Below are 72089 nucleotides of genomic sequence, written 5' to 3'. Positions count from 1 at the left end.
GCTTGGCCATTTGTGGAACAAAACTCACAAGAAACTATTAGGCCGCGGACGCACAGGCAGGTGGCTTGCTTAGCGCCTAGTGTCTAGCGCGTCACCTAGCGAGTAGCCCAGTAAAACGAACGTTCTAAAATGAACGCGACCGGCTGCACTGGTTTACATGGATGCACGCCAAGCGACTAGCTAGGCGCTAAGCGCGCAGTGCAGCCGGTCGCGTTCCTTATGTAATTTTACGAAACATCAAAAAACCAGACATCTAGCTACTTTTGAGGATCTAAATAGTCTACAGAAGAAGAAAAGGATAGCATGATGCACGTGTTGTACTTTAACTAGACGTTAGAAAGAGACAGCAGGAGTGCAAGTAGGTGCAATAATATCCGTTACATCACATCATTCCAACTTGAGACCTAAGTGTTCCTATTACACTTTCCATCAACTTTTCACGGAATGGAGCGGTCTAGTATCTACGACCTTATTCTGAAATTCAGCATTTTTCTTCTATATTTATTAGAAACCATGGATCTAAAATGTTTTAGACTATTTGTACTGAAAAGTTTTCTTGAAAACCGCTTAAATTAAAGGATTTCACCTTGTAAGTGTGGCGACACATTGACAAGTAACAAGTGACAGATGACAGAGGTCGCACATAGACTATCGACTATATTTTTGACAAACTCTTGCATATTTTTGATAATATAAAAATAGTTGATAATTTGCAATGATTATCAAACCAAAAATAGAATGCCTAATCTTTAAACAATTCTTTATAGGATTTTCTAATAACCATCCAATCCAGCACGCCAATGAGTAATAAAATATAACGTAGAATTTACAAAAAATCTCCACGTTAAACAAAAACCATTTCACCTCCAGAATACTATTTTCTACAACAATAAATAACCACGTAAAGTAGCATAATTTCACGGGGCTTCAGAATAAGGCTGCGGAGGAAACATTCCTAAAGTGCATTCTCATCGTACCATCTTTTGTAAAGAGGAAGAAGACTAACAACTGTTGGTTCGCATATATATTGAGGCTCAGGCTTTTTACTAAATGCCCTAACCTTTGTTAGGTAAAGAATGTAATGTATTGAACGCTTAGAACGATGTGTAGACTTATTATGCGAATAAAAAGCTTCTTTTCAGGTACAAAAAGGTTTTTATGCCAGGTTTTTATTGAAAAGTGCGGCAAACAAATAGACACCCATTACACTAAAGAACTTACAAGTGAGTTGCAGGTCTTTTAAGGATTGACCTAGGGATGTTTGTGCCGTAACAGACGTTGTACCATAAGGGCTCAGGAGCAGATCTAGTTAGAGGACTCGGTGTCCCTTTACATGTGCTGAAAGTGACCACCGGAGTGATTATAGTGAGATAAAAATCCCACATTCCCTAGTCTTTCTCCCCAAAAAGCGAGGCGCCTTTTGAAGGTATCCCCTAATAAAGTCTTTAAGTAAAGTAAATCTTCTTTCAAGGATTGGGGATTTATAGATTTTGGGTCTTTATCTTAACTTCTGTGTTATACCATCGCGGAAGACTGTAGCACATAGCATATATTATGTTATTTTAATATTTCAAATACTATAAACTTAAAATATATCATACTATAAACTTCAAATATATCATTCTTCTAATATCTGTCTTCAATTTGATACATAAACTGTTATAGCAACGTCAAACTATCCAGACAGACTACGAGTGAGTGTAACGGACTAAATGGAGCTACCACGGAATTTAGTGAGGTGCACTTTATTCCTCGAGTGTCCCGTCACATCACACGTCGTGTCCGTCACAACGGCCGGCTACTGAAAAATGTCCAACTGACGACCGTGAACGATGATGGCAGACATTTTTTAAACGTGGCAAGAGGTAGTGGATATTTTTAGATAGTTTTGGAAATGTAGTTATATTTTCGTGTTTATTTCTAATTTGACTGCGTCATTGGTCATGTGGTCGCAAGTACGACTGCCGCACAAGGGGTATCAAGGGGTTCAATTTCCGGGTTCGGCAAAATATTACTGGGCTTTATTTAAAATATTTTTTTTTAAATTTTTCCGTACTACTACTGAGAAATAAAAAAATATAGCCCAGTACGGAGTCTGGAATTGTACCTCACAAATGGTGATAAGTGAAATGGTTTATAACAATCAATTAATTGATCTACCAGAGATCAATTTTGTTATTATGTGTTTTCATTTCATCTTATAAGCTACGGCTAGCCGTCCATTACTGAATATAGGGCTCACCCAATGGTTTCCAGATTGGCCGGTTAGTGTATAAACTTAACTCTTATAAACTGATTTATCACCCACCAAATAATAATGTTTTTTTTTGTTGGTTAAAATATAGATTAATATTCTGGATACCGAATTTGCCATGTATACTGTACCTACACAATTTGTGTAACTCGTCACGTATTCATGTAGCTATCTAAACAAATCAAAAATCTGCATCAGATATGTTTTACAAACAAATCCGACTAACGAACTAAAATATTGCACGTGTAAAAATGTTTCTGCTTATAGATCCTATTCAAATAATATTTTTTGAAATAAAAAGTGTGTAACTCTATCACAATGTCATCACAGGCACAGATAATACTTAACCTTTGACTGCACGGTTGGCGCGGTGGCTGGACAACTGGCTACCGTGCAACGTGTAGCGGGTTCGATTACCCCATGAAGCAGCTCTGTGTGTAATCCACAAATTATCGTTTCGGGTCTGGATGTCATCTTATGCATGTGAAATTGTATGTTTGTAAACGCATCCACGACACAGGAAAAAACACAAGAGTGGGGCAACGTTTTAAAAAAAACACAAAGTCCAGGGTCAGATCCTTGAGTCGGTCAAAGTAAAGAAACAAACAAGAAATGAACCTATGGGTAGAGGTTCATTTCTTGAAATTCTGCTAGAACTATTGCTTACCATGCTCTTGAAAATGCCAGTTTCAAAACACTATCAGTACCTATCCATCTTTGTAACAATGTTGATAACAATCTATCAGGCAGTATTTCATTCCAAGAATATAGAGTGCGTGAAATTAATTGAAATTTGATCGGTTCGGATATAATATTATTTATACGATTAATCCGATATGTTTCCGCACAAATTAATCTTTAATATAAATTACTATCGAGTGGCGTAACATGTAAACTGATATAGTAAGTATTAAAAACAAAATATAGTAATCAAGATGGAGTTTACTCAAACATAACTGATTTAGATTCACAATGTTACACAAGCTGTTTTTAGTACTGAATCTTGACCAGAAAATAGATGAATCCATGAAAATACTGACTATATTTTGTTAAATCACATCATCAGCCTATAAGTGGCCACTGCTGACCAAAGGCCTCTCCTCGCACGAAGAAGGTTTGAGCATAAATCACCACGCTTGCTCAATGCAGGTTGGCGATTTCAAACTTCTTACGATGTTTTCCTTCACCGTTTGTACCTAAGTGGTGTCTAAACATACTTAGGAAGTACATACAACCCCGAAAAATTCGCATTGGTACTTGCTGTTGGTAGATTTCGAATTATCACAAAATTCTATACTAATTAGCCTATCCCATTAATCAGCATATAGCCCACCATTGTTAATGATCACCTAATAAATATCACTACAAACCATAATGAGTATCGGACGTCACACAACCACAAATACCCATCAAATAATAATATCATATTCATTAGCTAAAAGTTATTCAATAAACCGAAAACCCGAAATAAACAGTACCAAGGGATAGTAATTACAAACTAATATAGCTTTCGAATAATTTAGAAACAAAATATGATGTAGGTATTAGGGGAAACCACACTACCTATTGTACCGTTTTGTGGTTAACTAAATGGGTATTGGGTACCTAAAATTCAGTTTGGACTATATGAAAACTGTTTTATAATACAATATGCAAAGCGGATTTTGTGTTGATCCTGTATACGGAGAGACATGTGTTAATTTATTTCAAAGTTCATAGTTTCATAGTTTTAGATTCAAACTAAACGCTATGTAAATATTTTAAGTTATTTAATACATTAATGGTGTAGGCCTAACCAGATTAAGCCTCATAAAACGCCGACACGTGTCGTTAATGTCTAACGACAAGATGATGCACTTAGCGTTATCTCTACAGATATTAAAAATGGTTAGCTTGAATCAAGTTGTCGAGATACATAATGACATGAATTTTCAAGACAGTGATATAAATGACAGTGTTGTTAAAAAACACAAAAGAATAGCACATATCAACAAACCCCTTGAGAAATAGAGATACATAATGCCAAACATTTTCAGGACAGAGATATAACCGACACGCTTAGTGGAGGATTTGCCTTCAACAGTTTCCTTTCAGCAGTTATTGCTTTAAATGAAAAAATCCGCCCGATCCTGATCAAACTTTAAACTTAACAATCAGCTACAAACTCAACAGGATTACAAAACGATACACAAAACCTAATACATAGAACACAACCTAGAAACTAGAGTTATCATTCACGCCGACCACAGATATTGGAACAACTTCCTCCAATCTGAAGCTATCAAAGAAAAATATGAGCCAGAAATATTCGATAAGCGGCAAACTAACATACCAATAAACGGGTGCAATGTATCACAGACGCAATAAAGAGAAGAAAACCGTTAGTGTCTAAATAACGAAATAAAATATTCAATGGCTTGGAAACGAGCACACATTATTTGTGCCTAACGTTCCTTGTAAGTTTAACTTTGGGCAAATTCTGGGCCAACACATACTGTAAGGAGGAACGGACAATGTTTTTGTTTCCGTAGAAAGCAAATGTGCTCGCGTATTACGTTGCTTGCTTGTCTTTTTGTGTCTAAGTAGGTATTACGTCATCAATTCTTGCGGTTCTCATACCATTTTTTATTTCATAAATTTCTTACTATTTTCAATTCTATTGAAATATAATAAACTTCAAGGCGGGAGAAGTAATTGGATGTATTTCACTCCTCAAACAAAACGGGATAATTATAATTAATTCATCGAGTTATTTAAATCATTAGTCGTATACTACATAAGTACTTTTAAACATATTCGTAGAGTCTTTGAGAAGTCTATTCTCTTATTTAACGAAGTAGAAGTAAAATAATTTCTTGTTTACTAGATACTTAACGCCATGAAAACCTCGGTTGTTACCCAAACAATTCCAGAGTATGTAACAGCAGTAAGCTAGGAGTAGAAGTGTGAAATAACAACGGAATGGCCGTTAGCCGCGCCCGCGGTCCGAAACGATACTACTTTTTTCATTACCTACGCAACCTCTGATGGCTAGGAAAAGGGCGATTTTTCAAAAAGAAATTGTGTATTTTTCATATTAGAATATTATCATATTGAAAGGATACAAATAAGCAATTTTGGTGTCGTGGTTAATGTGATTATATTATAGAAGAGCTGATAGACCGGATAAAAATAAAAATATGGAGGCCATGTGCCGACAAATGCACCTTTGAAATGCACACATGGCCTAATAATGGTTCCAAGGAACCGCTAGGTGCCTGTCACTTCGGCCGGTTTGGAAATCATTAAAGAAAGCCTATTTGAAATGAACTGATAAGTTGTCTTAATACGCTATGCTATGTATAATCTTCTTTTCATAACAGTACATGTAAACAACATCGCTATTCTCCAAGCCACACAGTAAGTGTTAAACTGTCGCTGGTATTTTATTGTCGCGCCACACAGCGGCAACTTAACACTCTTGTTTGCAACTTACTGTACAGTTAGCCTTTTTTGTTTCTGCTTACGATTTGTAACTTTCCCCCATAATTCGTAAAGTCGATATTACTAAAGTTTTATGTCCAAACTTCTTGGGGGCAATTATTGGTTTTGAGTTTAAGTGTATAAAGAACGTTTAGCAATAAGGAAGATGAAGGGTCGAACTTTTTCTTCGAGTCCAGATGTTTTAGCTTTGAGCTGATGCCTAAGTAAATATTCGGGGACTAAGTACTTTAAAAGATAGGTCAATGTATTTAATTTGCTAATTGCTATACATTATGTGATAGATACAGGAATAAAAACAGTTACTATTTATACCTAGCTGTTTGTAAAACACATTCTAAAGTACCTAAAATACACAAAAAGAGGCACTAGTAGCTAGTAATAGATCAATTACATTTATGTACATGAAATGGCAGAGATTGGAATACAAAAAATATTTTACGAAGATAACATTTTCTTTTGATTTTACTTGAAAAATAGTACCCAATTTAACAATAAAATAAAACCATATAAAAACCAAATGTTTTACCTACTAAGAAAAAATCACGACAAATACTTTTAAACCATATCATGCCTAACAGCCTAAGTAACCGATCGTGTACGTAACTTACGCATTTTAACAGAATATTTTATCAAAATATGATTGATAGCAAAAATCTAGACTGAATATTTTTATGAAAATTTGACACTAAATGACTATTTTCTCACATTATGATCTTGCTGGCTCCTGAAAATATGGTCATGTAAACTTTGCTTGCTTAAAGCAAAAATATTTTATGTTATTATCTTCGTTTAAAACTGTAAGTACCACTTAAATTGATGGAAAAGGGTATTACTGAATATTTTTTCGTTGAAAATAATATAATATTATTTTATCTGAAATCAGTTTTCAATGCTTGTAAATTAACAACTTTACTCTTCTTATGTGTTCAAAGAATTCATTATATTTTAATTATTTAACACACGAGTATAAACGCAAAATTATTGAACAACATATAAATAAGAAATCCTACAAAGTACTTTCCCTTGATAAGCCTCTGTACAGAGCAGCAAAGCCTACTAATTAACTGAAATCTCCTTTTACCTTTATACATACATACATACATATACGTATACACACATGTAAGTATATTAATTATATTTTCAAGGTAATTAAAGGTACATTAAGTGTATGAATCGTTTGACTGAAAACTGAATTACTTGGATTAATGTAACACATAATATACTATATCTTTTTATGTAGTCTCTCACATCTTTATTTGATTTTGTCTGGACTTTAAAAGAGACTATGACCTCTGAGTTTGTTGCGGCATTTCTTCTGAAAACAGTCCGATAGGAAATGCCGGCCTCATCTAGGTATTTAAAAGATTGACGTGGAAAAGAGTTACATTGTAACCTATTTGCAAAAATAAATATCATTTATCATTTAGTAACCCTTTTCATAAATACCTATATAACTTAGGAGGTAAATGGTGCTGCGGAAGAATGCGTCTCCCGCACTTTCGTGCCCACGTGTGAGACGGGACTTTTTTTTTACATTTAATGGGTCGTCGTTTGGCCGCTATCTCACCTGATGGTAAGTGATGATGCGGCCTACGGTGGAGCACGTCTGCCCATAAGCAACCTATTCACTCGGGCCTTGACTGGTGTAAGTTTTGGTCAAGTGATAATCGGGCAGTCTCGTTCGTCGTCCCCAGGCAAGAAGCTCTTGAACAGATCTGAGGAAGCAACCATTTTAAATACATTACCATTTCCTGTAAATATTTTCAATAATAAAACGTGTTACAGGAATTCATCTCCTGTTCCCGCGTGCTGCCATCAAGTAGGATGTACGTACGATTCCTTATTTCTAGAAAACAAATAAATTTCTTATAGAAAGTCTATCGGAGGGCGGATATTTCACGTCCTTCTGAGGAATAGTTTGTCAAGCATTTCTGTCAGTCGTTTCATTACTGTTTATTTCGAGTTTTGCTAGTGGAAGGAAATTGATAAATCTAGTACTAACTGATTAGATAGTTGACTAGTGGACGCCTTGGAATTTTTTCTTACATAAGAACCTTCTCATAACAATATAATTAAATCAAACGAAAATGCCTCGCCAAAAATAAATAATCCAAGCCTCGACCAACACCTGAGTAGGCTGACGTTAGATGGTTGGTTTCGTCTAAGAGCGTGATGCAGAAGGCATCTTCTGGACATTTAACGGCGTTTGATATCGTTATTATAGTTACGGAAATTATCAAATTTCTTTGAGTTTAAGCTTGGTTACTATAGCCGGCAGCTTGAAGTTCCTCCCGTTACATGATGGGCTCACTGTTGATTTTGAAGAGTTCTTTTATATTTAAATGTTTTTTTTTATCAATTAAATAAAAGCTTTAAAATAAGTACTCATCATGTATTACAAACAAATAAAGAAAAGAAATACACGCAAAAGACATTGTAAAAACCTGAATAAAATCTTACAACAATAAGAAGAAGTTATCTTTAAACCCAGAACCCTTCACAACCCAAAACGCTCCCAATCTCGGATCAAGATTGCAACCATTTCTCTAGAACGGAACGGTTACGTAGATAACAATGAATAATACTGACATGAATAGACCGAACTAATTCATACACGTAGAACCTATTCTAGGCATCCTAGGCATTTCATTGTGGTACTAACGGAAACTTAATATCCAGTGGAGATTGAGGGTCCATTGTGTGCTGCTCATCATGACGATATTGCGCCTCGTTGCGGTTCCGAAGATTAAATGCATTCAGACTGGTGTCATTTGTGGTATCACTGTGTGGGTCGGATGTCGGATCGATTGTGTGTGTTCTTTCTTTCATGAACAGTTTTTTTTGCTGATTGTGGTATTAGTCACATGTTAAAAGTTATGTTTTTCTTTACAGTAGATAAGAATCTAAAATAATGATTGCTTATTCAAAATATTGCCCTAACTGTTAGGGCATAACAGACCGTGCAAACTATTTTAAATGACAAGTGATGTTGTTTTAGAGTTCATTTTTAAACTCACGTGAATTAATTCCATTCTTGAAATAACAGGATCCTTGATTGTTACTTCTATTTTGATATAAAATCTGTATTAACATTGAAGAATTCAACAAAAAACTAGAAAAAGCAAAAAAAGACAAAAAACAAACATACCCGTAATAATATGTATTTTTTCCGAAGCAAGAAGTATCATATAAGTAATTAACTCACTCCCAAACTGTCACCCAATTACCCACCACTTAGAGACCGCTAACCACCAACTTGAACCGTGTACTACAAACAGGTGAACTCAATAATCAGTACACAATGGCGTGTCAGGTTTAGGCTCAGCTTACACTGCGGGGATTACGTCCGCTCATGTGACCATTGTAATGCGACCTGATATTACATAATCTAGCTACGATATATTACGTCATTTTAGTGTATATGGCTATTATCTAATTACAGCTTTTGGTCTATTTTCATATAGTATACAATGTGATAGGGGCGAGACTTCTAACCCGTTAAGGCTGAATACTACATCAAATTTTAACGACAAAAGTCCTGGGTCGAAGGGGTCGAATCCCCTCCCCCGAAAAATTATGGCCATTTTAATATTTTTTTTACTTTTTTTGATATCAAAGGTTGTATGCGTCGTAGAAACAAAAAAAAGACGACAAACGGTAGCTAATAACCTTGGCTAACTAATTCATTACTTTTTTCATATGTTTGATAATGTTTTGGTGAGAAAAAAATAATTTGTGAATTATTCTTACCGAAAAAATCACTATTTTCCTATATTTTCAATTAGTGGTTCATAAAAAAATATTATTTTTACATTTGTCGATCAAAATTAGCATGTATACTCAGATCTTTCCGGGTTAGAAGTACCACAAGCCTATTCACATTGTATACTGGTGCTTGATTAAACAGTACCTAGTCTCACTATCTATTATACATAATGGGATTCAACTCAAAACATAACTAGTAGATGTAACGTCACATCTATTACGTACAGAATAAAACACGTTTTTTTTTTTTATATAAAACACAATGCAAGTTGTTTCGCGTCGGTTTTCTGTGAAGCCATGGTATCACTCCGGTTTGAGCCGAACCATTCGTGCCTAAGCATGCTCACCCACACTTGATGTTAAGATTCGCACACGTGATGTTATGGGTAACAAAAACATATATAATATATTTTATTACTCTGCAGTGGTGAAAGAATTTTCAAAATTGGTCTAGCATTTGTAGAGCTAGGTTAACACAAATAACCAAATTCACCCGTACTAAATAAACCACAAGTGCACCGTTAATAAATAAATATTAATATAGTTACATCTTCACAATCAATAACTGTTGCAAAAACATTCTGACAGATCTTTCCTTTATTTGTAGGTACATAAAAGAAGTAAAATTCAATTTCGGATGCGGTCTGGAGTTGGACATTCATTATAATTTTATTTATTTTACTTGTGGTGCATCGTATTCAATTTGATACAGATTAATTGCTGTCTGGACTTTTAAAGAGACTTTGAGCTTTGTGTAATTATGTGTTAAAAAGTGCTTAAAATAATGTAGGACCATGTTTTCTTATAGTGAAGACACAACACAATTCTTAATTATTATGTTATTGGCTTGGTTTATTATACTGTAAGTTTCGTAACTGACAAAGAACTCGACTTGTTTCAAGCCATGCTATAGGCTCATATTCATGAGCAGAATTCCGTGATGCACGACGCCGTTTGTCGCGACTGCTACTGACTCCTGATAAACAGTTACGTAACATTATGATCAAATTAATATGTCTCACGAAAACAAAATAAAATACAATTTTACAAATTTTTCCTTATTTTTAATTGCTAAAATAGTAATATTTTTACAATATTGTCTTCTTGTCTCAATCTTCCTTCTTAAATCTTTTAATTACCTACTATATCTTTCATTTTTATCACACAAAAATAATATAATCAACTTTAAAACCATTGCAACTTTGACTCTGTGTATTTTTTTCGAAATAAACAATTCCGTTGACATCTGCCACGTAAATTTGTTCAACCCGCAAATTGCTTCGAGTGGTTAAACCGAAAATCCAAACATTTTAATTTGTATTCATAACTTTACTTTTAAACGTTTTATTTGCATTTAATTCGGAGTCTGATTTAAATAGAATTAACTATATTATTTCAAAGATTAGCTTGGTTACGTTTTAAATTAGTATTAACTCGAGTGAATACTAATTTATCTAGTCTAACATATAGTAGATAGTTTAATTTATAATTATTCGTTTAAGAACAGTAATAATAACTACCGAGCATCTATGCAAGAAGTTATTTTTTAATTTTATAATTTAGAAACATTAATTTTTTTTGCCTAATTCTTGTGCCTAATAAATATAATATATGGCAATAGGTTCGTTCACCCCTATTATATGGAACTTATAGCACAAAAGGTGAAAAGTTAGCGTATATTGTATATCGGCATTACGAGCTGTAATGTCTACCCCTTCAGGGATAAAAGACGCGATGTTATGACGTTGTGACAAACATGAACACATACACACATCTCACCTAGAATAACACAATTTGTAAACACATAAAATTGAAATCATGCCACGATGATGTAGCCAATCGCCGAAGCACTATACACTATCCATATTCATATAGATAATAGGTACTCGCCGTAGCACAATTTGGGAAATGTTATTACTTTTACGTACCTCTGCACAACGATACCTTTTTCGGTGGCAAATAAAAATTGCGCACAAAAACGTCAATATGCCGAGAGATCTTCAATTTATGGCTGGCTGAGAATAATTGAAACTGAATTTCATTTTGCAAAAAATATGTTTGCAAGAACCGCCGACGTCAGCGGGACGGATTTACTGTATTTTTAATTATCATTCTGCTGTGATTCGATTTTTAAAAATTGAAAAAAGAACTTGTCTTCGTATTGCATAGTTTTAAACCGTTTGAAAAGAAAAAAAAAGCAGATTGGGAATATTTACATTACACAGAAGTTTGAATAAATGACGAGAGAAGAAAATAACTGGTTTGTGAATTGGGAAAAGGCGAAAATTTATATGAATATGTATTTTTTTAATCAAAAAGTGCAATAATCTATTTAGAGATCAAACGGCTAGACAGGTCTCCTGATGGTAAACGATCAGCGTAGCCCATGTACACTTACAACACTAAACGAATTACTAGTGCGTTGTCAGCTTTATACAAAAAGTACCCAAAAGAAAGCCCTTTCAGCCCTAAGAGCCAGTGCAGTGACGGTATCTAAGGTAATATAGAGCAAGGCACTAGGTGACGAGTGAGACGTGGTCACACTGGCGGCGGCTATTGTCTGCGGATACTTTGTAGTCTGTGCTACACATTCAATACAGATGTGGGTGTGGTGCAAGTGTGAGAGGCAGCGAGTTGATTATAAATTTATTAATTAATCGATAAGATGATTTTCTTTTTATATTCGATGTATAGCTCATTTTAAACACCTATTATTCGATCAATTAATATTTAATTGTTTGGCATTCGATATGACACCATTACTATTTATCTCTTTGGGGTGTCTGTATGCATATTGACGCACTGAAATTCGCAGGGTAGTGTCGCATTTCATATGACATTAACATAATAATAATTATGAATAGGATTCAAGTCAAATCATGGTACTCCATTATTTTAATTGTTTTCTCCGTGTATGTACATAAACGCTTTGCGCCTTTAACTTGTATATTTTTCTCACGTTTCACATAACAGAGTGATATCTTCTTATTCACAAACTATTGTTGTTAAGGTTATATGCATAAGTTCCCTAATACTAGATTAAAATCAACTAAAAAGAGTCACAAAACTACTACCGACGAGAACGATTGAAAGTGAAACTTTGTAATTACGAACTTGTTATTTGCCAATATTTGCACAAAATGGTGTAGTACACAAATTTCTCTACCATGCGGTTGTCTTTAATAGATAGATAGATAAAGTTTAAAGATTCAAGAGGAAGGTTCATAAGTATAATATATGCATAATATATCACATTTGCACCTATGCGAAGCTGGGGCGGGTTGCTAGTCTATTATAAATTATGTTTAACAATTTAAAGTCCTAAGTCATATTCTTTTAACAAGTAAAAAACTTAATACCATTTAAATTCGAAATCAAAAACCCTAGCTCATATTTGTTTTTTGGTCGAAACAATGCACTAAGAGATGCACAGTCCGATACAAAGGGTTCTGTTTCTGTCATGAGCGTACGTCTGTCCAGTCCACTCTCAGAAATTTTGACGTAGACAGCTGAAATTCCAACTGCAAACATTACGTCTATGAATTTAGCATTGTATGTATACTTGGTAGTTTGGGTACCTTTTTTGTTGGTGATGTGTATTGTTCTTTGGTTTTCAATTTTTGTAGTATTTTTTCTATGAGTAGGGTTGAAATATAGTTATGTTATACTTTGCTTATTAAGTTGTTAATATTTTTGATGGTGTTAAAGTCTTTAAGTAAACTAAGCATACGAAAAAACTAAAATAACAAATGTAGGTAAGAAAGGTAATTACTGGCGCATTGGCTGGGTAACTAGCTATTGCAGAACACGTTACGAATTCGATTTACGCACAGAACAATACAATTATTTCCAGCTTTACGTGAATTTTCACTTGTATAATGCACTCCTGCTCCCAAACAAAACTTAAGTGTGGAGTCACGTTTAAATAAAATAATAGTAAATTCCTTAAAAAGCATAAAAATAACGTAGCAATTTCTCACATACGCTATAAATTCGACTGACGAATATCGCAAAGCTGGGTCCACACGAGCTTAAATTACGTCGGTGGCTTGCACGTCGGGTCTTATCGAGGCGTTCTCTGTTCACAGTGCATAAATCACTTGCACGCTCCTGATACAGTTGGCTCGGTGTGGTCCCAGCCTAACATCTTCGTTCCTCACTTTAATCTTTTATTATCTCTCTAGTGTTGAAGGCTTTGAGGTAATTAGAATTAAAATAGATAATCTTTCATGTATTTGTTCTCAATCATTGGTAGTCAGTGAAGTATTTTTGTTGTGTTTGTATTTTTGTATAGTTAATATTGATTTACGATAATAGAGCACCTGTGACTTCTCTGGAGTTGCAGGTGTCCATGGGCGGCGCTGATCGCTTACCATCAAGTGACCCGTCTGTTCGTTGGCCCCTTATTCCATGAAAAAAAAATGCTATTAGCGTTTATGCGGCGTGGGCTTTCATATACAGTCTAAATTCATGGTAGCTACTATAGTCAGCGAATAAAAAGTTACGATTTAGTAGCTTTCATTTATCTATTCTAAAAACAGACTAATATAAAACTTGTAAACTAAACCGAATACAAAACCAATGAACATGAACATACCTAGAGAATTTTCGCCAAACAACAATTGTTCATAAATATTGCACACACAAATATTACTGGGGAACCCATTTCCCTTCACATATTTAGTTGGGCTACACACTATTATAACAAATTGCCTAACATAAGCAGCCGTAGCCACAATACCTCAATTCTGCGAGTAAATTGAGTGGAGTAATTACCTCCATAATTTAATTACTAGACAACCAATCTATGCCAGTTACATTGTTTCCAGGAAACATTCGAAGCTTATGTACGCACATTATTTACGAACTAATGATATTGTAGTTTATTGAGTTCATTACTTGGAACAGTCGAATAACGACAGACAATAGGAAACCCGAACAAAAATAGCAACACTAAAATGATATTAATTAGTTTGCTCTATTTATTTTTTCTAAAAATGGTGATTGGTGATTGCCCTGAGTCGTAGGTGTATTTATAAATATACAAATTCACATACATATCACACCCAGAACGCGGACAATACTTTGTGAATCACACAAATAGTTGTTCCGTGGGGGAATCGAGCTTGAGACACGTTGCCCAGCCACTGCATAAATATCATTATACAATGTTGCATGTTGCAAGAGAGATTAATAAATCTACGTATTAAACCTTTTTGAACTGTCAATATATTTAATAGTGGCATAAAATAATACTTCAGTATAATGTCAACATGACAATATAAAATAAAATAAAGTCATTTTTCTGTTATGACTTAGGCTAATATTTACATAATATTTTTTTTAAATTTTGTTGCGAAATTTTAACAGTGAAGTGTAACAAATATTTTAAAGTGCAACCTACTAAATATATTCGTATAAGCAGGTTGTTTTTCCACTAGTATTATGAGACAATATACTTGACACAAGAACATAACAAACCGGACCAACAAGATCAGACAAAATGATAGAATCAAAACATCCTGTAGAAAAGTTTTTCCACAAAGTCACGAGATACCACTACTACTTCTTTGCTCTTCTCTTCTTGACTAAAATACCAATCTTCTGGCACATACTGAGTTTAATATTCATGTCTCCACCTATGGATTATGACTGCGGAGAACCAAATGCAACTAATACATGTCCTTGTGAATATCCTAATTGGGATTTTACTGTGTTTACTAAAACCATTCAGACAAAATATGGGATCTACTGCGGCAACCAATGGATGCTGAGCTTCACCCAAAGTATGCTGTATGTTGGATCCCTGCTCGGAGCTTTAATATTTGGGTTCTTGGGTGACAAGTATGTATTTTTAATGTTTAATAGGAATCTCATATAAAATCACAATTTGCTGAATCTTTTTCTTTGTGCCTTATTTTTATTGTTTATTTTTTTATTGTTGGTAGGCCGGCGACGTTTTGCCGCTATCTTGCCAGCTGATAAGCAACTATGTGGTCAACGATGGAGTACGCCTGCCCATAAATAACCTTGAAGACTTCTAGGAAACGCAGAATCTATAAGACTTATAGGTGGTTCGTATTAAAAAACCTTGGAACAAAATATAAATAGAATACATACCACCATATGATAGCCACAGTTCCCTTCTTTTGGCCAAACAAATCAGGATTGGCCTGGAATCTAGGGTAAATTAGAATATTCTAATTATAAGTCCACTTTAATATTAAGTAATTAATTAAACCACATTTTATCTCCAGACCCAATCTGTATTGGTAATTTATTTCTACCGATAACATGATAATTTTAGCACTTCAATTATCATCGAAATGCCTATCAGAGATTGAGTGTCGTCACTCAAAATTAATTTTAAAGCACTGATGAACGTTGGCACACGTTTCCAATTAATTAAGTTAAGCACCAGTCTGAGAGTTTACATTCTACTGAAAATGACGAAAAATTTAATTCTGATGGAAAATGTTCATGATATTGATAGGTATCGTTCAAAAGCTTTGCTTATGTTGAAATTTGTACGCCAAGTTATAAGTGTCATTTTTTTATAATAACTACCGTGAGACATACTAAATTAACTAAAAAAACGTACATTAATGGAGAAAAGCTCTGCTAGTTTCAAGTCACATAGGGGGCCTACGTAGGCTGCACGACGTCTCTGCGTCTGCGCACGCTGCTTATGATTTAGAGTCCCTCTGTGAACTGAAACTAGTAGATCTTTCACCATTCATGTACGTGAGTAAACCGTGACTTTTAGTTAATTTTTTAAGTCACAATTTAATAATAATTAAGGATAATGCTCATTGTTATCGACAACGATGGAAAATATATTTTATTGCTAATTGAACTTAGCATGACAAACTATTTAATGTAGGTATAACGAAATAAGCATTAAGTTGTGTACAGTTTTTTTTAACTGCGTTATTACTTGTTCTTGTTATTTTTTATTTTTAGGTTTGCCTAATTGTTTTACTATGTTCACTTATTTTGTTAATTTAATTATGTAATCAATATTTTTTTCTAATTTGCTTTGTTTTATTTTGCCTTAATTACTGAGTAGGTTTGAATATTATTTCAGTAAAAGTATACATGTACATGGAACTTGTAATATAATTGATGAAATCTGGGTGTATTTTACACCTCTGCCTGCCTCTTTGACGATCAAAAGGTTTGATTATATATTTTTGTTAATTTTATTATTTTTTAAAGAGATTATTTAGTCTAGTGTAAATAATAAAATAATAGGTGAGAATATCTAATTAAATATTGCTCTTGTATTCCAGGTACGGGCGCCTGTTTATGTTCATGGTAACATGTCTGATCATCTCCGTATCTGGAGTCCTGACTGCCTACATGCCCACGGCTCCTACATTCATTCTCATGCGATGCATTGAAGGAGCAGGCATTGGGGGAGCCATAGTCACTAGCTACGTCCTCTTGGTTGAGTACTGTGGAGTCAGTTACAGAGAAATGGTGACTGCTCTGTACCACGTCCCTATCAACGTTAGCCACATGACCCTAGCAGGTGTATCATACCTCGTTAGAAACAGCGATATGTTCCAATTGGTTATTTCAATACCAATGTTCTTCTGTCTTCTGCTATGGTGTATGACCATGGAATCCCCAAAGTGGTTGCTCGATGAAAATAGAGTGGATAGGGCGTCGGAAATTTTGATTAAGATCGCTAAATAGTGAGTATTGTTTTCATGATGAGTCTCGTAAAACACATAGTGTTGTTATAGAAAATTATTGTAGAAAGTGCACAATACACACTTATAGTATTGGCGTACCATCAGTACATTTCAGAGAATTAATATTTGTATGAGATATGTACCTATTGGTGACGTAACGTGACGCGTGAACGCGTTATTCATTGCTCACGGTATCAAGGGTGCTTCAAGCCAAAATAACTGTTTTGAGTATAAGAAATTGTCTAATACATTATACTGTTTTCAGTAACAACGCTCCCTCTGATACCATCAAACGTGACTTAGAAGAATATGCAGCTGCACAAGCTTCATTAAAATTAGAAAAAGCAAGCTTCTGGCACATCTTCCACTACAGGCGATTGACCATTAACTTTCTATGTATGGCCTTTATATACTTTGTGTGTGGAATGGGATACTATGGAGTCTCGCAGTACATAGGTCATATGAGTGGGAACATCCATGCAAACGTGGCCATGTCAGGAGCACTTCTGATACCAGGCACACTCACTGCCGCATACTTACTACAGAAATTTGGCCGAAGATCTTTCCTGATGGCGACTAATTTTCTATCAGGGACATTAATGATAATAGTCATCCTTATTCCAGATTCTGAAAGTGTGGCGAAAGTATTAACTGCATGCGCTGGTTGCACTTGCTTTTTTATGTCTTTTATAATTGTGTTTTTGTATGGAGTTGAGTTGTTCCCAACTGCTATTAGAAATTCTGTGTTAGGAATTTTATCGGTGATGTCGAGAGTCGGCCAGATTGTTGCACCGCCCATCAATTCTCTGCCGCCGATGGTCTCAGGATGCACATTCGGAGTACTGGCCATATTAGGTGGATTTCTGTGTATCTTATTACCTGAGACGAAGAATACAGAACTGCCGTCAACCTTGGAAGACACTAGGAATTTAGGACAATGATTCCGTAAGAGATAAAAATAATTTACAAATCATATTATTTTTTTTTTTAAACTAATTTTAGTCCAAGTCCAAATATTGTGGTGATTTTACATAATGTATATTTTATAAATTGCTTATTTTATAGTATTTTGCCACTTGTATTAATAAATATTTGAGAATAATGTGTAAATCCTTTGTTGTATACTATAAAACTAAGGTGTCTGGTACTATGTCTAGTATCAACTGTTTTATAGAAAATTAAAGATACCATCGAATTTTAGTAATATAAAAAGATATAAGGACAAACAATTAGAGGACTTTAATAAAACAATAGAAGGACGCGACACTTATTTTACAATCAGCTCCCTATACACGGCGTAATGAAAAAAGTTTTTATAACCCACAATGCGAAGCGGATAACTGGTATAAAGTATGATGTTTTTAACTTGTCCAATAATATGTTAGGGTATTTTTTACAGTTCAATTTAATGTCCCTTTCTTTTCATTTCTATATTTATATAGTAATCTATCTGTAATTACTAATAAACAAATTGACACAAAGGAAATTATTGTAGGTACAACTCTTTCTTTGCACTGTAGCTATAAGTGAGGGGAGGCAGTGTAGAAATCGTACAATATTCAGCGGCATTTAAAGACTATTTAAACTATTCATTACTAATGTTTTATTCCGAAAACGCCTGCTAAGGACTGACTTAAGTAACCATTAAATGTCTCTGAGTACAGCAGAAGAACAGTTAACATTAAAACCCTACTTAAATGACACAAACCAGCAACACAACCAAATAATCCCACGGAAACAAGCCAGCATAATCCAAAACCAAACTCGACCTGCATTTAACCAACATTACCTCTTCACATCAGATCAGATGATAATCTCCCAATACCAATTGTCCAATACGTATTACCGAATCACTGACCTTTGATCAGCTTAACACTTAAGCCTAGTAAATCTTAACCCGTGCTATTGTAAATCAATTTGGTCCGTTATAATAGGCGGTGGATGAGCCATAATCCCGTATGAGAGTATTACGGGTGGCCTGGGGGTAGGCAGTAAATTAGCAGAGATGACCCGGAGTGGTAACGTACGACTGTTGACCACGCCTCTGGGAACATTAGCTGCAGCGAATTTGGGATTTTGTGATAGTTTCTATGTGTTGCTGCCTTTGTTTTTGGTTAGGTCGTGGTACTGTTGAGTTCGGATTGTTGTAACGACTTAGGTACAAGTTGTTTCTAGTGTTCTATTTGTGGGAAAATCTTTGCAAATATACTTTATTTTTGACGAGAAATGTGTTTTAGTGTGGCTCGTGGACAAAAGTCTCTTTAGCAGATCTTAGTTAAAGTATCTTCTTTAGAAATGTTTTTGTTTCTTTAACTTCCAAAGTATTTTTTCTTCTAATACAACAATAACAATTTACGATGGAAAATAAAAATCGGTATCCTCAATAACGAAGTTCAGTCACGTATTGTTTAAGAAATTTATTTATTTTTTTAAAGTAACCTCTTTAGACGTAATTACTAGGTCATTACGAGATTCCGATGCGAGACTGGAATTTTAAATCATTAACAAAATATGTGAGTATCGATACCTATTGTTATTCATTGAGTTTAATATTAAAATCTACTAGAACTAACAATGTTAGTTAATGTAACTATACATAGTGCGAAGATAAAGTCTGCAAGGTTGGTGCGGTGACTGGGCAACCGGCTCCCGCATAACGTGTAGCGGGTTCGATACGCACGCAACAACTCTGTGGGATCCACAAATTGTTTCAAGTCTGGGTGTCATGTATCTGTGGACTTATATGTTTGTAAATGCACCCACGATACAGGTGAAAATACTAGTATGGGGCGACGTTTTAAAATCTAAATATATAGAAAAATTGTAGGAGAAAGACTAACGTATTTAATTTATTTTATTTTATTTTATTTTACAGAGTTTGAATTACAAAATAGGTTCACAAAAAAAAACTCAACCCTATTATCAAGAGATAAGGACTAACCGTAACCATTTTGTAATAAACTTTTTTTCTGAAACTAAACAAAATGTTACACTTTTACATATTTATTTTTTCTTTAAACGAAGTGTACACTTATTTACCCAAGTATCGCCGTGGGGCGAACTAGTCAAATGAATGCGAAAGTATTTTTATCGAATCTTCTGGACTATAAATGGAAAGAGAGCGCAGATTGCTTCGTCCCACATTGTCTCAAGGGTCAAGTTACAGAAATTGGGTCACTTCACTAGAAGAAATGGTCTGTCAGAATTTTTATTCAATTTGCGATTTTCAAGACTTCTTTTAAGACCCGTAGTAGTTGATAAAAATTCAAGTGAATAATAGTAAAAGTCACACCGTTTATTTCTGTAGTAGTTATACGTAGGTATAGAAGCCAATTGTCCAGTAGAAACCAGTACATATTTTTACTATACTCCTAACTGCCTAGCGGGTTACCGGGGCTCCGACCTGAAAAGCAGGAGTAGGAACAGGGTGGTTTTTGGTCAGTAAGAGTCTGACACTCCCTCTAGCCGGGAGAAGTCATTGAATGATTTTTCACCCTCAAAACAGTAAAAAAACCAAATACATCGCATTAGTACATACTACACACCTAAAACGTAAATTCTAGAATAGCCAGAGGGGCAAAGGGACTAAATACTCGAAATAAACAAAGACACTGGTTCATAATTATACTTGTATGAAATGTAGTGCAAAGACGCATGTCAGAAAGGTAAACCGCGCTGTAGCCGACATTCTTTAGACATGAACCACAGCACACAGTTTACAGTAAGCAAGTATTTATGTAACTGACTTTTTTTTCTGCGTAGCAGCTATTCTATACAAGGTCCTCTGAGAAACTCCATGCACGTGTTCTTATTGCATATTTTTACGACGGTAAGTACAGATAAAGAATAAAAATAAAAACTGTTTTGTAAGATGGCATTCACCTAAACTTATTTTTTAAAACAAGGGTAGTGATTTTGTGTTTGCCTTCTGATAAATAAGTAATAATTTATTCTAACTATATAGGTATTTACTACTATTATTTTTCCAATATAATATGTATATGACGGAAATACATAAGTATTGCTCTACAGAACGACCAAATTGATAGACTTCTAAATTCCATGCTTCGAAACAGAGTTCAACTACTGCAGACATTTTACTAGAACCAAGATAAACGCGGTAAGGTGCCTGATGTACTATTATTATGAAACCGCGACATGTGGCCCTAACTGACGTCATGTCAGACCAATGTCAGGCCAGACCCTCTCGACTAGGGAAGGTAATAAAAGAAGGTCTATTTTGTTACATGTATCTTTAAAAGCGTTGTTGTGAGGAGTTTGGGAATTCATTCAGGATTCAACGATACTGGTTTTGTTGCATTAGTCAACTGTTTTAATGATATGTTTTTTTTTATCTATTAGTAGATATTATTATAGATTATTATAAGTCTTAAATTACTGAATGACTGACTGAGGACACATGGTCTGTCGCCGGTAACCTTGTATTTGGCAGGATTCTTAGGAAGTGCAGTAGAACACTAAGAGAGTAACCTGAAGCCCTCAGAGACATAATGATTACCTAAAGTATTCCTTAGTAAGAATATTGTTCTGAAAACAATTGCTAAGGCCTGGGTTAAGTAACCATTAAACGACTAACGGCGCATTCCAATAACCTACCTATCGGTAGATTTGCTACCAGAGGTAGAATTTTGACATAAGCTCCATACAAAATGAGGGCGGCGGTAAATCTCAAAATTATTACAGGTAACAAGTCGTGGGCAGAAACTACTCATAAAGACTGAAAATTGCATCCTAGGAGTTAGTGCTGATACTAAAGGAGATGGCTAAATGACTGACCCAGGCATAATAACAAGAATACCAATTTCACGCTAACCCGTATCATTTAAATATTCACTTATGAATTATTTTGTGTTTAACTAATTCCTATAACTTGGTGAACAAAAATTAACAAAAAATAAGTTTCATAATTGATTTTTTTCTGTTGTGGTTTGACATGACAACACGGAAGTAGGTACTGCAAGCTATTATTAGGACATTAGTTTCCCCGAAAATCAAATCGAAATAATTAAACGAACATCAATTTTTAATAACGGTAATATAATGACTTTTTTCTGAAACCAAATAATTGTAAATGTTTTGATCGACACAAAATATATATTTTGTATAAGATTGCACAATCTTACTATATATTTTGTGTCTGTCCTTGGTTACTTTGTGTTCATTATCTAGTATAAGCAGAATTGTTTACCTATCTACCTCATATATAAATAACTTTCGGCTCAGGTACCTCAAAACGCCTTGGTAAAAGTTCAGAGCAAAGCAAGTTGTTTGACGTAGGAGCGCTACTTTATTTTCAGGATTGCGCAGATATGCAAAGTTTCTGGACCTTCTTAACTACAAAATATCAATCTTTAATTATGCGGCTTTATTTATTGCTAGGTACCATATTTATACAATATTTATTTGTACGGGTTACGACGTCCATACTTTGGTTTAGCCATGTCCTTTAATTATTTTAGCTCAATTGGCAAACATTGCCATTATCTTAGTTTTTGGTATGACTTTGACGATAGTAGAGCTTCTGTTCTTTACCTAGATAGTCTAGTAAGTGTCACCCAGGAATGTAATATTCAAATAGACCCCTTGTACGTTGTAAATCTTCGTTAAGTACACGTTAAGTATTATTGTGACGTCCAAAGCTTTTGTTAGGTATACCTTGATATTTTTGAGAACTAGTTACATAATCACACAATCTAGTTAAGAATTATCGTGTTACTATGATACTACATATAAGTGACGATATTCAATGTGGAAATATGACAGTATAATGGCAGTGCGAAGGCCGGCAATGGCAGGCGGTAGGCCTCATATTCGACTGACACATGACTGGTCATAGTTATCATTATGACTATGATCAGTGTTTCGTGTCATATCATCATCATACAACAGCCTATATGTAATGTAGCCATTGCTGAGCAAAGGCATCTTCCCTCAGAAAAAAGTTCTACGAATTGTAATTACAACACTTGATCCAGGCGGATTGGAAGTGTTTAATATAAGAGGTTAAAATATTTCTTGTTAACAACGCAACACAATGTTCTTGTAGCTTTGTGTATAAATATTCACTACTTTGTCACCTTTGAAATAATATTTTGCGAAAACAAAATACTTTCCTTATTTTATGGTTGTCAAAGATTTGAAAAACGTTATTATCAGTTTTAAACATTTTATTAAAACCAATTACTATCAAATACATAGCCTTACGATACGCACTAGCTGTATGAGATCGCCGAATTACTCTAACGCATTCCATTGTATAATAATTACTAATTTATATTTAACAATTTTTTGACTCGTCTTGTTGGTATCATATTGTATCTGAATATTGTTCACCGATTCTATCATGGCGATCGCAAACTGAATCAGGAAAACAATTTGGAGACACGTCTTTTATTTATGCTAGATATAGGAAAGACTGGGTTCTATCGTAACTTTAGCTAGCTAGCCTATATCTGAAATACCACAAAGTAAAACTGCACCATCATATTATGCACTAGTAAATAAACAAGAAATTAATAAACGGTATAATATGTACGCTTTCTAGCTTACCACAAAACAAAAACTTTCAAACGTGCTACTTAAAATTGTTGGTGACATAACAGCATTGACTAAGTCACCTACAAAACCTTGCGACTGTGGCAAAGTCAAGGACGTTTTCAAGCGAACCAATCTTAATTTTTCTTTCAATTTAGAATATTTTTTATGAATTTTTATAGAGGCTAACGGTAAATGATCAGCGCTGCTCATGGTCACCCGCAACACCAGAGGAGTTACAGATGCGTTGTCGGCCTTTTTAAAAGTAATATGTTCTTTTTTTAAAGGTTTGAATCTCGTATCGGTCCGGAAATACCACAGCTCGGGTCATTCCACAGTTTTGCTGTGCGAGGCAGAAAATTTCGAGTGAAACGTACATTTGTGGCCTGCCAACTATCAATGTATATGATGGGGATAGAAGTGCTGTCATGTAGATCGATGACGAAAAGATGCATAATTACTTTGTTCCAACATGATACCCAACAAAACGAGTCTTGTGTTATATTATTATAATATTAAATTGACACAAACGTTATCGTCTAATCCACCGTGATGAGCCCACTTTCCCTCACCACTTGCTCCGTCGACACAGGGTTTAGGAACACTGGAAAGAAAGAGATAAATGTTTGAAAGAGAATTGACTGACACGACTATGAAAAGTGAACGAGCCTAAGGGACACCATGGCCTGTTTAAAGCGTGATCCTATTGATGTACAGAAACTAAAGGATTGAACATTGAACAACTACGGAGAAAAAAGAGATTTGTAAATCGATCGCTATAATTAGTTCATCATCGTTAATTAAGTCATAAGACGTCCATTGCTGAACATATGCCTCCCCCAGACTTCCAGATAAGCCTGTTAGAAGCGACCTGCATCCGGCACCTCCCTATGACCTTAATCAGGTCGTCTATCTAACTCGTAGGTGGACGTCCTGGGCTGCACTTGCCGGTACGCTATCGCTACTTCACAGTAATAGTAATTGGCGAACAACAAAGTATCTTGTATACAAAAAAATACTTACTTGTGCTACCTGTAAATAAGTCTTGGTCCGGTATGATGCTGGCAGCTGCGATCGCCGCTTCATCCAACACGATCACCTGGAACGCATTGTAATGGTTATAAATACACTGAAATCTTACTTCTGGAAACTCCATTTTAACTGTGGGTACTAAAAAAACGACTGCGTACATCAATGGTAGACGTGAAATATCGTATGTTACCTATCGTTACCTTTCGGAAAATTTAAATTTTAGTTCGATAACGTTCCAAGAACGAACTTACATTTATTTTTTATTCAGGATAGAAAAGTGTTCTCAAATATTATATTCCTCCACTTAAATTAGAATTTGGGACAAAATTGTGTCTACCTAGTAACTGTAGCCGTATGCTAACGAGATCATGTCTTCACATAAAATTGTAGGTAAAAGGTACTTAATTTTTACCAAGAATTTTGTCAAATACTTGAAATATATTTCCTTCTGGTTACATAAAAATAGCCTGGCAAAAAATATTCTGAAATCCTTCTCTCAAGAACAAAATAATATAAAGAAAAGGCTCAGAGACAGTGAAGATTACTTTTATCACTACACCTTTTACTCTTCACGTGGGTAACGTAATATTTGACAAAGGACTACACATACCTTAGGGAACCCATAAATCCTGGTCTTTTCGATAACATCAGCAGTCTTCTTCTCTTCAAGCATGTGGTTCCTAAGTGGCAGCAGGTCTATCGCATTGGCAGCCAAAGACCAGAGATGGCCAGCGCCTTGTGGAGCTCTGGCACCCTTCCGAAAGTGAGGGTTGATGGATAAGTTGTGTCTTACTGAGTTCTTCCAGCGTTCATCGTTGGCTTTGTAGAAGGGGAAGCGGTCCCTGGAAATAAGGAGTCAGGTGATTAGCCTTTGATAATGCGATAAGCGTTATGTTACTTTTCGCTATCGTTTCAGTTTCACCAAAGTCAAAGTCAAAATTATTTATTTCAAATAAACCAGGAAGGCACTTTTGAACTTCAAAGCAAATATAATAATATTAATAACGTATGTCTGTCGGTCAGTCCTCTAGTGAAGCTATTTGCTCGTTCCAAAGTGTATATTCATATGAAGAAGAACGAGCAAGAAACTCCATAGGTTACTCTTTATCAATCATATTCACAATACAATTCTTGGTTACATTGTTTCGATTGCTTCATCCATGGTTTATAGTTATAACTTTAAGAAAAACTCCAATGTTTTAGTCAGCCAAGTGTCTCTTGTTTTTGAATAAGTACCTACTTGACATACTTAAAGTTCATGTTATTTAATACTCTTGGGTACGAGCTACGAAAGCACTGTTGTAACAAGGCTCAATAAATATTTCACGTTCAATAAACTCAGTACCTACTAGATTACAGCAGCAAATAAACATTATTAAAATCAACAAAAAAGTGGATTCTCAGAAAATCCTACTCCAAACCATGTTCTTATCCTCTCATCAAGTACCGGTAAATGTTTTCGAGGCCCAAAATCTAATATAACACCACCTGCTTAACGCTAAATTGTATTATGTTTACAAGAGACATCGAGGCACGCGACCTCGTAGCTAGGGCGCGCGTCCCGTCGCCGCCTGGCACCGAGATCGATTGCTCTGCGAACCGCGACCGACCGATGCACGACATCAGAATTATCTAATACTTTATCAGGCCTATGCACCTGTTTATTAATATTCGAATTAAAAACAATAACAAATGCCACAAGCAATTTTCTATCATATTTAAAGGTTACCAAGGTCGGTTATTCTTTACAGTGTTCGATATCGTTATTGGTGGCTTAAAAACAAGCCGGGGTCAAATTTTGATGGATATTGTGTTGCACCTGCCTATTAATTGGTATGGGGATTAAACGGTGAAAAGGGAGAGCCTACGTGGAAGCGATATGTTACGTGTTTTTTGCTTTTATCTAAGGTTTTAAAAGCTTTTTTAATAATAGGGTGGGAAATGTCAATCTGATGAACAATGTTTACGGGCTATCTATTTTTTGATACATTTAATTTTTTTGCGAAAATCGCTGTTGTGAGTTAATGGAAATAATATCGTTTTTTTTTTTTTTTTTAAGTGTTCTACTCTTACAAAAATACAAATAAAAGACGAGAAGGCTAGCAATTTTCGAGCAGTATTTTGTACGAAGTCCATTTTTTAAACAAATCTAAACCATCTAGTTTTTACCCAACCGTCGATGGGAACATTGTTGACATTTAACAAACATATCCGTCATAGATTGAGAGGTTGCAAGTATAGCTGCGTAAAGGAATCTCGGATTCGATTTCCGAGCAGTCCTAAGCACTATTAGGTCTTTATTTCTATTTGTGGAACATAGTAGGTAACGTAAGGTGTATGGCATGGATGCACAGACCGCGGCCCGCGGGCCGCATGCGGCCCGCCGGTTGAATCCTGGTGGCCCGCCGACAGCAAAAATAAATTGCTACAAGTAAATTTGAGCCAAATATAAAAAAGATTGTAAGCACTATGCAGTGCCACGCTTCAAATTAATAAATTGTTTTTAATTTTAATACATTATTATCAATTCTTTATTAATTACCTATACTTCTGCGGCCCACAATCCGTTCATAATTTGTCCGAGTGACCCCTAGTCTTAATAAGTCTGTGCATCCCTGGTGTATGGCAATATGCTTACCCCTAGTTAAATCTATAGATCTGCACCTCTGCTTACCACGTCTGGTACTTAATACTATAATGTTATAATCATAATTGTGGTTAATTGTAGTGCGTAGATAGAAAATTGTTTAGACTTTGTGTGAAAAGGGTGGAGAACGAATATAAATAAAAAAGTACCTAAAAGTAAATGTTATACAAGAGCAACGCTTATTGAAAACGCCACAAACATTCAATAAGGCTCCGTGGCCTATATCTAGTAATCACCGGCGATATAATTACGCTATCAGCAATCCGTTGACATGGTTAACAGCAGGATTGCGATGTTTATCGGAGCGTTACCGAGGGGGGAATGTTATTAATTTATTATCGCGATAATGTTCACTACCGTTTAGAGGGGAGCTTTGTGATTCGTGGTAATCTGTTGAAATAGTATAAACATCAATCCAATCACTTCCAGTTTCAAAACGTAACTTTTAGTTCGTCACTCTTACGTGTGGCGCTAGTGTGTCAATTTTTATTATCTGTTCTGTCTGTAAATTTTTTACCGCTCAATAAACGTTGTTAAACTTTATCCCGCGTTAATTATTTCCAACAGGTTATGGGCCCAGTCCATATATCTAATTAACTCAAAGTTTAACATTTATTGTGATAAAAGTATCGTACAGTAGTGAATATTTCGTAGTTTTATCAAAAATCGCCCCGAGAAAAATGGCAATGTCTAACCTACAAATTGAGAAGTTAGCCGGGCGGGAAAATTATTCTACGTGGAAGTTTGCGGTAAAATCATATCTACAACACGAAGATTTGTGGGAATGTGTCGATCCCGGCACCGAAGTCGATTTTAAGAAAGATGTAAAGGCCAAGTCCAAAATTATTTTGTTGGTAGAACCAATAAATTACGTCCATATTGAAAATGCACAGTCATCTAGAGAAGTATGGACGAACCTGCAAAATGCTTTCGAGGACTCCGGGTTATCAAGAAAAGTCGGCTTATTGCGGGATTTAATCAACACAACACTAGATAACTGCGCAACCGTCGAAGAATACGTGAATAAAATTATGAGTACCGCATATAAATTACGAAATATCGGTTTTCAAGTCGATGACGAATGGTTGGGAACACTCATGTTGGCGGGTTTACCGGACAATTATAAACCGATGATCATGGGTCTGGAAAGTTCCGGCATTAAAATTTCATCAGACTTCGTCAAGACAAAACTTTTACAGGAAGTTAAAGTTTCCGAGTCTTCAGCGTTATTTACAAAGCACAAGAATACCTCTAAAACCAATGCCAAGCAAAAAGGGAAAGGCCCTCGTTGTTATAATTGCAACAAATATGGTCATTTTAAAAATCAGTGCCAAGAGAAGAAATCTAATCAAAACAGTTTTTCAGCAGTTTTTTCAGCTTACAGCAATGTGGATAAAGATGAGTGGTACATTGACTCAGGTGCCACAATGCACATGACGCGACGTTCAGACTGGATGTATGACATGCAAGCATCTCCGATTCACCAAATTAAAGTGGCTAATGATGATGTTGTCTCCGTGCAAAATATGGGTAAAGTAAATATAAAGACCATTTTTTGCAAAGATGAATGCCCAATCCAGGTAAGAAATGTCTTATATATTCCTGAGCTGAGTGTTAATTTGTTATCAGTTAGTCAATTAACCAAGAATGGTTGTAAAGTGGAATTTACTGACACAGGCTGTAATATATTTAATGCCAATAAGATTCTTATAGCTAATGCAAGACTATTAAATAACATGTATAAACTTAACACTGCTTCTGTGAATGCTTATGCTGTAGCTTGTGAAAGTAAGACTGATATTATGACATGGCATAAGAGGATGGGTCATTTAAACTTGGCTGATGTAAAGAGGTTAGAATCATGTGCTGAGGGTATAACTATCACAAATAAAGATGTTGATACTGTTTGTATACCATGTTGTGAAGCTAAACAAACACGATTACCTTTTCCACATTCCGGTTCAAGAGCAAAAGCATTACTTGAAATAGTACACACTGATCTATGTGGTCCGATGGAGACACCATCTGCAGGTGGTGCGAAGTACTTCATAACCTTTATAGATGACTATTCACGTAAAGTATATGTATATTTTCTCAAGAACAAAATGGATATTAAGTCAGTATTTCAGAAATTCAAAGAAGAAGTTGAAAATGAATTAGAAAGGAAAATAAAAATAGTAAGAAGTGACAATGGCAAAGAATACTGTAATAACGAATTTTCTGTTTTTCTAGCAGCTTCCGGCATCAAACATCAGACCAGTACTCCCTACACGCCTGAGCACAATGGGCTAGCGGAGCGAATGAATCGGTCATTAGTGGAACGGGCAAAGAGCATGTTATTTGAAGCAAAGCTGCAAAAACAGTTGTGGGCAGAGGCGGTCACTACTGCTGCCTACGTCATAAACAGATCACCATCACGGGTTTTGGCTGAGGTAACTCCCTATGAAAAGTGGACTGGTAAGAAACCAAACCTCTCAAATTTAAAGATTTTTGGTTCTACGGCTATGGTACATATTCCTAAACAAAATCGATTAAAATGGGATCGCAAGTCAAGAGAATTAATTTTTGTGGGATATTGTGATAATACCAAAGGATATAGGCTGTATGATCCTGTAAATAAAAAGGTTGTAGTTAGTAGAGATGTCATATTTATTGAGAAAACATTTCATAGTGATAATCAGACACAGCAACCTGTACTTACCAAAGAGCTTGTTAATATACCTATAAGTCAAAATGATGAGGTGATATCTGTTGATAATACACTAGAGAGTGAAACCTATGATGATGCGTCGTCACACTCAAGTACTGATACATCTAGGATGACTGATGATGAAACATATTATCCTAGCTCCAATGATGATAGTAGTGTTGATAGTATTTCAAGAAATATCACTCTTAGATCTCATCAGAGACACAATAATTTCATGTGTGTTCAACAGATTTCAGATCCACTAACTGTTGAAGAAGCATTGTCGGGCTCTGATGCTGAACATTGGAAAGCAGCAATGGATGAGGAGTATCAGTCATTATTAGAGAATAATACCTGGGACATTACTACCCTTCCAGACAACAAACGTCCCATACCATGCAAATGGGTCTTCAAAAGGAAGACTAATGAAAATGGAGAGGTAATAAAGTTTAAAGCACGGCTTGTGATTAAAGGTTGTTCACAAAGACCTGGTGTGGATTACACAGAAGTATTTTCACCAGTGATAAGGTATGCTTCCTTGAGATATTTATTTGCATTGGCAGTTAAATTTGATTTAGACATCTGTCAAATGGATGCTGTATCAGCCTTTTTACAAGGCGATATAGAGGAGGAGATTTATATGATGCAACCACCAATGTATGAGAATGGTAAACAAGTATGTCGTTTAAAGAAATCATTATATGGATTAAAACAGGCAAGCCGGCAATGGAATAAGAAGCTTAGTTCTACACTTAAAAGAATTGGACTATCACAAAACAAGTTAGATCCTTGTTTATATTATAAAATTGTAGACAACAATAATATGATTTTTCTGGCTACTTATGTCGATGACATAATTATATTTACAAATAATATGGAGTCTAAAAATCAGATTAAGGAGGAGTTAAGAAAACAATTTAAAATAAAGGATTTGGGAGATATCAATTATTGTATTGGTATACATGTAGAAAGAGACAGAGAGAAAGGAGTCATTTATTTAGATCAGAAAAAATACATAAGAGAAGTACTAAATAAATATGGCATGTCTGATTGCAAAAGTGTTAAAATTCCAATGGATGTTAATACAAAGTTAAAAAGTATATCTGAGGAGACAGATACCTTGAAAGGAATTCCTTATCAAGAGATTATTGGATGCTTATTGTATATTTCACAAATTACTAGACCAGATATAAGTTTTGTCATAAATTTGTTGAGTAAATATAATCAGAAACCTGAAATGTCACATTGGCTAGCATTGAAGCGAGTTATGCGGTATTTGAAAGGTACTGAAGAATATAGATTGAGTTATAAACAAAACTCAGAAGAAAATATGACTCATGGCTACTGTGATGCAGACTGGGCAAGTTCAGAAGATGACCGGCGCTCATGTACTGGGTACATTTTCTTGTTTCAGGGAGGAGCAATTAGCTGGAATTCTAAACGCCAGCCGACTGTTGCTCTGTCAACAACCGAGGCAGAGTATATGTCTTTGTCATCCTGTGTTCAAGAGGCTATGTGGCTAAAGCAACTTCAAGAAACATTTTGGCCTCTACTGAAGAATGAGGCAATGATTGTCTACAGTGATAATCAAAGTTCTATTAAACTTTCAGAATCTGATGGCTATCATTCCAGGACCAAGCATATAGATGTGAGGCATCATTATGTACGTGATAAAGTTGTTGAAGGGGCCATTGATGTGCAATATATACAAACGGACTTGATGACAGCAGACGCACTCACCAAAGCGACACCACATGCAAAACTGGCATACTGCACTTCCAAGATGGGATTGATTTGAGTTTAAGGGAGGATGTTGAAATAGTATAAACATCAATCCAATCACTTCCAGTTTCAAAACGTAACTTTTAGTTCGTCACTCTTACGTGTGGCGCTAGTGTGTCAATTTTTATTATCTGTTCTGTCTGTAAATTTTTTACCGCTCAATAAACGTTGTTAAACTTTATCCCGCGTTAATTATTTCCAACATAATCTGTTCGATTAGCGTTGTTTATTTAATCGGTACGCTTGTGATAAGCGGGGGGTAGGTTGTACCCGACAAATAAGTTCGTGTGAAAAGTGTAATCATTGTGTTAGTGTGACATTTTTATCTTGTGGTCACTTGTACACGGTTACACAATTGTAACAGGTTAAACCATCCTATATAGATTTTGAACGATTATAGTGGGCATTCTGTTACCGACCAATTTAACTGCTGGGCAACCGGCTGCCGCGCAATGTATAGCGGGTTCGATTCCCGCACATAGCAACTCTTTGTATGATCCACAAATTGTTGTTTCAGGTATGGGTGTCATGTATAAGTCTTATGTGAACCTGTATATTTATAAACGCACCCACAACACAGGAGAAAATCATAGTGTGGGGCAAGGTTTAAAAAAAAACAAAAAACAAGACTGTGACGTTCCTTCTCCAAAACCAGGTTGAATTCTAGACCAGAACTCCAGCCTGCATTTTTAGCAATCACTTTCACATTATCTCAACTAGTCGAACAGACAAATAAACTAACGTTAAATAAATAAATAAAAACCTACAAATTATCCCCATCACTTTACTAACTAATAACCGAACAAAGAAAAAGTAAATTATATTATAATACGAACAAATAGAAATGACACCACACACAATGGTACCATCAGGTAACACGAGGCACAATTTTTTGTATACATAATAGTTGATATTGTAGCTATTGTTGTGCCAAAATGGATTAATTGGAACATAAACAGACAATTTGATATCCAATGAATAAATATTGCCTACATAGCTTTTGTTTGCGGGTTTGCTCGTGTATAAACAAAAAAATTAACTATATAAGTTTTTAACAAATCTCGCAAATACAAATGAACATGGTAAATATCCCGTTTTAAGTTCTAATGAAGTTTTGATACTAGCTCATCGGTTAAATAGTTCCTATTGCGACTGCCAAGCCCTTGCTTGGACCCTGGATCACGGTTTCAATTTGCACATCGGAAAAAGTCAGTCTTAGTTAAAAGTTAACAAGCAAAATAAGTTACTTGATAACTATACTTATAATGCAATATCAAAAAGTGTGTTAGATTTGTTGCAACTAGCGTTCCATTGTTTCTGTCTACCCCCATGGGAGACAGGCTTGAGTTTATGTATGTACATATGTATGTACCTATGTAATATCAATATAGAACTCTGATGAATACCTACACTTAATAAAACGTATATGTACATGAAAGTGTACAGAATTACTAGTACCTATTTGACGCAGTAGGTAGCGTTTATTATGTAATACTACTGCGTACAAGTTACACAAATATGTAAGCTATGCTGTAATATATAAGCTGTAAATATGTAGCAATAATGGATGTAAACTTAAGGCATTTAAATAAAATACCTTTCCTATTTTTTACTGACTTCGAAAGACAGGAGGTTCTTTAGTCGGGTGGTATGGGTTTTCTATCATGGTGTGTATAGTAATGAGGACCCGGTGCCTCCTTCAGGTGCGGACGGTAACCACTGGGGAGGTTTTAGTAAGGTAAAAATCCCACACTTCCTTTTTCCCCAAAAAGCTAAGCGGTTTTCTCCGTCAATAAAAAAGAAAGGTATAGCAATGAGTTTACACAAACAAACGGACATAAATACATTAAAGTTTTAGATGAAACAAAACATTCAGAATCTCAATTTATGTAAGTATTCATCGTCCTCCAAGAGTTGGATAGAAATACACATATTCAATGCGACAACCACTTTTCCCCAGTTATGTTATGAGTACCATGTACCAATAGCACGCAATATGATAGCACTATTATCACTAATATCAAAAAAATAAAAAAAGACAACATCACCTCCTCCTAAACGTCAGAAATATAACCAGAAGTTTACTAGACCAATAAAACAATTATTATAGAAGAATTAAATAGTGAAATTAAATAAATATTACGCCACATTACTATGTCGTACTCATACTCAAAGGCTGCATACATTTTTTACTAAAATAAACATGTATTGCATTTGGTTTAATATCACAAAATCATCAAATAATAACGTTGTTCTCTAATCATATTTTTACGTCTTTTACTAAAATGAAATTAATTAATATAAAAATGCAGACTTACGAGATCCATTGATATATAGCGGAAACCGTCAACTCTCCATTCTCTCGCAAAGCTTTTTCTATCAGCTCTGGGTATGTGTACGGAGGTTTCTTCAGCGCGGGCGGTGTATCAGGAATATCCACCTTCGGCTCTTTCACAACAGGCTCATCATCTGGCACTTTGATGTTCACGAAATCGTCCAATCTGAAGTTCAACAGCCATGCAAGGCTCGCACAATCATTGTCGTCTTCTGTAGGACTTTTGGAGCATTTTCTTCGTCTCCATTTCGACCTGTCACCTGTTCTAGCCGCCATTTTGGTAGGATACGATTGGCAGCCACGACCGCACTGATGCCGTTCGAAATTCGAACGTCAGTGTGGTGTTTCGTGCCAGTCCGTGCTATCTCTGCTACACTTGTAATCTCTTTGGGGTGCATGGAGGTGGTATACCTATATAAGTTTTATTAGAAAAAAGTTTTTATTACATTCTTTTATTTTGTGAAATCATTTTATTTTAAAATTTTATGAGTTTTGTTTTAATCAATAAAATGATATTATTTACAAAAGGCACGCTGGCTATGAATGTTAAGTTTGTGTTTTTTATTCTATTCGAGGTTAGAAATATTGTTAAAGAAATGATTAATTTTCTCAGAAAAGGTCAGAAGAAATGTAAATAAGGTTTTTTGAAGGTTGACAATCCGCGTGGACAATATTTCATAAAGAACTAAGAATACAACAAACATATTAAAACCTACTTTCTTTGTTATATCTTACATAATGATATTTATATATGGGTTGCGACAATATGCTATATTTCATAGCAAAATAACAGACAAAGCTTTATCTTAGTACAAAAGATTGGAAAGGAAAATAATTGTCCAATATTCCTGTTATGTTTCGTATAGACAGCAAACCAATTATTTATGAGTATCATCAATACTTAATGGAAATTCAATAGACCCGTGGAACTTACCTTTGCTCTTTCGTAACAAAACAACAATATTCTGTACCCATACAAAGAGATGTACCTACCTTGTTTAATTGAGTTGCCATACATTTGAGATTGATTAGACGTTGTACGTACCAAAATCACTACATAATATAAAACAAAGTCGCTTTCGCTATCCCTATGTCCCTTTGTATGCTAAAAATCTTTAAAACTACATAACGGGTTTTGATGCGGTTTTTTTAATAGATAAAGTGATTTAAGAGAAATGTTTATATGTATAATACATGCATAATATATAACCATTGCACCCATGTGAAGCTGAGGCGCTGGTTTAAAAATAAAGGTAAAAAGTCTAAAAATGTTACTAACCTTTATGAATCACTGTTATCTGATTATGAATAAATTAAATTAAGTATTCTAATACTTAATGATTTCAAAATATGTTAGTACATCTACCAATAAGAAAACTGTTTTGAATTATCTTCTCCAATGGTTAGCTATGTATACGACAAAACCAAAGAAACAATATTTTCTTCTCTACTTACATATAAAAATCAATTGCTGTTCGTTAGTCTCACTAAAACTCGAGAACGGCTGGACCGATTTGGCTAATTTTGATCTTGAAATATTTGTGGAAGTCCAAAGCAGGTCCAAAGTCTTTGCTAAGTCAGCAAGTTTTAGATATACCTATTGCTGATAGCTTATGAAATTGGTCAAATAACTCCTCTCTAAGTCATATACTTGACATAGGAATTCCCATAGAAATTCCGACATTTCCTTCCAACAATACATGAGCCCTTGTGTTGTTTTCTTATAATAATTGTTTTCAGATACAATGCAATATTTGTTCAGTCCTCGGTGTTAAGTTTGTTTGCAATATCTTTTGTTAGTACATTGTTACTTTTTCGCGCGCTTCGCTTTTTGTTTGCGAACACAAAACGACGAATGTTTGATGTTTATACAAGATTAGGTTCTATTTGTATACGATTTAGGTTCGATAATGGTGTGATAATTTGTTTTTGTTGGCGTTTCTGGATTGTAGAATTGCTGCTCCAGATATTTAGGTTTGTATTTATTTTATCGCCTTACTGTTAAAACTCTCAATCTTAACATTTAATTAAAATTGATTAGATTTCTTAAGGTGCTCCCACACAGCAGTTATATAACATTAGAGACTGATTTAACATTTGTGTTTAAACAAATTATAACAGTAATTGTAGAGTATGTTAAACGCTATTGCAAATGTTATATTGTTACACATTGTTGTATAACGTTATATAACTGCTGTGTGGGAGCACCTTTATGTTTTTCGGCTTGCTCACGTAACTATTTATCAACAATTTAGTATGTCTTACGAAAGTTATAATATGAATTAGATATTCAAAGTCTGTCTGTCGGTCAGTTATTTGCTTTATTTTGGTGAAGAAAATGTTTAACATATTGTTTTTTAAATTACTGATCTTAAAAATAACGGCTTTATTGTACAAAACAAATCACGAAAGAGGGGCAGTATCACACATAGAAATCAAACCTATTCTTTTCCAAAGAGTTAAATATCAACTACCAACTAGGAACCGTGAACCATTCAATTAGTCTTTTCACAAACGTCGACCCTCCAATCTGGACAAAGGCTAAGTAATCCAGCACACATTTGGACAACACTCCCCCTCCCCCCAAAGCCCAGTAGATAACAGGTCACTATTAAATTATCACCGTGCACCGTCCACGTTGCTTTTTCATCCCGTCGAATGCGTACACATTTTAAATTCAATTACTTTTTCCAATTTACACGGGGCGCCGCGGATTTCTCGCAATAAGTGACTCCGGATTGATTTGTTACATGTGCTCAATGCTTTTGTTTTTCGTTTCATTATTACTACAAACGGTATTTTCGGTGGAATTTCGGATTCGGTTGCCGGATTTTCAGCTTCGAGGAAGAGGGAGTTGAACAAAGCGTTGTTTTAATGTTGGCCCAATTAATATTATGGCTGAAGTATTGCGTACACGATAAAATAAGTTTCATAATTATGATCGATATCGCTTTGTTTTATATTATCAACTATTGTTGTCGCTGTACGACTATACTGCGTCTTATAACTGCGTCAAAACCATCAGAACTAAACACTCGGCCGCCCACCCAATAATCGTTCCCAAATCTACAAAACATTCCTGTTAAAGACACAAGATGATCCGATAAAGTTCTTACATAATATTTCAATTAACCCTTATTCAAAATACATCACGAATTAAATCTTCATTACCCCAGCACAGTTTAAATGTCTTTAACTTTGTCCAAATCTCAAGGGTTGAGGGTCTTTGCAACAGAAGCCTTTTCTAAGGATGACCTTGAACTAGTTCTATCCCTTTTGTTTGGGGAACGCCTGAAGCCCAACAATGCTGTAAACCCCAGCTGTGGCCAGCATCAATGCTCATTTAGAATAAAAGAATGTTAATGGTTAAACTTCGGTATTATTTTGTAAAGAGTAAGAAAAAGTTCGCAGATATTTTTAGAGTTGTCTTGATTGATGATACAGGAACAGATTTTGGGTTTTTTTAATACTTACTATAATATATCGTAACATTGTTTTACCAAGGATATGTCTTGTTAATTTGTATTCTGATTAAACATCTAGAAACAAGGAAGCTACGAAAATTGGGAAAGAAATAATCATATTCAAATTAATACCTCAACAAAAATATTCACGAAAAAACAAATATTATTCCAATTAAATCGAAGGTTTCCAAAAAAGCACAAACTCAACCATTTAGATATAGAAAATTGTATACGAAACTAATTTGTATCCAATTAGAAAAATAATTACAAATGCGGCACCGAAGCGGATATACATTGGTGTAGGAAAAATAAAACGTCCGTTCAGAACCGAGTGAGATCCGATTTAATTCGATTACGAGCATCGCATTGAAACGTTTCGAATTGAATCGATTTCTAAGTGTTTCGATTTAATTGAAGCCCATGCTGTTCTCGTATCCGAATGCAATTATTTACCATTTACCGGCCGATGCCCGCAATCGTTATAACCAATGATGCTTCGTTTGAACGATTTCTTATGATCTCTTAATTGGGCGAGTTACTTGACTAACTCTTTTTTCAAGCTGGGATTTTGTATAGCTCATACTCATACCCTTACTCATTCTCTTTGAGTAAAGGTATAGAATTAAAGTAATTTAAGAGAAATGACCTAATTTTGGTTGCCTTGATAACAAATGAAATGTGCGGTTGCCTCTTTTAATATATAAAAAATATTGAATGAAAAATAACCATAAAATCAGATAAATTCTTCATTAGAACATTAACAGTAACTGTGCTGATCTGTTAAACCAATGAGTTAATGTTACGATGATAACGATAACTGCACAATGTCAATGGTAATTGGCATTACGTAATCTGCTAATTAGGATCTGCGCGGTAATTTAATATCCTTCGATACAACAGTGAACATTGATCTGCAACAATGGAGGATCAGATGCATTGCAGTTTCAGACGTATCTACTATGGATTTGATTAAAACCATTTGTGTTACTAAGTTTATATTTCTAAGATATTCTTTAAAGTACTGCAGATATCATAACCTACGATCATAACATAACATTATTCCAATTCATGGTAGTGTAAAAGAATCTTGCTTTACTAATTAATGTTCCTTCAGCATAATCTCAAAAGAACTTAACTCTTGAAGCCCAGATAAATAGTTTTTTTTTACAACTATCGTGAAACATACTAGAATTTTAACTATTTTAAAGCTCTACTGGTTTCTAAGGCTGCATACAGTAGGCTACGCGACGTCGCTGCGTCTGCGCACACTGCTCTGTGACACGAAACTAATAGAGCTGTACTCCATTAATTACGTGAGTAAACCGTGACTTTTAGTTAAAATAGTTAGAAGTCTATCAAATGACCAAAATCTTTATCAAATCCAACAAACAGTTCAACAAAACCTATTAAAAATAGGTAAACAATAACCACTAACAATAAAAACACGTTACTCATTACCTTCATTACGTCCAACCAACTTATATACATTAGACGGTTTCGAAGCAAAACATTCACATTTGCGATGTACGTACAAAATTGGGAATTGATGTGACGTCATTAGCGTGTGTCACGTTCCGCGTGATTTGAGCGTGTAATGTAACAGCCAGTACTTGCGTACCCATCCACCATGATGATTGACACCGTTAAATATGGGTGACTCCCTCCAGGATAGAGAGTACAATTATTTGTTTGCAAAACTCTCTCGCGTACATCTAAATTTTCCTCAATTACGAAAGTTTGGTTTGGATTGTGTATAATTAGGATCGTTTTGTAGTAGATTTTATTGAAAAATCAGTCAAGCGACAACTAGGCGTTTAAATTTTCAAATATGAAGAAAAAGCCAATGCGCTATTGTATGTTTCATTGCAAAACTACTTACTAAAAGTTACTTTTTTAGGATCGGAAAATCATCCAATGACTTATTCCTACTTGGGGTAGGCGAGAGAGATATACGTTAGATTATAAAAACTTTAGATTTAAATAAACAATAACCAATAAAAATCACTGAACATAGAAAAAAACATAATAACAGCTGAAAAAAATTATCAACTCGAAAACGAGAAAAGAAAAGAAAAAATAGAACACACACTGTTCACTCGTATCTTTTTTTTAGTTTGAACGAAGCATAATCGGTTTCCAGTATCTACCCCATTGTCATCAAGTGGCTTTAGATTGCAGGAATCCATTAGAAGCAGATACTACGAATTATTAGCGAGTACTCCTCAGTACTCACTCCTCACTCACTTCGATGAAGTTCCTTATAACCAAGTGAATTAAATTATTTACTTGCTTCACACGTTAGCTTCTTGGTATAATAATATCGTTGCATTATTGCATTTTTCGCGTTATAGTTAACAAATTTATTTGTAGATGAAAAGTCGCGTAATAGCTACAACATATATTTATAGGTGAAAAGATTATTGAATCGAAATTAATATAAATCAACATTGAAACATTAATCAGAGGAAACCAGACCACTAATGTCCTTGTATGAATGCATATTTTTGTTAAATAATAAATTATGTGGTTGAGATTCTCGTAATATTGTATAATGTGTATTCAAAATTATACCACATTTTCCATCTGCGAGGTAAAAACAGAATTAAAATTTTTAGGCAAGCCAATCTTTATCCATAATCGACATTATGTAATAGAAATCCAAAATTATTTTTAAAGCTTCCACTGTTATACATTAAACAACTATTATATAAATGACTCAATAGTTCTTAAATGACGCTAAACAAAAACCCAACGAAGGCATAGCCTGCATCCACTTACAATTCAACAAAAAACTAATTCTCAACTTTGGAGCGACTTCAATTAAAATTCAATTTTCTCTGCAATTAGCATGATAAATTAGAGTGAAATTTCAAAGTGGACTGGTCCTTGCAGGAAGACGCGAAGTGCATCTTAATTCGATTGACCGCTCAGCTATTATGCACTTACTTCATCGAGTGACTACTCCGGCTACCGGATAGTATATCTATAGGCTTCCTTCCTACTCTAAACTCACCTTTACTTAGTTAAAAGTGCACAAGTATGGGTCTGCTAGATGGAAAATAAAGAGGGCTTGGATTGTACCTGTAAAGTGTCACACATTATGTTAAAGGAAAATCCAGTTATCTCGTCTTTGTATTTGCTTGTGAGACGACAGTTTAAAAGAATCAGGTTTATCATTTACCGCTGCTACTAGGTCTCTGTTAAATAAGTACTCTTGCGACACACACGGCAAGAGAAAGATGTGGTGAAAAATTTTAATGTATTCTACTCTGCAAGTTATGTCAAAAACTTATATTATCTCGGATATTCCACGTAGTGACACGTATACACAATATCAGAGATGTTCTGAGAATTCCTTCACTGAACCGTAAAGGAATTATCACTAATGAATTACTTACACCAAATAACATAATGTCATAACGATTCTGTTATTCTGCGAAGGTCGAGGAAGTGTGTTAATGATACCTAAGTACATACGCTACTCGCTATTCATTTGTATCATTAGTTACGTATAAACGCGTACCTTGGTTTAAAACAAAACTTTGTTTTTTAAGAGAATTTAAAAACTAATCTTTTAAAACAATACTACCTAAGTATTTACTGTGATTGAAATTGGGTGGTCACTCCTAAAATCACTATAATTATAGTTCGATGAAACAGTTACAAATTGGAGTCATTTTAAAAGCAGGTATGTGCCCCTTTTTTTATGGAAGGTTCATATGTAGAGTAATATAGAAGGTTCTAGAAAAGTTTTAGAAATTTCATACAATTATTATGGGCTATCTATCATAAGCCAGCACTGTCCCACCATACGAGTACAAACATAATATTATATTTTATTTATTTCTTTACATTTATCGGGTCGACGTTTGGCCGCTATCTCACCTGATTTCTCTTTTACCAGCAGCAAACATCGTGCTATTTGCCTTTTACCGTTCAATAATTGCACACCACTCTATAGATAGTCCCTACAAAATCAAAGCCGGCTATCTCTTAATAGATACAATCGGCGCATAATAGCCGTGTCGCCACTAGCGCCACCTACGCTACAGTGCGGTAAGTGTGAACTATTCAACAGATGCGATCCGTCGCCAGTGTATTCAATTATACGTGTTGCATAGCAAAGTGCTGGCTCTTGATGTACGGTGTGGACAGAATTAGACGGTGCTCATTGTAGCTGCCCTAGATAGAATCCTAGTGTGATGATATGGGTTCCTAAGATTGAATGAATACCTACAAGTTCTAGGTTTATTCGAATGTAGCTTTCACCTAGCCAAGCCTTCGTTGTATTGGTATTAGAACTTCAATACTTTAAGAAAATAAAGTTCTTGAAGGCAAATCCTTCACTAACAACAATCACTGATGATTACTTTTACATCCTTAACATGTCATGGTTAGCTTAACATAATAATATCATGGTGTCTCACAAACAGCGAAAAAAACATAGTAAAGAAACAAGGACTTAAAAACGCCAACCCGTATTGAGCAAGCGTGGTGATTAATGCTCAAACCTTCTCTGTATGAGAAGAAACCTTCGGTCAGCAGTAGCCTCTTACAGTCTGTTAATGTGATGATGATAAAATAGAACAATCTTCAAATACAACCTAAAACATATTCCCAATACCGCAAAATTCTATATTTAGATCTAGTATCCTAACACATTCTAAGCTGAAGTGCACGGATCACGACATGCATTGTACTGCACATGCACTAATCTCGTGCCTATTTCGGGAACTGTTCCGCAGTCTTGTGTCAGTTTGTGTATGGAAATCGAAATTAATTCTGAGGCACTATCACTTGAAGTGATTTCAATTCATCTTGCTTGCTTGTATGCTTGACGAGGCTTAGTTCGGAGTGAAATAACATGATGTTAATATGCTTGTTTGTTTTGTTTTGAGGTGGTGAGGAAATAAGGTAGGGATGGTATAAAGTTTTGTAGATTGATTTGCGAAATATTATGACTGGTTAAGTTTTATATCCGAACTAGCTACTTCCGCGTGGTTTCCCCGCTCTGCACGGCTCCTATTGGTCATAGCGTGATGTTTTATAGCCTATAGCCTTCCTCGATAAATGGACTATTCAAAATAAAAAGAATTATCAAATTCGGACCAGTAGTTCCGGAGATTAGCGCGTTGCTACAAATCTTTATTTTTTCGTCTGCAGTCTTCCTTACATTATCCTGAATAGTGCTCCAGTAATATGGAATCATAAATTCTTAGCCAACTGCTTTAGATTGGAAAACATAAATATTAGTTTTAGAGGAACCAAATTCTGAATAAATTTTTCACCTTACTTTATGTAGCAATGTACTGCAATATTTGGTTAATTACTGTATGGCGCTAGTAGTAAATTTCACCAAAGTTGGCGCATTTAATAAGGATTATAAAATTGTATAGCACTTTGCAAATTAATTCTTAAATTCGACACAAAAAAAGATTTTTGAACGAAACTCCGTTTCGATGAATGTATTTGAACTTACTAATTTTCTTCTAGTGTACTCAAATCATACGTATAACCTCGTATGCACTAGACAGCACTTTGCAAAGCTATTTGTTATCATCATGTTGAAAATCAGCGAGGATCTCTTGTCAAACAATATTGTCTGGCTACCCGTGATTTCGAATGCAAATTTCGGCAATATTATCGCTAGACGAACTGGTGTTGTGCATCTCGAATAATTACCCGGGCTTCGGCATTTTAGCTGAACACCGGCTTTTTTGCGCCGTGTTGATTATTTATTTTTTAAATTATTTTTTGCTTTACCTGCAATTCCTTGTAATGGTACAAATAACTCTTTCTCGACAAACTAAAGAACATTTGATGCTTCATCCCGCATTTGATCACAAGGCATGAACGCGTAACTTAATCGGAGGATTCACCCATTTCTTTTTTTTTTTGATGGGGATATGAAAGTAGTTGTGCGTAAGGGCTCATGTACACCATACCACTACCGCGTCGATATGCTGTGTACATGACGCTGCCGCGTCCGTTCCTTTTGATTTTACTACACATTTGATAATGTGTTTGATGCACTATGAACATAATATTGCAATCATTCAATATTATTTAGTGAAACATGATACACAACATCAGTTCCTCTAGTAAGTCTAGTAATATTGCCGACGAAAGCTGCAAGCGAAATCACGGGTAAACAGACAATATTGTTTGACAAGATATCCTCGCTGAATTTCAACATGATGATAACAAATCGCGTGCAAAGTGCTGTCTAGTGCATACGAGGTTATAACGTATGATTTGAGTACACTAGAAGAAATATTAGTAAGTTGCAATAAATTAATCGAAACGGAGTTTCGTTCAAAAATCTTTTTTTGTGTCGAATTTAAGAAATAATTTGCAAAGTGCTATACCATTTTTATCCTTATTAAATGCGCCAACTTTGGTGAAATTTGCCACTACTAGCGCCATACATAATTTATTCAGTACATTCACTTAAAGTAAGGTGAAAAATTTAATCAGAGTATTTGGTTCCTCTAAAACTAACAATGTTTTCCACTAAAGCAGTTGGCTAAGAATTTATGATTCCATATTACTGGAGCACTATTCAGATAATGTAAGGAAGACTGCAGACGAAAAAATAAAGATTTGTAGCAACAAGAGTCAAAAGACATGGCACAGGGTGTACTTTTTCGTGGATAACACATAAGTCACTGTAATTTAAAAACTGTAGGACTTAGATTTTTTTTTATATTTTTCTGATAACAGTTGGAACCTTGCTGATCATCTAGTGCCCGTTGGACGTCGATTTCAGGGACACCCTGTATAGATACCACTAGATTATTTTAGCTTAATCAAAATTAATGAAAATACAAGCACTTGCAAGACTTCTGACAAACAATTAGTACTCTAACCCAGAAAAAGTATTCTTAACATAAAAGTAATAATCTGTAAGGATTAATTTTTCTTCTCACAAAGTACATTTTTATTCAGTTTAAGTGCAATAAAAAAATATAGAACGTACAAGGATTTGTGTGAGTCGGGAATCCAAACTAGGACAGCCTTGCTATGGATTTCTGTAAGGCTAATCCGGTTCTCGAATGCGAAGTTTCGTTTAATCTTTGGACGCAGGTTTTATTGATTTACTAATAGAATTACTTAAAATAACGTTTTACTTTTAATTCCATATCAAAATGTATTTATTTATCTTCATTTCATTCGTTCATTTTAGTTCACGAAAGTTCGCAATAAATGGAATTGTAGTACGAAAGCGAAGTTTTGGATGAAACTTCATTTTTCATTGAATTAGAGTAGGCCTCCTGGTCTAATCATAAAGTATCATTATATACAACTGTAACATAATTATAGCTACTACAAACTAATTAGCACATCTCAAACGCTAGTTGTCATCAAGTGGCCAATGGTGGCGCTAGTAGACATGCAATATGGCGTCATAAGACGGCAGGCGTCTGTCTGTCGCCTAATAACTCTAGAAGCCTTGATTTGATTGCTTCCATCGTAATTTTACTTCAAGTAGATTGCATGCCAATAAATTGCATATATCGGATAAGATATTAAATGAGCCACAAGTTTTATGTCCCTTTTAAAATAAACTTTTTAAACTGAAGAGTGGAGTAAATTGCTGGTTTAAAGAAATGGGATTTATTGGGAGTGACTGAGTAAGTATATAAAATATTAAATAAACGGATTGTTAGAATTATTGTTAGGTATATGTAACAAGCATTAAACAAACGTGTTGATATATAAAATACATAAATAAGGTGACTGGTAATTAGTGACCGATCCCCATTTACACAGTGATTGTACTCATGATTACAAACATTTATACTTTACAAACATAGAAACTTTTTTATACTATTTTATTCCCATTTTGTTTCTATTTATTACTTTTCTTTTTCAACAACTTTACTTTTCTTTTTCTTTTTGTTACATTCACACTCCACAGTCCCCTTGTTATCCCACTTTCCAAAGGCTAAAGCCATGAATTAAAATGTAACAATAGATACATAGAAAACAAGAGACAATCAAAGTGATGTCCTGTATAGTGTATACTCGTACCCGAACCGTGTACCGCCGACGTTAAGGAGTTAATATTTGTTTAGTGTTCCCACGAAAATTGATTGCTGGTCACCTTGACAAGGGTTTAGCAGTTCCCGGAGGTGAGAGCCTTTTAGTTATTGGAGGGACTATTCTGTAACTTGCAATTTTTACGTCTTTAATATATTTAGATTATTTTTTCACCAAGTTATTAATAAATTCGATTGTACTGTCTTGTTGTAACGGCAAAGAGTGAGCCGTTCGATTCAAAAGCCAAATTCAGTTAGGCTAAGTTTATTTTTGGGAGAAAAAATCATCTAATATTTCTCCCACAACTTGGGCTAGGCGAGAGGGTCCAATGACTGAAAACCACCTCATTCCTACTCCTACTTTTCTGCTAATATGCTGCTGCTGGTAATCTGCTAGGTAGTCTGCAGCTCTGGTTCTTGAATTGTACGCGTACTGGTAATTATGTCATGAAAAACTAATGTTCTCTCTAGCCCTTCCAAGATATCTACATCCAAAGGTGTGACGGACCTTATTTGTAATATTATAATATCATTTTTTTCAACTAATACTAAAATATTACATAGAAGCTATATCACCGCGACACCTCCAGAATAACGTACCTGTGGCGGGGTCTCGGAATTCCAGTGGTTTACGAAGGTGTGTTGTTTGTACGAGCTAAGATTAAATTTGCTGCTCCATTGCTGAGCTAGGACTGACGTGTCGCTAGCATAATACGAGATTAGAAAAAAGCGTTTGAAAAAAGTATTAGTAATTTTATTTATTATGTAAGTAAATTCTCACTTGAGATTCTTGCATAAATTTGAGGAGATTTAGAAAGATACGCTTTATGATATAAGCTGTTTTCAGGCCGATTTTTATATCAACTTATATCTTTATGTGACATATGCAAAGTTCAAAATTCGTGTTATTTCTGGTACACTGAGTATTAAGCCTACAAGAATGTTAGATAAAAAGATTAAACATATTAATGTATGGATTAAGGCATATACCTAAATGTACGTGGCATAGACAGTACATTTGTAACGCCTCTGGTGTTCGGATGTCAATGGGCGGCGGCGATTGCTTACCATCAGGTGATCCGTCTCCTCGTTTGCCGGTTTATACAATAAAAATGTGTATTTAACCTAATCGATGTATTACAGATTTAGTTGAATCTAGCTGTAAACACAAAAATGCAAACTCAACAAAACATCAAGTAACGTGCAATATATCATGATAAATTATTTTATACACCCAAATGTGTATAGAGCATTAAAAAATATACAAAAACTAACTTTACTACACACAAAACACAGTTCATTTTGCACTGTCACTCACCACATAATTACCAAAAAACTAAGGTAGGAACGCAAAACGTTTAGCCCTCCATTAACAGCGCAACTAAAAAAGGTGTAAACGTCAAAAGACTCCATCTATCACTTGCCCCTAAAACTAAAGTCGGGGTAAGAACAATGCTAATGGAAAATGTGCTTAATTATACACCTCATTGATATAGACAATAGAGGCCGTTTCAGGCTATTTTGGTAATTATTGTTGGAGTAATAGAGTGTGTTTTTAGGTGAACGTGTTTTGATTTTAGGTTAAAGGAAATATAGCCTATATAAGGCATGAATAAAGTTTCTTATCGCAAATCAGAAAAAAATATTATTCGCAGTAATGATAAGCAGTCCGAATTTGTGAAAAATGATTTCAAAATCATAGTTGACTGCAATCAGTAATGGATTTTCTTTCATTTCGTTGAATCTAGAGATACTCCTTAGTGAAACTAACCGACACAGTCTCTAAGACGAAAAACTAAATCGACACACTTTTATACATCCCAGTCGAACACTAAGCAACGTTGGAATAAAATTTTACCGCGTACATTCAGGCACTTTTTCTGCCTATGTAATTTCAAATTTATACAAACTAGCCAATGGAGTATCATAAAAATATCCCGAAACAAGTTTTCTCTAAGTCTGAAATCCTTGCTATGATCGTGGGATTAGGAGGGAAATCCCTGAGTCGGCAAGGCGGGGTCTAACAGACCTATGTTATTCTACCGTAGGTTTGTACCCCGTTCCGGGTGTAAAAGGAATGGGAAATGAAACGAGCGGGGACGAATCGGCCCCATGCGTCCTGAGGCACATTCACACCGCGTGCCATGGTACGCTTTTGTTTACTTTTTTAAATATTTTATAACTATGAAATATAACTGTGTAGAAGTACGTCTAGCGTATATCCGAAAGTAAAAAGGATTTGTGCTGTTGTCTGTTTTTTTTCGTCGGAATCCACGCACCTGTGACTCTTCTGGTGTTGCGGATGTCCATTGGCGGTGCTGTTCCATAAAAAACAACATCAAACTTAATATTATTGTAACATGTCCAGAGAATAGTACATTCTTCGAAAAAGTCAGCTCATCACAAAGCATTTGTTAAATATCAACCCACTTATTTAACCAAGCAACGAATATTATAACTTTACCTACTTATAGAAATATACTTTGCCAAAATTAAACATCCCTTCTTCAGCAATCGGCATTCGTCTTAAAGCAGTATTCACCAAACTCAATCGTATTTACAAGTAGTTATTAAGAGTGAGACGATAAAAGTTACGATTAACTGTAACTACTAAGATCATAATGGTGAATATACTAGAGAACCTATGTAGGTACCTAAGTACTCGAGTATATTGCAGCACGTTAGCTGGTTGATTGCCATTCTTAATCCGTTTCGTCTGTAATATAAAGCTATATTGTTTACGAAACAAATTAATTGGAAAAAATACAAGTGAATATTTGTAATATAAACTTTCGGAAACCTTGTCATTTTATAATTTTACTAGCGACCCGCCCCAGCTTCGCATGGGTGCATTGGTGATATAATATTATGCCTGTTTTATACATATAACTTCCTCTTGAATCACTCTACAAAAAACGGTCACTCCGTTGCGTAATTTTAAATATTTAAGCATACAGACAAACAGACAAAAATAGCGACTTTATTTTATACTATGTAGTGATATCTAACCAAACATTACATTATTCCATATCCATGCACACGTTGGTAACCACACAGATAGTCTAACTAACCACACACCTACCTGACTCAGTAATCGAACCTTCCAACCTCTTTAACTTAATTATACTTAACCGTAAAACTTATGAGCAAAACACCAACAAGGTAATAAAATTCAATTACTTCTTCTCAAAATTTCATCTACCAATTATTTACAATATCAAGACACATTAATTTTCTACGTACAGCCTTATTCGTTAATTGAACTATATTAATTTCACTTAAAATTAATTCGGAGAGAGATTTATAAAATTTGTTAAAAGAACGAAAATAATTCGGAAATGAAAAATTGGGCAGATCTATTTGGACCATGGACCATCAATGCTAATTATTCTTGCGATTGATACGAATAGCTACATTAATGAACTCAAGACGTCTAATTAATGAAATGAGTACTGTAATTAACTAAAATTAAGAAATAATGAATGAGATCCAAAATATTGGGAAAGTGGAAAATTAATGTCGAGCCTAATTGAGTGTAAGAATGAATTATAAGGTTAAGTAATTATAAGTGTATAATATTTTTTATTCTACGTAGTTGCTACGTATTGTGGGTGACTGATTGGCGCATTTACTGCTAGACTAATAACCAGCAATTTTTATATAAGACCTAGACCTAAGTCTTTTGTTAGGTAAACACAGTTCCAATAAGCTTTTATTTATTTTTTCCTGCAATGTAATCCAGTAATTATTAGCAGCATTGCCTCATTGGTCAATGGTTGCAAATTCGTAAATCGAAATCTTTTGCTCAGCAGTCGTCTGCCGCCCATGGACGCTTGAAACACCAGTGGCGTTACAAGCCTTTTGGAGGTTAGGAATTTATTGGTTGTTGGGGAATCGGGGATTGGGAAGGGAGATAATTGGGCCTCCGGTAACCTCACTCACACAACGAAACACAACGCAAGCGTTGTTTCACGTCGGTTTTCTGCGAGGCCGTGGTATCACTCCAGTCGAGCCAGCCCATTCGTGCCGAAGCAGGGAGATCAGGGATTGGGAAGATTAGTGTTTCAAGTGTCCATGAGCGGCGGCAATTGCTTACCATCAAGTGATCCGTCTGCTCGTTTACCAGCTTATTCCATAAAAAAGTAACAAAATGCAAACTTAGTTAAAATCTCATAAAATTAATAAGAACATAAATTCTCAATATCATCAAGCATTTAAAACGAGTTTTATGTAACGAGCGGAAATTATGACTGCAACCTACACCACTAGGTACTCATTAGAAAGCTAAGACTTAGGTATTAATTTATGGCAACACAGGCCCCTAGGAGCTTATAAAATAGTTGTGAATTCTACGCTGGCAACTTTAATATGCGTTTTATTATGATGCTGTATTGTTTAAGACTTTCTAAATGTTTGAATGGAAAGTTTAGTTCGTTAATGTTATGTTTTGGAAACGCAATATGTACATTAAAATATAAAAAACTAGCTGTTGCCCGCGACTTCGTCCGCATAGAATAATGACACCTAAAATAAAATATTTTTCTACAATCAAAGTAGCTTAAGTTACTCCCTAGTACATCAGCTACCTGCCAATAAAATTTCTGTCAAAATCAATCCAGCCGTTTCAGAGATTAGCCAGAACAAACAGACAGACAAAAGTTGTAAAAAAATTTTTTTTTGATGTTATTTCAATGTTACAAACAGTAAACGTACATTGCAAGTTATCTTGTTTTGTTTAAAAATATATTTTACTTCTGATATTTTAAATACAAAATTAGTCTCATAGCCAAGACAACAATTACAGTTGGTAAGGCATACGATAAGTTATCCAACAACACTTATAACAGCCAACCCTCTACAATAATAAAACACAAACACAACTAACTAAAAGAAAAACAATTTATTTCCACCAATGAAATTAAACAAAAAATATTTCCACAAACTTCAAATAAATAAACATAATTCTAAACCGCTAATACTTTGAAAACAAGACACATAAATTTAAGTTTCGTAGTTAATAAGAAGCAAGCAAAAAGAGTACTGTTTTATTAATTTGTAAGGAGACAATAAGCCCCAAAATCCCTTGTAACAGACGACTGTTGGGTCGAGTTCGTTATTTGAACACCTGTACCTTGTACCCCTATTATAAGTTATTAATACACCTCGGTTGCCTCCTGCAGAAGTGTAAGTACTTCGGATACCGATTTCGGAGCAATTTCGGGCGAAAATTGGACTGTTACTTTTTAAGTCGTACGTTATTTTGTTTTCATTGGATTTGTTTTTTGTATTCCATTCCCTGAGCCTAATCCCGAAAATTCTTAAATTTTTTGTTGGTTATATTAGCAATGAATTCATTGAAATTGTATAGATTGAAATTCCGAAACAATTGTATACACGGGGGTCTGTATACTATACTATGGCCGGTCAGCTAACCTCAGCGCTTTAAAAAAAGTTAAAGTCATTAATTTCAACTAGACCAGGAACTTTGAAACGTCAGACAAAATATGTACGGTACTAAAATTGTCAGTCTGACGGTTCCTCTAGTAAAACTATTCGCTAACTATAGGTACAGTCAAATAAACATCGAGTAGCTGCTTATTTAATTATATTAATGTGTAATGCATATCTTACCTACGCCTAAACCCATTTACTAATTTGCCACTACCATGTATGTACATCCCTGTTTTAAGAAATGCACGCAGACAAGGTCGTCTAAGTTAGGTACTTTTTTATAGAAATTGATAAGATTTCGTATCAGCACCGCGCCGTCTGACGATAAAAAGATTATATTGACATCTTTATCAAAAATGCACAAATTTTGAGTTACATATGCCTACCACACGCATTCTGTTTTCCTTTATCTTTATTTGTTAACATGTTAAACGCCGTGGGGGACACCGACGCTACTACATCTCTATTTTATTTTATACACCAATTTCAAGATGCTTGTTTAGTATCTGGGTAGTAGGTTGTAGTCATTTAGGTCTGGGTAGTAATCATTCTTCATATCTGGGTAGTAATAATTTATTAAAACATCGTTAGAATATCTGAGTTTATAGTTTCTAATTATAAGTTTGAAATCGCGAACTGTCATTGAACAAGCGTGGCTATTAATGCTCGTACCTTCTCCTTGCGCGAAGAGGCTTTTGGTCAGTAGTGGCCACTTATAGGCTGTTGATATGTGATGTGTTACAAATTAACAAGAAAAAACATGTTTTTTGAGTGTTAATACCAGCCAGACACCGTATCAAGTAATCGCAACTGTCAAGCAGTCACTGTGCCACTCTTGAATGCGTATCAAGGTCAACGTGGAATTTCTTTAATCAGTGATTGATGACAACTAGTAATATTATAAAATGTCTTTTCTCAAGTACCTACGTCTGAGATAACATTTGGCACTCTTATGGCTATTGCAGTTTCGATAACTGCTCAAGAAAATATCGTCGTCATGATTTCTTAAATTAAATGACGTTCGCTTATTATTTATTTCCCAAGTATGTACCTAAGTATTACGTCAATCAACAGCGATAGTCTAAAATGTGTATGTTAAGATTATTTGTAAGTTTTCTTTAATAAATTGCTGGGGTTTGTTTCCATAAAGAGTTTAGGTAACCAAGTCATTATTTACCATTCTTAGCATAATTATCAACACTCTTCTCTTATCGACAAAGAAGTTACAAATATATCAATTAATGTTTTGTAAATAAAGACTCCACCGTGAAAGGCCTTTCAGCCTACATTTATGAAAGCCTAATAAAACTAATTCAATTTTCCGCTACAACAACATAAAAAAAAAACATGATATTATAAAAAATAACCTAATAAAAGCTAAAAATTGTACGAACTATTCGGCGTTCCGTAACGAGCATGACACACAATTATGACTGGCTCACTGCTAAGAAAATAATTATAAGAACGACGCAAAAGAAGATCCATTTTCATTATACTTGAGAACGATATTGTTCAAGATCATTTTGCGAGCGAACAGTTTGTCGCCGGAGAAAAATAAGTAGATATCCGGCCGAGGGTGATTCATATTCATAATGTCTTCGCGAATAATTAGTTTTCATTATTCACGAGGCCGAGCCAAAGTATCGTCGTGGCTACGGAAAAGACAAAATATTATTTAACAACTATATTCGTCGGCTTTAAATTTTGTTTGAATAATCAAAATGTCATTAACTGTATCCATTTTATTTAGTCATTAATGTATGTTTCGGGATCTACTAATACAATTTCTAATTAGTAATGTGAATGTTTAGAAAACATAGTTATTATCAAAGAGTAGAATAAAGATTAGATAATGAGTAATTGAATTTTAAAAATACTAGATAAACATTGTTTACATTTAAATTACCTACTAAATTATCTATGTCTAGGCAGTGCGTGGATATGTTTATTTATGACAAAGTAGTGGCTTTTCGATAATTCCGTAATAATATTTTTGTAACATTATGCTCAAATAGATCCAAAGGTGCCGTAATAAACTGGACACTCTGTACATAGATTTATGATACTGCAATTAAGTTGCATAAATCTTCAACTACAAAAAAAAAGTTCAGCAACCGTTTCGTCGCAAGGATAGTTAACTACGGAATTCTACATCTTACCCAAGTCACATTAAGAAAAACCAAATGTACACTACGTTGAAAAATATTCAATCAACAATTTTCATAATAATCGTACTTGTGTAAGACCACTTAAATTTCGAATCGACAGATATTGAAAACAATATTGACAGAAGAGTCGTTCACTTGCAAAAACAATTGTTTCCATTGAATAATGCTATTGTACCTGTAACAAGTCGAAAAGTATGTATTCTCAAATGCCTTTGTTTTGACTACCAAACCTTTGTATTTAAGGTACTTAAATAACTTAAGTTGTTTCGTTATAAGATCATTATTCAGCTTTGTATTGTTTGCCTCGTGATCTTTTAATAAACATTCTAGGAAACGCTTTATAAGACTAACTGCCGCACCCAGAAACATTTAATTATTACTTGAACTATTCCTTAGTAAAGATTTTGTTCCGAAAATAATTGCTAAGGACTGGATTAAGTTGAAGAAGAATGATATTATGACATTCTTGATTGGAAAAATTACCTAATATTGTGTTAGAAAGAAATATGGGATGAATTTCAAAGACACAGCGGAACTACGAGAGAATTTTTATTGTAGTATCAACGTATTGTAAGAAAGAAAAACACCAACTTAAAAAACGAAGATCCAAACTTTAAATTTTATCTTAAATCTCTATATCTAGATACGCGAGAGCGTCTCTATGTGTCTTTAAACTTCTCCTAAACGCCTGCACTGATATTCATACAACATTTTCATTACATTCCTCTATTTATTACCTTATCTGAATTAGCTACTTTCATACATTAAGTAGGTATTTATGTAAAAATACTCATCAACTTAATCTACAAGTTCAAAGATAGTATCTCTTAACAGTACTTACGTAAACAATTACAATAACATTGGCCATTGCACTTTGATAAATCAACATATCTCCTTACATTTTATCTCCCGGTTTATCTCAACACTATCTTATACTATCTTCTGTATAAATATTTTAAAACATTCAGAATTCTCACAACAACTGTTGTGTCGTTCAACATGAAAGGTTTAGCGAGAATATGTTTTGCATTATTGGTGTTATTCCAATATACACAATGTTTGCCGAGAGTTGATCCACTAGTTGATACTAAGGTCGGCCTCATACGAGGACTGAGAGCTGATGATGGAAACTATTCCAAGTTCTTGGGAATACCGTATGCTCTAGTGAACCCTGACAATCCATTTGGAGTAAGTGTACTATGTATGTAATTTGTGCGTGTATAAAGTTGTAAAGAAAAACAAGATTTGTATACTATAACAAAAATCATATTTCTACAGGAATCAACTCCACAACCCAAGTTCGAAGAAACATTTGAGGCGTACGATGATTCAGCGGTGTGCCCCCAATGGTATTGGTGGACTGAAGAGATTGGCGGGAATCCCGACTGTCTACAACTCAGCGTTTACGTTCCCGATACTGCAAATTCCAACAATCGACTTCCAGTGATGGTTTGGATCTACGGAGGTGCCTTTGAAAGGGGAGAATTTAGTCAAAAGTTGTATAAACCAACTTATTTGATTAAGCATGACGTCATAATAGTAGCAATAAATTACCGAGTGGGTCCTTACGGATTCATGTGTCTTGATACACCTGAAGTACCAGGTAACCAAGGTCTAAAAGACCAATATTTGGCAATGCAGTGGGTGAAAGATAACATAGAGGCATTTGGAGGTGATGCAGATCAAATTACATTATTTGGTTTGAGTGCTGGAGGACATTCTATAGACCTACATCTGTTATCACAAAAACCAGTGATTTACGACAAAGTTATAATGCAAAGTGGAAGTTCTTTAGCCGCTACAGTGTTGTATGAACCTGATAAATTAGCTCACATCAAACTAGCACAACATTTAGGCTTTGAAACTAAGGATACAAACGAAGCTATATCATTCCTAGCTAAATCTGACTCAAATTTAGTGATCGCTGCTTTTATGGAACTAGGTATCGTTTTTAAACCTTGTGTAGAAAACAGTTTCGATGGAGTGGAGCCCTTTTTAAACAGTTCTTGGGTTCATGCTGGTACACCAAAAGTTAGGAACATGCCAGTGCTAACTGGATACAATGAACACGAACTGGCTGCTCCTCATTTCAACAAGGACGAGGAATATTATAAGAACTTGAATATAATATCGAATTATTTGAAAAGAATATTTAATTTTGACGAAGAAGAATTACAAGAGATGAGTGATTCGGTTGCTCATTTTTACTTTGGCGATGAAGCGATAAGTTCAGACGTGAAAATGGCTTTGATTAATTTGGATTCTGATTTCACTTACATTCATCCTATACAGCGAAGTATCCAGAAATACATAGAAGCAAAGGCAAGGAACGTTTATTACTATGTTTTCACATATTTGGGAGGAAGAAATGCCCTTCTGGATAATGGTGGTGGTGGAGATGATAGTAGTTATGTTTGCTGTGCTGGACATGCTGATGAGTTACCGTATTTGTTCAATATGATCAACAAGCCACCACCAACAGCGCACGATGAAGTTGTAATTGAGCGTATGACTACAATGTGGACCAATTTCGCTAAATATGGGTTTGTATTTTTCTTCTTAATTGTTTTTGCATCTGATTAAGACTTTTTGAGTAATCTTTTGAATGTAAAAAAAATTAAACTCGTACATTATGTGAAAACCAAACAAAAAAGCTTAGTGGCCCTAAGGTTTCAGACATCATTAACAAATGGTGAAGGAAAATATCGTTAAAAAACCTTTTTTTAATTTCTAATTATAAGTTTAAAATCGTCAACTTACATTGATCAAGCGTGGTAAGAAATGCTCAAACCTTGCCTGTGTGAGAAGAGGCATTTGGTCAACAGTAGCCACTTACAGGCTGTTGATGTATGATGTAAACAAATATACTTTGGATTCTCTCAGCCTAATTAGGAAAAAGAAAAATAAATGTAAATAAAAGTTCCTCCATAACAAGTTATAAATTAAACTGTTATCTTTCAGTGACCCAACACCGCAAACATCAGACTTGCTACCAGTAAAGTGGGAGCCGTTGACAAAGGAATCTTTCACTTATATGGACATCGGCGCAGAACTTTCTCTGGGCAGCAGACCAGCTCATGACAGGATGGCTTACTGGGACCTGTTCTACAGACTGAAAGGAGACAAAAACAAAGTATAAGTTACAATATTAATCAAATAAGTGTTACGATCTTATAGTATTATTAGAATAAGTGTTAAATAAAAATCATTTTTAAAAAAGGAAACCGCCTTTACCTCTCTTAGTGCGTACTTAATTTTTTTTTAGTGAAATAGTATAGCTAATGCTTTCCCCTAATTCTGAAAACCTGAAAATATCGGTTCAGTTAAACACGAGGTAATCGATCACAAACCCACAAACATACATACTGATCAAAAGGTGAACCTCCGTTTTTTGGAAGTTGGTTAATAAAATGACAGAATTAATACACTTTTGTCTGAAACCTTAACATAATTACTATCTATGTACAAAAGTTGTGTTTTTTTTTAATCAACGTATCGTAGACAACTGATCATCTTTCGAATTAATTCCATAAACAATTGCGATGTATTTAATGATATTTCTACTTATTTTAGCTAATCGATTAATTTCATTATTTTTGCGTTTCAGTGGCATTAAAAAAATCAAGATAGATGGTAATTACGGTAGGAAATACATATCAATTATGTATTAATCCCTGATTAACAGTAATTAGGTAAAAAATAGAATGTATGATTGCGATCTTGGAGATAAAACTGTATCATCTATCATAATAAGTATTTTGAAGACATGGACCAGCACGTGCGTCAAATGATTTTATCTAATAATTAAAGGTTTGTTCGTCAACCACGCTGAAACTACTGAACGGATTTTGATGAAATTGGGTATACAAACAGGGTATGCTATAACTGCTGACTTGGGTGATAGGATACTTTTAATCCCACGGGAACGCGAGCGAAGCCGCTGGCTGAAGCTAATTATTACATGTGCGGTTTTTTTACAGTGAACTGCTACTTTCTTATAAGCCTAGAGTGAGTATAGGTATGTCTGTAAACGCTACCACATTATGTGTGCACGAGTAATATATAATGCTACATAGTATGTATGAAAAAACATTTGACCATCCATTCATTAACAATTCCAAGATTTAATAAAAATCGAGCTAGGAAATTATTAAGATTTTTAGTTTCCGAAAAATAGCTAAAGCCACTAAAAATAAATAAAGTAATAAACTACACTACACAACTAAACTGTAGTAACTATAGAAACTATAGTATAGTTTTATTTTTGCTTTCGTTGATATTAAATGGTTTGTAATTGTATTTAATTCTCAATTTTCCTTACCTACCTCATTTCGAGCCTGGCAAATGAAACTGTCGGTCGCCACTGTCCGACAGATTGACACGACATTTATGTGTTAATTAAGACTATCTCATTTCCTTTATTGGACATTTCACGAAAGAAACGACTTGTTTATTTGTTAAATTATTTATATTTAATTTTAAATTTTACGCTACAAGGAATAAAACGTATAATTGAGCTTTGTGGTTGATAATTTCGGCATACTTAATAAATAGTTAATTATGAGGTAATGTGATGATTGTGGAGTAAATAAACTGTATTTGTAACCTCCCTGCTCTTCTCACCTAAGTCACAAGAGCTGACTTAGGGACTATATACATTGTTTAACAGAAATCAGACAGCTTTCTCTGGTCTGAAAAAGTTAAACTTTCATGTAGTAGTTGGGACAAAAAAGTGTAGTTATACAGATTTACAAACAAGGGCCATCTTTTTTTTAACTTGTCTGAAAGTGAAACGCCAACGCAAAACAGTCGTACGGATCGATAGAACTAGGCATTTGGAGCAAAAGTTAATAAATACCACTACTTTCGTTGACTTTCAGAAATGGCCCAAAACTCTATAGATTCGTGATGATCTCCTTTATAAAATTAAACTCAAATCAACTTAACAACAAGCACATACACTACACAACAACCACAATCAACTCACACACAGATAATAAATCTTACACACAGAGCGATCTTTACAAATCAATATGGCGGCACCGTTGGGTGTTATTAATTTCCCGCGCTAATAGAAAACTGTCAAAAACTGAAGAACGTTAATTTTACACGTCATTACCTCTAGAGGGTCGAATCGACCGTGCGATATCCCATTTCGTTAGCAATTAATTAGCTTTGAAGAAAGAATTGGGGGTTAAAATGAAGTTAAGTAAGGATTCAAGGGTTAATACTTGGGACGTGATTTAGAGGGTTTTTTTGGGAAATGAGTCTCGGCTTTTATTAGGTTTAATTTGGCTCTTTTAATCATATGTAGAGTCGTATACAACTTTCAAAAATTTATGTTGGATAGTGCTTTTATCATAAGTTTTGCTTGTTGTCACAATCAAGTTGATTGTAGCATAGTAACGTGTCGTGAGGAGACCTGAGTTTTATAATTTCTAATTATAAGTTAGAAATCACTAACCAGCTTTGAGTAAGAGTCCTAAATGCCTAAAAACTTTGTCTGTGTGAGAAGAGGCCTTTGGTCAGCAGTGGCCACTTAAAGGCTGTTGATGTGTTGATGTGATTTTGGCCCCCACCCGGTGATACGTGAAAATCCAGTACCCAGATAAACGCCAACCCATACCCATATTTATACTACTTTTTTATAACAAAACAATGACTGAAAACTTTATTTATTTATAACTCTTCTCTGTATGAAACGACGGTTTATTTAAAAGCCGAAACACAAAGACATGTCAATGTAATTCCGGAAGATGAATAGATTGTCATAAAGTGCTTTTTATCCGAATGCGAAGCTTCTATGCCGTCAAACACGAATGCTGGTAAGATAAAATATGATGCAAAAAGTGAATTAATGAACGTCCAAAGTCTGTTATATTAATTACGTTTTCCGCTCCCCAAGTTTGTTTGTACAGTTTATGTTTTTGTTTTTATTTTTAAATATCATTTGGATATTATTTCGAATTATAAATAGTTCCAGTAGTTAATTATGGGTATTATTTTGTGAATAAACAGACTGACTAATGAAGAGCGACTGAGCAAGCATGATGAATCGAGTGGCGACCGCGGTGCGACCTTTAGGTGGACCGACGAAATCGTCGCGGGGAGCCAGTGAATGCAGGTGGCAGCTTGTCGTTCTACGTAGAGGACTAAGGGGGAGGCCTTTGTTCAGCAGTGGACATCTCTCAGCTGATGATGATGATGAAACTGACTAATGAGTAAACAAGTGATACTTTAGTTAGTGAAGTTATGTTAAGTCCAAATAGTAATATGAAGAAATATATTTTTGAAATATGTTTACAATATTCACAAATTAAAACACAGTAGAACAAAATCAACAGCTCCCTGACCGGTCACGGGCCTATGGCTATTTTCTACATAAGAACAACACCGGTGGGAAGACCGGTACATAAGTAAATGTTCACAAAATCTTATCAGTAACCACAGACTTATTGCAAAAAAAAATTACATATAAACCTTACCAATAAAACCTAAAAAACAAATCACTACACTTCAAACCAAAAACGTACAAACTCAAGAACAAATTCTCCAAGCTTACATTGAAAACGAAATACTTAAGGCAAACACGAGCTCAGTATCGTACCAGTGTACCTGAGGGCGCACTATAAATCATACTTAAGTCTGTCTGTAGCCAAAAGTCTTGCAGCCCAAGGGAGGGAACTAGATACAAATCCATAAAGTTACATGGCCATTAAATATTCACAATCTGCTCGGTACAAGGTCCATTTTCAATTTATTTGTACGACTACTAGGGGAGAAAACTTGCCTTGCCAGTACAGATTTCAGATTAATACTGAATTATTAAACAAGTTGCATTAATGTTATATTCATAACTGACGCCTCGATCTGCTTATTGATTTCAGTGGGATGGCTTGAATGTGAATTTCGCAGAAAATGCTGATAGGTAAATCAGTTTTTTGTTTAGTTTTCTAGAAACGTGTACTGGTTGAAGATATTATAATAATATGCATTAGTTGTGATGGTTTCTCAAAACTTTACGTAAGTTCTATATAATACTGAATCTGTATTAATTAGTATATTTCACACCTCAAAATTAATACCTACAAAATATAATTATGATTTCACGGTTGGTGCGGTGGCTGGGCAACCGGGTGCTGCGCAACGTGTAGCGGGTAGGATTTCCGCACAGAGCCACTCTTTGTGTGTTCCATAAATTGTTGTTTTGTGTCTGGGTCTCATATTATGTATATGAACTTGTATGTTTCTAAACGCACCCACGATACACGATAAATCCTAGTGTGGGGCAATGTTTTGTAAGAAAAGAAAAATAAATTTATGCAAAAACCTCAACAATATTTATGATTCTTAAACTAAAAATTGTATCAATTTCGGAAATTAAAGGGGTGACTCAAAAGCCAAATGAACTTCAAAATATCAGCAAAATTTCGTAATCTTCTTGTTATAATTAATTATTTTGTATACGCCATGTCTTCCGTGTTTTAATGGAGAGAAATAGTCATTTAAAATGAATGGCCAGCCATCTTGTTTCTCATCAAGACGTACAGTTAAATGAACGTGGAGTGGGTACCTTTGGGTGACAATACAAGTATAATAGTAGGCCAACTTCGTATTATATTTGATTTATATTATTATATCTGCCTACCCCAATGAAAGATAGGCGTGACGATATGTACGTATAAGTAAGCCTAGAAATGCGCCTGAGTAATACCTTTTTTTATTGAGTTTTAGATTCTGCTAGTGGTTTCGCCCATGTTCCTGTGGTTTTAAAAATACCCTATCTTCCAAGTCAGCTCATACCCTGTCTATATATCAAATTTAATCAAAATCTGTTCAGTAGTTTCAATGCGATTGATGAACAATCATCCAAACACACAACCTTTAAAATTTATAATATAAGTGTGATTTCGCTACTATCATATTGCCAAAATAATTGCCAATCCACCGAGAATATAACCCGAACAACACTGGGACGGGTTGCTAGTCAACAAATAAATAGACCCGAAAAAAAAACAAAATGCTCTCGATAACCCCAAAAAAATCTTATTTCCTTTGGGAATTGAATACGCAATGTGTTTCCCTGCATCCGATCAGTCAACCAATGCGCTTGTAGTGAAGGGTCCTTAAAGTTTTATACAAAAGAGTCTCCTCTGGATTTTCCACATAATTGATGGTATAGAATAGAGGGTGAAGACACTATTAATTTTAGTAAAATTTCGAGTAATAATACCGCTTGCTTATTTATCATCTACTATTTTTTTTCTGAGAATTAGGTATCATTCAAACATACCATTTGTAAAAAGTTAAAATGATCCCTAGCTCATAAAAAAAAAAAAAATTGAACGTGAATAAAGAATGGTAAAAACAACAGACTGTATATAGAACAAAATTTTATTATTTGCCATAACAGCAACTTTTCTTTTCTTTAAAATGTGATTTGAAGTGGCACAAATAAAACACAAATTGTTGGTTTAATTATACGCATAATTCATAGTTGTAAAGAAGCTAACAAAGTCAAAATAATTTAGTTACCCCGTTGTTTTTTACGCCATTTAATAAGACAAAATAACCTTACTTTTAATAGAACACAGAATCTTTAACCCATTTCACTAAGCATTTAAGCAATCATCTCTTTTAACAAAAAAAAAGCATACAATGATCCTTCTGCGTGTCACTTCACAGTGTCACTATAGGCGCAGCATAAACAAACGAAATTATCTTTTGAGCTTTAAAGTGAAGTTCACGACGAGTAATAGATCCGTTCACTGCTTACCGTGTTTCGTAACCCCGACAATTTGTACCGAGCCCTGTTTTATTTTCTACAAATAAATAATCTCAGCTTTCCATTTCTGCGTATACAACCGTTTTGGAGCATTTTCCTTTGTAGAATAAAAACAACGGTTGGTGCGGTGCCGGGGTGCCGTGCAATGTGTTGCGGGTTTGATTCCCGCGCGAAGTAACCCTTTGTGTGATCTACATGTTCTTGTTTCCGTTCTGGATGTGATGTGTATATGAACTTGTATGTTTATGAACACACCCACGGTACAGGACAAAATCCTAGTAGTGATTTTTAAAACCACAAATGCCTTTACCTCTTCTTTTCCGAATTCAATTTTAGAAAGCAAGGAGCGAACAGCAGTCTTAATATTTGTTATTCCTAAGAATGTGCAATTTAAAAATATTTGTGTAATAATACAAGGTAAAATCACTATCAATTGCAGAGTGTAGCCATAATACCGTTTGTACAGTACACAATGTACCTATTGCTTTTCACCGGACAACTCCCAAAGTCCCCAACAGCCCAAGTTCATATCAAAAACAATCGGACTAGCTAATTTACTGCTGAATTTTGGGCAAACAATAGCTGGTGTTGGCAAGAATGTGCCAGCAATAGGAACCAGCCCAAAAGCGCTTCGGCTAGTAATCCACTAATCAAAGGCATTGTTAGGTCGCAGTCGGCGCCGAGATTTGCCTAATTACCCACTCGAGTCAGTTGCTGTGACACACTGAGTCAAAAGTGATCGAGCATTTTGTGTACAATTATGTATCACTTATTGTATTACTCTCTTTCTACCACCATGTAACTTTTATTATATTACTCCTTTTCCACCCGTATGATGAGAAGAAAGATTGGTCTATACAACTCTACAGCTACACAAAAAATATATTTTAGATAATAGGTCTCTACAAAAAATAGGCGAGGTGTTCGTGGCGGGCTCTCTGACCAACAATAATTCGTTGCAATTTTCTATCCTATTTATTCGCATATAAACTTCACATGTGCGATACAGGATTTGTAACATCATCCATTGATTTTATTCATCAATACGTCTATATTTCTGCCATCTTTCACTTTGTCAAGTGTCACGACAATATACTTAAAAATGTCCGTTGCCGCGAAATAAAGACAAATAAGTATATCTCTGTTAATAAGTAATGTAACTAAAAACATATTATGATAACAAATTAAGAAACTATAATCTTTGCATAGAGCTTTGTAATATTAACACAAAATCAGTTAAAGATAACTAATAATAAATTTTATTAACTTTCATCAAGTACGTAAGATATCATTTGCAGCGTATGACGTAATGTTAAAGTTTCAGTTTCCAAAATACAGGCAAACATAACAATACCTTATTCCATCACAAAATAGTTAGACATTTAGCCTAGCCGTATGTATCAACTAATTTTATATTCCCAAGAGGAGGCCAGGTTTAGTTTATCCTCTAGGCACTTAAAATAGACGACATCGAAATATATTTCGGTATTTGTAATTGAAATATAATCCTGATTGATATAATGTATGCGGGTACTCCTATAGAGTAACTGACTGTCTGTTTGTGTGATGGATTATTATATGTAACAGTAGAGATCCATTGCATACATACATACATAACCTCACGCCTGTCTCCCATGGAGGTAGGCAGAGACAATGGAACACCAATTGCTACGAATCTTACAGTGTGGGAATGTATGCAGTGCGTGATCCATTTCAATGTAATAAATTGGAGACTTTGATATGAAAATGGTTATTTTTAATTAGTCACTTTAACAAACATTTTCTCGGTGATATTTGTAAGTTATTTTATTGTTTAGAAACGCACCCACGACGCCTTTAACTTCACGGTTGCCGCGGTGGCTGAACCACCAAATTAATCATTATTAAAGGTTCCAGTAAGCTTTACAGCATTACATCATAATACTAACCAAACAACACTTACTAACCAAAGAAACACAACGCATACTAAAACATAATCTAAACTCTAGAAATAAAAACAATTAATTTTGAAAAAACCCGTAGACAATGAATCTTGAAACGTATAACGTACGAAATCCAACGGGTTGCCAACGACTGTGTCCACAGTAATGTGACAGGAAGACTGCCGGCGATTTCATTTAGTGCAGCGGTACTCAAACTTTTTGGCTACACCGCCCCCGCACTGAACGCTCCGGCCGAGAGATTACACTTATATTGTCTTCAACATGACTGAAGAAAGTTAAATTTAAAAGTTGAATTGAAACGAAAATCTCTCAGTTGTTGCAAGGAATCTGTAATCGTGTCCGGTATATGGCAATAGGCTCGCTCCCTATTACGTAGCACTTATAACACATATGTTGAAAAGTGAAGAGGAATGGTGAAAATTTTTAACAATTGCCAATACATCAATAAACATCTATTAATGCTTATACTGGCAAAAGTATCATTTGTTTTAGAATAACATGTAAATTGTTATCAAAAATTGTTTTGGTTTTATTTTAAACTGGATTTAATAAAAAAAATTCTAACCTTATCATCGTAGCCATAATTATGTTTAAAATTAAACCACACGTCGCAAATTCGAATATAAAACAAAATTTCAAAAAAGCGTAGGTGCCTAATGTTCGAGCACCACTGTCTAACCCGATCGTGTGACGTGCAGAAGAGCTGAACAAATGTTTGTTCTCCGTTAATTAAACCTATATTGCTTACTCCGGACTATTCGCGTCCTCGGAAAAATACGTCCACTGTTTTCATAGAACCAGTCAACTCTAAAAAATAAATAACAATATCAGTTTGTTTGTATTACGATCTAATAACTAACTGGCAGTTCCAGGCTTTGTTTAGATGGCACTCTGTGAAGGTTTGTTTAAACTTTTATTCATATTGTTATAAAATTTGATTAGCATTTTAATTAACTTTAAGAGGGAAAGAAAGTTTGTTTATCGCAGAACGATAAATAGTGCTGTAAATTGTCAGTACATTTAATTATAGTTTTCGTGTAATGGAGTGCTTCACTAACAATTGAGATAATACGTGACACATTTCAGAAATTGAATCTTAAAACCTTAAGCCTTAAACGGGCTGAGAGGGAGTGTCAGGCTCTTACTAACTAAAAAACCACCCCATTATTGCTTTTCGAGCCGGAACCCCGGTAATCTTAAAATCATTGGAATGACTTCGTATAGGTTTTTATTATTGTTTTCCTGATACTATACATTCACTCATTTATACCATCAATTGATTCATCAAGAACTTGACCAATAATAACCAAGAAAACCCTCTCAACACTTAGTCAAATAAATAAAAAAACTAAATACAATATTGTTATTATGTAAAACACACTGTATAACGACCATTGAATAAATACACTTGACGAATTTGTAATAAGAATACTAACAAGTACCAAGAAATTAACTCTTATTTAATAAAGCCAAGTTTTTAGATAATAATTCAACAAAAGTTAAATCTGAATTCCTTGTTTTATAATTAGATTTGTTTATTGGACCTCATTTTGGATAAAGGGTCCGTTTAAAACGACAATGAAATTTCCAAAATTTTGTCAAGCTTCAATCTTTTGAGTTGGTCTCTTGCTTTGAAACAAGAATCCTTGCTAATTACTATAAATACTTAACTTTTCTCTTAGTAAACGAACTAATTATTGTAATTGATGGATTTGTTGGCGAAGGAACTTTTATTATGAGGTTATTACTTACTTGTCTTGATGAATAATATAATTTATTTCGTAATTTTTTTCTTGTATTACAAGTTTCTTATTCTAAGAATATCTACATTGAATTCTCGAAACATTTTCGCCAACTAACCTTTATTAACCTGAGCTATTTTTCGGTAACATTTTTTATTCTGGGCTTTTCTCACCATTTTGGCACGTAATGTTACCTAAAACAAGAAGAGACAAGAATCCAAAATCTAATCTATGAACTTTTTATACATAGATTACTTTTATCAAATACATTTATAGCTACTAAATAACTTCATTAATAATTAGTATCTTCCGCTTCGTCAAAAAGTTATTGTTTAACACAGTGTACACTAATTACATAAATCTATTTTTTTTACGTTTTTTAAGCATACAAGTTCACATACACAAAGAGTAGCTCCGTACGGAAATCGAACCCGCTACAAGTTGGCACGGCAGCCGACTGCACAGTCACCGCACAAACCGTGAAGCTATTGCGGTTGTTGCAGTAAACTCTTTGTGTGATCCACAAATTGTTGTTTCGGATCTAGGTACCATGTGTAAGTGAACTTGTATGTTTGTAAACGCACCCACGACACAGGAGAAAATCCTAGAAAAATTCAAATATTATAGTATGAATTCTTTGAAGTAGGTAGGTAAGTAAATGTACTAATCCTAGAACTAAATCCATAAAACACTAGACAAGTGCACGTTCCGTTCCAGTCAGCACAATATCTGAGATTCCGATAGCAGTTCGATCTATCCACGAACCTCGGTCTAAGTTGAATACCTCCCAGTATCCCGACGCGAGCGGTTGACAGAATGTCTAACATTCTCTGCGGTTTTGTACACTAGAGATAGTTGAAATTTCGTGCAACGTCGCAACCGCAATCATGTTCCGAACTAATTAATAGTAGATCGCAGGTAATTAATATTCTAAGGATTAATATTGAGATGAGTAACTAGGGAATTGTTAAGTACCTTTAACTGTCGAGCATGCATGAAAAGACTGATGACTAGAGAAAAAGATATATAAGCTACATTGTCTCTGCACACCCCTATGGGAGACAGGCGTGAGGTTATGTGTATATGTATATGTCTAATAAACAAATCTTAGTTTAACTTTTTGCTAGTGAATGTTTAAGGTGCACCTAGGTCGCAAATTTTTAAGAGTATTATACCATCTGACTATTACATAAAACCGCCGTTAACTCCAACTCAAAGATAAAGAAGTAACCACAAAGGCGAGTTAAATAATAGAACTGGCACATATGAGGGTATTATTCGCACCGCGTCCGTTACTTCGGATCGAAAGGGAATTGATTCAAAATCCCCGTTCAAATCTCCACACAAACGTGTTCGGTTTCTTTACAAGCTGCCCTCCGCTACCAAATTAGTTTGCAGCCTCAAGTTTTAGCTGTTTTGTTCTAAACCAAGTTTGGGGTGATTGCTTAAACGTATGCTGTGTTAGGTAATTACGGAGTTGTTTTCTATGTGTGGTGTTAACGTTTCTGTTGTGTGTTACTATTTATTTATTACATGCTATAATGAATGCAACGTGTAGCGGGTTCGATTCCCCTACGGAGCAAGTCTTTATGTGATTCACAAATTGTTGTTTCGGATCTGGGTGTCATGTGCATGTGTACTTGTATGTTTGTATACGCACCTACGATACAGGAGTAAATCCTAGTGTGGGGCAACGATTTTTTTATGCTTATTAGGTTCTGTTCTGTTTTTGAGGTCAATCAATGTAGCTTTTCACCTGAGAATATGAAAAAATATTTATACTTTCTGTCCGTATCTCTTGTTTAAATGCAATACACTTACAAAATTGTGACCAAAAAGTACTTATAAATTCACAGTAGCAAACACATGAAACATAAAACTCGGAAACATTAAAAACTAGCAAACAGTTCCTCTTTAAAAATGTCACGAATATCCAACTGGATATTTTAAAGAAAACGCCTTCAGACTTCCGACACAGACATCAAAAATAAAATTCGTCCTCACCTGAGTTGGACGTTTCAAAAATTGGTTATTCTAGCTATCTAGCAGCATTTCCTAGTGGGAGCGGCCTCATGTAATATTAATACGATGGCCCCCGCCGACTCTTTGCTTCAAAGTACCAATATATATTTAAAAAAACCCGCTTAGCTACAAAGTGGGAAATTCTACGAAGGTTATAGAATAGTTGAGCACTCTTACTGAGCTGATGTACATTTTGTATGAATGTTATTACCACGAGGACCGGCTTATACTGTTCTAGATGAATAAATTATTAACTATGTGAATGGCTCGTTTAAACCATGTCATTCATTAAAATAAATTACTTTTAAAGTATTAAAAATTGTGTTAGACAATGACTAACATTGTCTGGTTTTTATACACACCATATTTACGATTTAAAGGTTGGAATTTAAAGGTTGTTGAGGAATTGGGTATTGGGAAGATGAGGAAAGGGGGTGGTAATTGGGCAACCGGTAACCTCACTTACACAAAGAAACACAACTCAATTGTTTCACGTCGGTTTTCTGTGAGACCTTTTTTTTGGGGGGAAAATCATCCAATGACTTCTCCCGCCTTGAGCGAGGCGAGAGGGAGTGTCAGACTCTTACTGACTAAAAACCACCCCCGTTCCTACTCCTGCTTTTTGCACCGGAGCCCCGGTAAACCCGCTAGGTAGTCCGCAGCTCCGGATTTCTGTGAGACCTGTGGTATCACTACGGCTGAGCCGGCCCATTCATGCCTAAACATGGCACTCCCACACTTGAAACTTACAAGGCCTTTAGAATTATGATACCAATATATCTAGAAGTTGTAGTACATCCATACTTTAAATTAGTGTTTACAAATTGACCCTATCAATAACCAAGGGTACCGAAGTCGGTGACAAGCTGCGGTCCCAAGATACTAAGTTTGTGTTTACCATCGACGGCTGTTAAGGTCTGGACTTTGTTAAACTTGCTTGTAAACCGTTAATGTATATCACAATAGTACTGGACTTTCCTTATATTATCATAAATCCTTTTATTGCTTAATGCGCCAGTGACTCCCTCTCTCAGCAACCCTGATGTCTTATCTCAAACATTTCTTTCAGTGCTATTGAAAACTTACGATAACTTATTTAAAAAAAAACATTGGCCCTTACTAGGATTTTTGTTTACATACAAGTTCACATGCACACAATTTTGTCGATCGCACAAAGAGTTGTTCTGAGCGAGAATCGACCCCGCTACACGTTGTGTTGCAGCGGATTGCCTAGCTACCGCACCGACCGTGCTGTCGAATTATTATTTTCCTGACCCATGTATTGAACCCCTTATTCAGCAGTCACACTTGAGATTAGTGGTACAAGGATTTTATTACAGACACAAAGTTTTCTCTCAATGTTTGGTACAACTACTATTTCACCTCACACCATTACACACAATACTCATATACACCTGATGAAACGCGCAACTAACAACTAAAACGCGACGTGTAATCGTTAGCTGGCCGCGCCATTTACATAAATAAATAAATATTATGTAGTTCAGTTGAAAATGCAGTCATTCGGATGCTATCGGCAGTCGGCGGTTCCCACTACCGCTCCTTTCTACAACTGAATATTAAAACAACACGTGACATACAATATTCAGCGGGGTACAATACGCCACGGTGTAGCGGTGCAGGGTTAAGCTGGGTGCAGATTGGGATCATACTACGTCAGTATTACTTGTGGATATTAATTGTTTACATATAAAGAAAATGTCAAAATTAATCGTGTTTTAAAACCTGATATTAGTAGCGTTTAAAATAGAAAATTCAAGTTTTTATTTCCATTAAAGGGAAAACTTAATATTCATGAAAGATGGCTATGTTAAAAACTTACAATAAGGTCTAAACTTAACTTCAATTTAAAAACAACTGCTATGTACAGTTTAAAACTAATTTCTATTTATCATCTACTCACTTAACGAGCACCGCTCCAACCCAAAAATTAACTTGTCATTTAAATTTGAACTTCAAATCGTATGTCGTATGATTTATCTCATTACGTCAATACAAAAAAATCGACAGCGACGGCGCGCAATCCTCTTGAATTTTAGTTGCCACGCCCGCAGACCATTTGCTTACTGCTCGTGGACAGGCAGCAGCGAGCCGCCCGCCAGGCGCAAGTGAAACATCGTCGCCTCGCTTGCAGCCCGCAGTCGGCGCGCCGTAAACCCGCTGGCAGCTAGCGGTAGCTACAATTCGAGACGAAGTGTCGGAGCCGAGCTGGAGCCATGCTTATTATGTATGTTAAGAAGGCATCCATCATCCTATTTTAAAATCATTTTCTATCGTCTCGTAATTAATATTCAATTTAGAACAATTTAAATAAAACTGAAATATTCATAAAACCAAACCATAGTTTGAAGTTAACATGATAACGTTAACAGATTACCATAACTTTAAGTTATTCCGAATTAACCCGACGTTGTCGTATAAATAAGATTTAGATTTGTTTAACATAATTCTGTTTCTCAACTTAAACTGAATTTACGTTAATTAGCCTCGTTTAGAGTAATCCATTACAATTAAGTAATTAATGTTACGCCTAATTTATTAATTATATTTTCAGTAACAAACATGCTTGATGATTTTGTAAATGAATTAGTAATTTTATGAGTATCTTAGTAATTAGTATTCTGTGAGTGGGTTGTGTATTATTTAGCACTTTCCTGTATATTTTTTTATTGATTGAATAATTTGAAAATTAAGTAATACGTAACTTTTTTCTGTATTAAACGATTCTAATGTGTATAGTCATCAAAAATAAGACTATGTACCTAAAATCAAATTCGTCAAGAAGGGGAGTATTTCAAAAAATATAATTTTCTTGATCACTTACATTATAGACATTAATATTCTTGGACAAATGTAAGTAAAAATAAAATAAAATAACAGTTACGACCATACGGTATAAATAAATAGATTAATTCGGTTTCAGATCACAAATGAACCAGAAAATATGAATTTTATCCTTTTTACCAGTGTAAACCAAGTTTTAGAATAAGAAAAGCATAACATTCATACAAGAGCGCACGTATGAGATGCAACAACACTTTGGCTTTGAAATACCTGCTGATGGTTGCAATAACTGTTACCGAGACGATACAAACTACGTGAGTATGTAAGGGGGAATAAAAAGATTTTAACATTTCGCTTTTGATCCCTTTAAGGGGTAAGCAGTAGTGTACTTACAAACATTCAAAGATTTTAACATTTCGTTTCACTAGTTAGTAGTTTCGTTTTATTTTTTCTATTCTGTTGTTTTCGTTTTTTCTCCTCTCACAATATCTTCTGATTTATTTCGTTGCGGGGTCCAAGACAGTCATTCATGTCCGTCATTCAGTGTTCCGGTATTTTCATGGTTGTATCTAGTGTAGACGGGACGTTGCGGTGGGCTTGTTCCATAAAAAAAATGACAATAGTCTCACTATACGTAAAATTCAAGGAAATAAGTCACAAATCCTCTCAAACAAATGCTTTCTTCTTTTGGGACACGCAAAACAAACTTTTCTGATACATAGTTAAACTTGGAACCGCTAGGGTAGTGCTTAAGTGTTCCCAAATTCAAGTCCAATGCATTTAAAAGTTATATTTACTAAAATACTCTAAAATAAAATGTCCATATACAGAAACCACAGAACAAGATTGTTTGATTCCAAACTCTCTTGCAACGAAACAAAGCGAAAATGAGTTCTTCAGTTACTTTGACTGTAATTAACTTTCAGCAACTTTACTTACTGTCCGTTGAATGCAACATTTAATAACCGAGACTCTTCGTGCGAAAGTTTGACGGCATAAAAATAATTTGAAACTTTCAGGTAACTGTTTTCTTCGTGAAAAATGCAAAGTTGATTCACTCGACTGGAAAGAAACACCTTGTATAACGTGTTGCTAAGGCTGCGAAAAGTTTTTTTTTTATTTACTTGCCACATACATATTATTTTCGGCTATTGCGATTACAAGACCAAGTACTACAATTTATAAATCAAAAAATGCTCCGATCAGGAATTAAGCTCGTGACACATTTCGTAGTCATTGCGCTAACCAATCAGTCAAAGCACTTGACTGCATGGTTGACGCGGTGGCAAGGCAACCGGCTGCCGTACAACGTGTAGTGGATTCCCGCACAGAGCATCTCTTCCACAAATTGTTGTTTCTAGTCTGGGTGTCACGTGTATGTGAACTTGTATGCTTGTAAACGCACCCACGATACAGAAAATTCTA

General features: G+C 34.9%; 3 protein-coding genes across 3 annotated transcripts; 2 read left to right on the top strand and 1 right to left on the bottom strand.

Moving 5' to 3' along the window:
* The first annotated feature begins 14809 nt into the window (after window positions 1-14809).
* LOC118263847 (solute carrier family 22 member 1-like) lies at window positions 14810-18304 on the top strand. Its single transcript, XM_035576042.2, has 3 exons — window positions 14810-15346; window positions 16795-17202; window positions 17468-18304. Exons 1-3 carry the CDS (start codon window positions 15006-15008, stop codon window positions 18141-18143), a joined length of 1425 nt encoding a protein of 474 aa, XP_035431935.2. The 5' UTR covers window positions 14810-15005; the 3' UTR covers window positions 18144-18304.
* A 5095-nt stretch (window positions 18305-23399) lies between these two features.
* LOC118263857 (forkhead box protein I2-like) lies at window positions 23400-34554 on the bottom strand. The gene is made up of 4 exons (XM_050705597.1): window positions 34226-34554; window positions 25400-25631; window positions 24781-24856; window positions 23400-24361 (listed from the first exon to the last, which is right to left on the bottom strand). The coding sequence occupies exons 1-4, from the start codon at window positions 34516-34518 to the stop codon at window positions 24297-24299; spliced, it is 666 nt and encodes a 221-aa protein (XP_050561554.1). The 5' UTR covers window positions 34519-34554; the 3' UTR covers window positions 23400-24296.
* Window positions 34555-54345: 19791 nt separating this feature from the next.
* On the top strand, window positions 54346-56591 carry LOC118263896 (cholinesterase 2-like). The gene is made up of 3 exons (XM_035576109.2): window positions 54346-54555; window positions 54646-55910; window positions 56329-56591. Exons 1-3 carry the CDS (start codon window positions 54367-54369, stop codon window positions 56504-56506), a joined length of 1632 nt encoding a protein of 543 aa, XP_035432002.2. The 5' UTR covers window positions 54346-54366; the 3' UTR covers window positions 56507-56591.
* Window positions 56592-72089: the final 15498 nt, after the last annotated feature.

This window comes from Spodoptera frugiperda, chromosome 27 (assembly GCF_023101765.2).
Source record: "Spodoptera frugiperda isolate SF20-4 chromosome 27, AGI-APGP_CSIRO_Sfru_2.0, whole genome shotgun sequence".
NCBI lineage: Eukaryota > Metazoa > Arthropoda > Insecta > Lepidoptera > Noctuidae > Spodoptera > Spodoptera frugiperda.
Note: the sequence above shows the minus strand (reverse complement) of the source record. Positions and strands in the feature narration are given on the sequence as shown.

Bases quoted from the DNA above. Each gene is read 5' to 3' on its own strand.
- LOC118263847 (XM_035576042.2), top strand. From the start codon at position 15,006: ATGATAGAATCAAAACATCCTGTAGAAAAGTTTTTCCACAAAGTCACG. The intron at 15,347-16,794 runs GTATGTATTTTT...CTTGTATTCCAG, and splicing joins TTTGGGTTCTTGGGTGACAA to GTACGGGCGCCTGTTTATGT. The intron at 17,203-17,467 runs GTGAGTATTGTT...TACTGTTTTCAG, and splicing joins TTGATTAAGATCGCTAAATA to TAACAACGCTCCCTCTGATA.
- LOC118263857 (XM_050705597.1), bottom strand. From the start codon at position 34,518: ATGGCGGCTAGAACAGGTGACAGGTCGAAATGGAGACGAAGAAAATGC. The intron at 24,857-25,399 runs GTATGTGTAGTC...AATGCGTTCCAG, and splicing joins GGATTTATGGGTTCCCTAAG to GTGATCGTGTTGGATGAAGC. The intron at 24,362-24,780 runs GTAAGTATTTTT...CTTTCTTTCCAG, and splicing joins CTTATTTACAGGTAGCACAA to TGTTCCTAAACCCTGTGTCG.
- LOC118263896 (XM_035576109.2), top strand. From the start codon at position 54,367: ATGAAAGGTTTAGCGAGAATATGTTTTGCATTATTGGTGTTATTCCAA. The intron at 54,556-54,645 runs GTAAGTGTACTA...ATATTTCTACAG, and splicing joins ACCCTGACAATCCATTTGGA to GAATCAACTCCACAACCCAA. The intron at 55,911-56,328 runs GTTTGTATTTTT...GTTATCTTTCAG, and splicing joins ACCAATTTCGCTAAATATGG to TGACCCAACACCGCAAACAT.